Source organism: Copadichromis virginalis, linkage group LG15, assembly GCF_057382275.1.
Source record: "Copadichromis virginalis isolate Kocher_CV1m ecotype Utaka linkage group LG15, C_Virginalis_male_GT1.1, whole genome shotgun sequence".
Taxonomy (NCBI): Eukaryota; Metazoa; Chordata; class Actinopteri; order Cichliformes; family Cichlidae; genus Copadichromis; species Copadichromis virginalis.
Genome location: NC_140632.1, coordinates 6,605,200 through 6,677,288, shown reverse-complemented (window position 1 = coordinate 6,677,288; position 72,089 = coordinate 6,605,200). Strand labels below are relative to the sequence as shown.

General features: G+C 40.0%; 2 protein-coding genes across 5 annotated transcripts; both read left to right on the top strand.

The window, feature by feature from the left end:
* Positions 1-2,553: 2,553 nt before the first annotated feature.
* On the top strand, positions 2,554-21,796 carry LOC146691653 (uncharacterized). Of its 2 annotated transcripts, XM_085431564.1 has the most exons (15): positions 2,554-2,690; positions 2,809-2,877; positions 3,728-3,849; positions 3,966-4,026; positions 4,176-4,322; positions 5,180-5,248; positions 7,367-7,488; positions 7,605-7,665; positions 13,111-13,263; positions 13,718-13,786; positions 15,355-15,423; positions 16,995-17,063; positions 18,632-18,688; positions 20,490-20,699; positions 20,959-21,796. In XM_085431564.1, the coding sequence occupies exons 2-15, from the start codon at positions 2,817-2,819 to the stop codon at positions 21,267-21,269; spliced, it is 1,581 nt and encodes a 526-aa protein (XP_085287690.1). In that variant the 5' UTR covers positions 2,554-2,690; positions 2,809-2,816; the 3' UTR covers positions 21,270-21,796. The 2 variants fall into 2 exon arrangements, with proteins under 2 accessions (XP_085287690.1, XP_085287691.1); XM_085431565.1 differs by lacking the exon at positions 13,718-13,786.
* Positions 21,797-22,538: 742 nt separating this feature from the next.
* On the top strand, positions 22,539-70,649 carry akap7 (A kinase (PRKA) anchor protein 7). 3 transcript variants are annotated; one of them, XM_085431561.1, is made up of 11 exons: positions 22,539-23,144; positions 23,217-23,466; positions 24,150-24,305; positions 24,659-24,813; positions 24,915-25,051; positions 27,077-27,237; positions 30,364-30,476; positions 30,952-30,998; positions 31,493-31,593; positions 63,585-63,620; positions 67,888-70,649. In XM_085431561.1, exons 1-11 carry the CDS (start codon positions 22,971-22,973, stop codon positions 68,106-68,108), a joined length of 1,551 nt encoding a protein of 516 aa, XP_085287687.1. In that variant the 5' UTR covers positions 22,539-22,970; the 3' UTR covers positions 68,109-70,649. The 3 variants fall into 3 exon arrangements, with proteins under 3 accessions (XP_085287687.1, XP_085287688.1, XP_085287689.1); XM_085431562.1 differs by lacking the exon at positions 63,585-63,620; XM_085431563.1 differs by lacking the exons at positions 63,585-63,620; positions 67,888-70,649 and adding an exon at positions 44,632-46,852.
* Positions 70,650-72,089: the final 1,440 nt, after the last annotated feature.

Sequence of the window (72,089 nt, the reverse complement as noted above, 5' to 3'; positions counted from 1 at the left end):
ATCAGCAGAGCAGATGATGAGGCACAGGACAGTCTGTGGTCTAAAAAGAGAGTCTAATACATGCTGTATGCTGGTACACATGACATGGCATTATAGCCTTGGACCAAATCAGATTTTTTTTTGCCTCTGAGCCCATTTAAAGTTTTCTAAAAGTTCTGCATGTAGAATAATTTTAAGTTTCTCAGTTGGCTCGACGGTGTCCTTTGAATGTTCTCTGAGATTGACTTTAAATGAAGGCAGGTCGCATGATTGCAGACTTTGCTCGGCAAGACGTTTTGATGTTAAGTTCAAGAGGAATTTGAGATTTGAGCAGCAATGTGGAGTTTATGTCAGTTTGATTTGCTTTTAAGACGCAGTTTTACAAACTGTATCTCCTTGTGCCATCTGCAGGATGTACAGACAGCAGGCACCAGCCTCTAAATCAGAAATCCACACTTTTGTGGTCTTGCACTTTGCGGTAATTTTGACCATAGGTTCAAATCTGATATCATCGACCTTACTTTTTTGTTTTTTTTTTAAACATACATGTGATTAATTGATTATAATCTCCTCCTCTGTGTGATACACTTCTTGGGTCAAAAGTGCTCTGTAGTTTTTCACATGGTCAAATACATGTTTTCCCACTCACTGCTCTTTTATTTATTCAAAATGAATCATTACTTACTTATTTGGAACCAAACATATTAGATATCATCTTGATAGCTGTAAATGAGACCACTAAGTAAGACGGAGACATCTGTTCGGGTTAAGCGTTGGCTCCAGTTCAGTATTTTCTGATGCACTGCAGACTTGGCATCATTGAAAAGTTAGGCTAGAGTCCAAATGTGCTCTTAAACTTATCCATTAACGCTCCTGCATTTGCTGAATCGATAGATCCATGATGCCTGATTACCATCTTCTGGCCAAAGCTTGTCACTGCTTCCCCCTCAGATAAAGTAACGGTCACTGAAGCAGCTCGGCGTATTTGCTTACAGTTTAATTAAAACCAGAAAGAGTGAAATATCAAAACAACTTCTGCTGTTTACTGAAACTAAAGCTCAAACCCTGCTGTTAGTATTACTGTTTGCTTTCTCTTCAAAGGGACCACCGAAGAAGCTTGAAAGCCACAATCAAAAAGCTAAACACTGAGCCGTCGTAGAATGAGCAGCCAGGCGTTTTCACATTCTCAGACACGCTTTGAATGTCATTGCATAGAGACTGCTATGTTACGCAGTCAGATTCACACAACACTGTTTCATTCCAACAGCATACATGAAGGAAGCTAAGCAGAGCCACCAGGAGCTGTCTCCCCCCTGCAGTAAAGTCTGAGACAGGCGAGAGAGAAAAAAGCACTCCACCTTCTGTCAGCGACTGCCAAAAGGCCTCCAAGAAAAACTCAAACAGTTATATAGACACAAAGGCAAACATGCCGCTGCTTCTGACTTCAAGATAGCTTCTCTTTATCTCTCGGCTCTCTGCAGACATACAGAGAGTGAAGCACGAATTTGACTGAGCTGTTGGTGAAACTGGCTCTGAGGACAGAGTGAGCACACACATGCTACATGTGCAGAACAATTTTTATTGAAGTTTATTTGAATCTAGTGGACAAGAAGACGTACTAATAAAAATAAAGGAAAAGTTGCCATTTTCAGCTTTTTAGAATATTTAAAAACAATTAAAAAAAAATATTGCTGCTGAAGCTACTATTAAATAGCAGAAAGCTTAATGAACGGAGAGAACACAGTCAGTGCTGTACTGTGAGAGGCTGCAAGAACATCCTGTACATATGCTCAAAGTTCAAGTATTGTGTTAACCCATTTAATCACACTGGCAACAATTGTTGCTGTTTTAACCGCATATTACATTAACAAAATTAAACATATTGTGTGTAGGGGATGTCTAAGGAGTAAAATGCATGCACTTATTTTGCAGGGGAAAATTATTTGAGATTAAATGGGTTAATACTAATGGTTCCTCACCTTTAAATATCCTGACAGCACATGAAACAAAGGAAATCATTTCTTGGTTTTGTCCCTGTTCCTTTTCAAATTACGCCCTTTAGTGTTCTTTTGGAATCTTTTTACCGGCAGCATATTTGGAGGGAAGTCTTTTTACTGTACAAGCCTGCACTGAGATGTATGGCAGTGTGTGCACTTTGTACGGGTTGCACTGGCAAAGAAAAACTGTGCACTGCTGCACCCTGCTGGTGTTTTAAGTGTTTGCATGCTGAGCTATTTCAATCTGGCTCTGTAACACAAACCTGAAGACTGATGCTGTGGGACTCGAGTGAAACAATGAAGTCCTTACTTAACTGTTATATAGACTTTTAAAGTTTTACAGATGAGACACATTACAGGATTACATTGTGACATGGTGTTCTTGTTCGTTTTGCCAAAATGTGAAATGTACTTTGTGTAAAAATTATGTGTACGTTTAACACACAGTGCATGACTTTGGATATTTTAGGACCCAGACTTTTTTTAGCAGTCATAGTGGGCGGGGCTGCTCATGAACCAATGGTTGCTTAAAGCCCTGCGACGTCATAGCATGACCAACCACTTCAGTCAGTCTACTTTCACTTTCCTTTGACTGTAAACGGTTTTTGATCAAGCTAGGCTAGACGACGATAGATCAATATATATCTGAAAGTATTTGGGAGTTTTTTCATCCCAGCGTCTCTTTTGCTCCCGAAGACCCCATTTGCACAGCAGGTCTGTTTCCACGTTGTTCAGATGTCATGTCGATCCAACAGGAGAACAGAAACAGGAACTATACAGTATGAGAAATGTCCAACATCCGTATTCTCTGACTTTTTCTTCTTTTCTGCAGGTGAAATCATGGATGGTTTGCTTAAGGAAATAAGAAGCAAGGACCAAGCAGCCGCCTCTGTACTGGAACGTAAGTGGCAGAGAAAATGAGAATATTTATCCTAGGGCTGTGCGATATGACCAAAATCTCATATCCCGATATAAGAATTCTATCGTCCTGATAACGATATAAATCACAAAAATGTAACATTTTCTGTAAATTCTGTGAATCTTTAACAGATGCATGAAGCTATACATTTTTAGACATAAGTTAAGCCGTTTTCTTTGTGAGTATTTATTACACGGCGTGCTGCGGGGAAAAGCCTGTTCTAACGTTAAAGGTTTATGTGGAACATAAACAAGCGGACACGCGATGCTGTTACCGTCGTTGTTGCTAACCACAACGCATAAAAACAGGCGCTTGTCCGTCTGTAGTGTGGTTATATTAAATATAAGAGAAAGAGAGAACTTTAAGAAATTAATATAGCCACTACAGTGACCATCAGAACGATGAAAAAATATTGTCGTAAACAGTTTATTTTGCGACACCACGAAACAAACGATAGCATAAAATGAAACGATAGACGTTTTTATATCGTCATCCGAGATACATCGTTATATCGAAAAGCCCTAATTTATCCTACACTACTAGAGTAAATAAGATGTAAATATTTATGCATATATATATATATGTATATATGTATGTATGTATGTGTGTGTGTGTGTGTGTGTGTAGTTACAGTGAGTAGGCTCCGTTGTTGCAACAAATGAGTATAGGTTTCAGAAACCACTGGAAACTTAACAAGAGAAAAATCAACAGAACCACAAATTGAATGTTATTTCAATTCAGTTTTATTTATACAGCGCCAAATCACAACAACGATTACTTTAATTTGTATAATCAGGAGGCTACTTGATCAATAACAGATCTGCTCTTTCAGAGGCGGATTTACGCAGTGACTCAGATCTCCAGTCACTGACTTTACAAGACCTGGGTTTGCTGTTCCCTGGAGTTAAAAATGTCAAACTGAGAAGGGATATCTTTGATATAATACACAAGCAGGTAAGCAAGCAAGCTGTGTATAACTGAGAGGAGAGGGATTCAGCTGGACGTGTGTAACCCATATAGAAAGTCAGATCTGGACAATAAACACTTTTATTTGTTTTTCTTTGTTTCAGAAACCAATTGGTGAGCTCATAGAAAAATCCAAGCACTTCATCCCACATGACTCTCTCAGGGGTAAGTACAGCCTGCTAACATTGTTGGCTCTTGCATTTGATTTGGATAGGCGGAAGAAAATAGATGGATGGATGGATTTAGGATGTTTTGGGGAAGTTTTAAAATATCACATGCAGATTCTTATACATAACCTTAAACTTTCCATCCAGCTGCCTTAACCGAAAATGGAGTTTTGGTCGACTACCTGAAAATGTTGAAGGAAATGAAGACCCAAATGAATAAAGATTTCCTTGATCCGCATATCAATCTACTGGAGGACTTCAGGAAATCTCAACCATCGCAGGACCAGGACAAAGGTTTTTAATCCAGTTTATTTAAGCCTAATATTAACGTGTCTTAATTTCATGAGTGCAGATTCAAAGCTTTTACAGAGGGTAGCAAACTTCAACTTAATGTAGGTAAAGCTTTTTATCTCATCCAGTCCATTTATGCTGAATATGCATAAGCCATGTCTTTGATATTGAATAGACACAATATCTGACCACAACTCAGGCTTGTTTGCTTTTACATCTACTTTTACATGAATCCACAGAATGGAAATAACAGAGACATGAAGTCTCAGTTGACATGTCATTCTCTCAATGTAACGGACAGATTAACAGGCATCCATTTTTTTAGTCAATAATGGGCCCTTGCTGCTCCAACATGACTGCACACCAATGCACCAAGCAAAGTCCATAAAGTCATCAATTAGCCACTTTGGTGTGGAAGAACTTGACTGGTCTGCGCAGAGTTCTGACCTCAACCCGACACAACAACTTTGGGATTAATTAGAGTGGAGACTGGGAATCAGGCCTTCTCGTCAACATCAACGTCTGACTTCACAAATTCCCATGAACACTAACCCTTGTGGGTTAATTCTGAAATGATGGGCGTTTTGTGATCAGCTTGGCTAGACTGACATCACGATCAACAATATCTACAGCTAAAAGTATTTGGTTTTTTTTGTTGTTTTTTTTTGGGGGGGGGGGGGGGGGGGGGGTTCATCCCAGCATCTTCTCTTTTGCTCCTGCAGGCCCAGCTTGTAGAGCAGGTCTGTTTCCACATTGTTCAGATGTTATGTCAATCCAACAGGAGAACAGAAACAGGAACTATACAGTATGAGAAATGTCCAACCTCCGTTTTCTCTGATTTTTTTTCTTCTTTTCTGCAGGTGAAATCATGGATATTTTGCTTAAGGAAATAAGACGCAAGGATGAAGTGGCAGCCAATAAACTGGAAGGTAAATGGCAGTTTTTTGAGAATATTTACTGTCAGAGTAAATAAGATGTAAATAGGCATAAATATATTACACTGAGTAGGCTCCATTGTTCCTCCATTATGCTGCAAACTAACAAGAAAAAAAGCTAACAAAGCCATAAATTGAATTATAATTGTAATTCAACTCAGTTTTATTTATACAGCGCCAAATCACAACAACAAACAATAATAACTTTTATAATGTATAATCAGGAGACTAGTCTAAGGAGCTTGGAAAGAAAAGCGTCTGGACTTCTTTAAGTTGCTTGAAAACGTTTCACCTCTCATCCGAGAAGCTTGTTCAGTTCTAAGAGTGAAATGGCGGAGAGTCCCAGATTTAAACCCAGTGGGAGTTTCCCCCCAAAGAGGGACAAAGGACCCCCTGATGATCCTCTACCTAATCACATGAGTCAAGGTGTGAAAACGGGTGTGGGTCACAATGTGCCAGGGTTTCGGGTGAGCTCATTGTGAAACCTGGCCCCACCCTATCATGTGTTTTTCTAAGGTCAGATGGTCCTGATGGCCAACAAGGTCCAGAAACTTACCCTGGATCCAGATTAAACCATAGTGTTCTTTGATGTAGTCTCTCTCTTCACTTGCATACCTACCACGGAGGCAGTGGAGACTTTCAGAAAACGACTAGAAGAAGACAGCTCCTTGGAAGTCAGGACCAACTTCACACCCGATCAGATTTGCACCCTGTTACACCTCTGCCTTACCACTTTATATTTCGAATACAATGAGGGTTTCTACAGACACCCCCGTGTCACCTATTGTAGCCAACCTTTACATGGAGGAAGTGGAAAAAAAGGCTCTTGGCTCTTTTAAAGTTAGAGTACCCAGCCACTGGTACAGATATGTAGACGACACCTGGGTCAAAATCAAAACACAAGAAGTGGAATCCTTCACAGCGCACATTAACGCCGTGGATAAAAACATCAAGTTCACACAAAGGATAACTGTTTGCCTTTCCTGGACTGCGCTGTGCACACTGAAGAGAATGGCAACCTCAACATTGAAGTTTACCGGAAGCCCACACACATAGACCAGTACCTCCTCTTTGACTCCCATCACCCTCTGGAACACAAACTTGGAGAAATTAGACCCTACACCACCGGGCAGAACATGTTCCCTCTAAGCCTGAAGGGAAAAAGAAAGAACACACACATGTAAAGGAAGCACTCAAAACATGCGGGTATCCTAACTGGGCATTTATAAAGTCAGTAAAGATGCACAGAAAAGAAGATCGGACACCAGCTAGGGAGGATAAGAAAGTCAGACGCAACAACATTGTCATCCCCTATGTAGCCGGTGTATCAGAGAAACTCAGGAGAGTTTTCTCCAAGCACGACATCCCGGTGCATTTCAGACCCAGCAATACAGTCAGACAGAAACTGGTTCATCCCAAAGACAAAACTCCAAAACACAAACTTAACAATGTGGTGTATCCTGTACAGTGTAGCGAGGGATGCCCAGACCTCTACATTGGAGAGACCAAACAGCCACTTCACAAGCGCATGGCACAACACAGAAGAGCCACCTCCATGGGACAAGACTCGGCGATCCATTTGCATCTAAAGGACAAAGGTCACTCTTTCGAGGATGCCAATGTTCACATTTTGGACAGAGAGGACAGCTGGTTTGAAAGAGGAGTGAAAGAAGCCATTTATGTCCACTGTGAGCGACCATCTTCCCTTCCCAGACACCTTAACACCCACTCACACCCTGGGCCATCTGACCTCAAGAAATCACATGATAGGGTGGGGCCAGGTTTCACAATGAGCTCACCTGAAACCCTGGCACATTGTGACCCACACCCGTTTTCACACCTTGACTCATGTGATTAGGTAGAGGATCATCAGAGGGTCCTTTGTCCCTCTTTGGGGGGAAACTCCCACTGGGTTTAAATCTGGGACTCTCCGCCATTTGACTCTTAGAACTGAAGAAGCTTCTCGGATGAGAGGTGAAACGTCTTCAAGCAACTTAAAAAAGTCCAGACGCTTTTCTTTCCAAGCTCCTTAGACTACAATGACCTGGAGGACTGAGAACCTTCACAGACAATCAGGAGACTACTTGATCAATAACAGATCTAATCTTTCAGAGGAAGGTTTGAGAGCTGACTCAGATCTCCAGTTACTGACTTTACAAGACCTGGGTTTGCTGTTACCTGGAGTTGAAAATGTCAAACGGATAAGGGAAATCTTTGATATAATACACAAGCAGGTAAGCAAGCAAGCTGTGTATAACTGAGAGGAGAGGGATTCAGCTGGATGTGTGTAACCCATATAGAAAGTCAGATCTGGACAATAAACACTTTTATTTGTTTTTCTTTGTTTCAGAAACCAATTGGTGTGCTCATAGAAAAATTCAAGGACTTCATCCCACATGAATCTTTCAGGGGTAAGTACAGCCTGCTAACATTGTTGGCTCTTGCATTTGATTGATTCGGATAAGCGGAAGAAAATTACGGTGGCTGGGAAGTGCAAATCGCAACAAATTTAAAAACCGCAACAAATAAAAAACAAACCACAACAAAATACAAAAAGCCCACAACAAATTACAAAAAGCCCACAACAAAATACAAAAAGCCCACAACAAATTACAAAAAGCCCACAACAAATTACAAAAAGCCCACAACAAAATACAAAAAGCCCACAACAAATTACAAAAAGCCCACAACAAAATACAAAAAGCCCACAACAAAATACAAAAAGCCCACAACAAATTACAAAAAGCCCACAACAAAATACAAAAAGCCCACAACAAATTACAAAAAGCCCACAACAAATTAAAAATCCTTGACGGAAAGGGATTGTCTGAAATACCGGAAGTGACACAAGCGTGATGTCATGAGAGGGGGCGTGGTCAGGGTTTTTGGTTGAGGCGCCACATTTCTGGGCCGAACAAAGCGCTAGCGAAAGAGCGAAAGTACACGGATAACACCAGCTATGGTTCGTACTTGCTGTGCGGTCGGTTGTAAAGTTAGATCGCACGGCCGGCAAGGGAATAAGGTTGAAAATGGTTTATCTTTTCATTCTTTCCCCACCTGGAAGCAACATGAGGCAGCTCATGTATCGGATGTTACCAAACGAAGGCGTCTAGCCTGGATAGCAGCTGTGAGACGAGCTGATATCCAGTTCTCTTCCATCTCCAAATATCTGTTGGTGCTCCAGACATTTTCATTCCGGTAAGTTATAGATATGTTCATATCACTCTTTATCCGGTCTTTAAGTCTGACGTCACTAGCATGGGCTCAAACGCTGCTGCAGGTCCATAAATCACAGGATCACTGTGGCATTACTGAGAGTTGAAAAACTGTCTAAAGTCTTTCATCTGTAATAAAATGATCAGCGTTCTGCTCTACCATGTGTAACAATTGAGTTTAACATCCAGGCATCCATGAAAACGAAACGGAATATATGACATTTAACAGAGTTAGAAATTAGCAGGAAGTTAGCTCGCTAGCTTCCATCTAAATGAGGGATTTTGGAAACAAATTCAAACGTACAACTCTGCTATCACTTCCAACATAAATGAAGACAGAAAACTAAACAGCAGTGACGTTTGTAGGGCACTGTGAGTAAAATGCGTTTGATTTCCTCCCGAACATTCAAATTAGTGCAATCATAAATTCATTCATGAGGTGCAAATTAGAGTGAGAACACGTGGAGGCTCTGGCTACGTTCACACTGCACGCGAAAACGCATCAAATCCGACTTTTTTGACCGTATGCGACCCATATCCAATCATGGTATGACGGTGTAAAAACAGCACAAATCCGATATTTTCAAATCCGATCTGGGTCACTTTCGTATGTGGTACTTAATCCGATACATATCTGATGTTTTAGGAAGCAACTGCTGTTTGAATGGTCATGACGCATTAAATCCGTCTTTTATTTCACTGACACAAAACATATGCCAATTATCAGCGCTGGAGAAGACATTGAGAACACATGAGCGCTTCGTGTGCATCCCGTGCAGATGTTAGTGAAACTGTTGGGAAGATAACGTGAACATTTTATTTGTACTGTATAATCTGCAGATTCTGACATAAATCTGCAACTATCCTTTGAAGCACCGCTCCTCTCTAAAACAACAATAAGGATCATTATTAGGCCATATGTAAATAACAAAATAACTTAAAGCAAAATTGGACAACGTAAAGTCTGAAACAAGTCTTTATATTAAGGGCCATCAGTCAAACAATGCTGTTTGGTCTAAACAGAGCGCGTTGTGTGTGACGTCTTCTTTTGCGCATGCGGGCCACTTTGAGGGTTCACAAAGGACTGCGTTTGCTGTCACATTTTATTTGTAGTGTGAACAAGCAGACACAAAATCAGATTTAAATTAAAAAAAAAAAAAATCGGAATTGAGCATTAAGACCTGCAGTGTGAACGTAGCCATAGTGAGTTCAGTGCATTGATGTGACATTGTCCTGAAGGATTTAGTTATTCTCAATGGTTAAAGAAATTGCAATTATTTATTCATATTTATTATAAATAATCCTAATTATATATCTTGCTTCCATGTTTGTGTCCTGTGTCACAAAAAATAAATTTTTTACTATAATACATTGATTAATGACCTGCAGAATCTCCTTATCATATTACGTGTCCATAATTGTCACCTAAAGTCAAACTTTATGCTTTCTCCATCTTGAAAGTGATGACATCCTTGCATTACATACTTTAGGTTCATTTTCTGAAGGCAGGTTTCTGAAAGAGAACAGGCAGATTTGGAATATAACATGCAGCGTTCTATAGATGGATACATAAAAAAATGGAAAATTACATGTATGTGCTAACTTTCTAAATACTTTGTTACATTTATGATAAAATGGATTTGAAAGTAGATAAAACAAATTTATGTCGGCCTTGGCTCATTAGAGTCCTTGTCTTTAAATTAACTTTGTATGTTTCAGGTACTGCACTCTCAAAGACTGAATGAACCAGCATTGGGTCATTGTGAGCATCACAGGGAAGGTTGAAGCCGCCCACTGCACCTGTATGGCCGGAGTCCTGGAGACCAAAAACTGCTCTCAATCAAAACATAAACAGACCATCTGTAGTGACCAGTGTTGGTCAAGTTACTTGAAAAAAGTAATCAGTAACTAATTACTGATTACTTCCCCAAAAAAGTAATCCCATTACTTTACTGATTACTTATTTTCAAAAGTAATTAATTACTTAGTTACTTAGTTACTTTTTAAAAACACGATTTACAACCTGAAGAGGTGATAAAGCGATAGATCTTTCAGCCCAATTCTACTTTTTCTACATAATCCATCATACAAAATGTAATCAAATGGAAAAGTCTCTTTTTTTAACTTGTTTTATCAGTTTTAATCTTTTAACTTTATGCATCAAGCAAAAATTTAATTATATGCAACATTCTCTGACTTGAATAAATTAGTTTAACATTTAAACCTATTTTCTACACATTCCAGCACATAAAATAAAATATTTTTTGTGTTTACACTCAGTCTTTCAAGTAGATGCAAGTAAAACACAGCAGAACATAAATAAAGTCAAAGACTCAGCGGTCCTGTTGCTCTATTTTCACCTGTAAAGCAGGACTGCGGTAGGCGGAGGTTTACCCTGGTGCAGGTGTGCCGCGGTCAGTTGAAGAATCCGCGAGTTTCTGCGAGTTTCCCATTACGTCGTTGCGCACTCGGTGCTTGCTCGGAAGTTTAGGGGTTTTTTCGCTGTAAAAAGAAGTTTTCTTCCCACACACGATGGACGCTAATGTTTTGGTCACTTTTTATGGAATCAAACTCAAAGTAAGGTCAGTACTTCCACGCTTTAAACTCTGCACGCTCATACTCTCTCCCACAATCGATATGTGATCCATTGTTGATCTGCACACAGCTGTTGTCACTAACGGCGCACTCGCTTACGTCACTGTCGTGAGACATTCTCGCAAAAAATCACGGTTTTAGTAACGCAGTAACGCAGCGTTCCTACGGGAAAGTAATGGTAATCTAATTACCGTTTTTGCAATAGTAATCCCTTACTTTACTTGTTACTTCAAAAAAGTAATCAGATTACAGTAACGCGTTACATGTAACGCGTTACTGCCCATCTCTGGTAGTGACAGGTAAAAGGAGCCGTCCTCAAAAAAGAAAAATCCCACCTGCTACTGTGGAGGAGTTGTCACTGCTATTGGAATCTTTGCTGGAACACAGTAAAGCTGTGGGTTGTGGGAATGACCCATAATGTTTTATATAAGGGTCTAGATTTATGCCTGAAGTGCACTGCCGTGTAAATAATTTGCATTTACTGAATATGTACTGACTGAGTACCACTGTTCAAAAGTTGAATAAAGAAACAAACTAAGTTTTGCTCTTTTTTTTTTTTATTAAAACCACCTTACAGAACATCACATCAGTTACAATGTAGAATCCATGTCATAGTTTATAAAGGACAAAATGTTTACACAAAATCATGACAGCATTTACACGATATCACCCACTACTAACGTTACTTTATTTACTATCAATTACTTCAATTTATGTTCTGAAAAATTACCGCTATTTATACAGCACAAGACTAAAGAATATTTAACAGGAGCAAGTTTCATTTTCCCCTGGTTTTACTACCACACTGTTCACCAAAACGGCAGCAAACCTTCACCATCTTATCCAGAAGGGTCACCTCTTCACCCTCACATGGAAGAAGTAATCTGATTGGCATGGTGGTATGTTTGAAGCAGGTCCCTTGTGTAGCGCTGGAACTCAGTCACGATGTTTCATCCATTTCATGGGCTGGTTTGCTGCAATAATGCCAAATAATTAGTAACTCTATAAATAGAAGGGAGTTCTGCAAAATCACTCAGTAGGATGTTTTTTTCTAATTTTCTATGACCTCAGAGTGCATCGAAAATAAAACTAATAGGCTATAAAGATATGAACATATTTAGAACTTACCGGAATGAAAATGTCTGGAGCACCAACAGATATTTGGAGATGGAAGAGAACTGGATATCAGCTCGTCTCACAGCTGCTATCCAGGCTAGACGCCTTCGTTTGGTAACATCCGATACATGAGCTGCCTCATGTTGCTTCCAGGTGGGGAAAGAATGAAAAGATAAACCATTTTCAACCTTATTCCCTTGCCGGTCGTGCGATCTAACTTTACAACCGACCGCACAGCAAGTACGAACCATAGCTGGTGTTATCCGTGTACTTTCGCTCTTTCGCTAGCGCTTTGTTCGGCCCAGAAATGTGGCGCCTCAACCAAAAACCCTGACCACGCCCCCTCTCGTGACATCACGCTTGTGTCACTTCCGGTATTTCAGACAATCCCTTTCCGTCAAGGATTTTTAATTTGTTGTGGGCTTTTTGTAATTTGTTGTGGGCTTTTTGTATTTTGTTGTGGGCTTTTTGTAATTTGTTGTGGGCTTTTTGTAATTTGTTGTGGGCTTTTTGTATTTTGTTGTGGGCTTTTTGTAATTTGTTGTGGGCTTTTTGTATTTTGTTGTGGGCTTTTTGTAATTTGTTGTGGGCTTTTTGTATTTTGTTGTGGGCTTTTTGTATTTTGTTGTGGGCTTTTTGTATTTTGTTGTGGGCTTTTTGTAATTTGTTGTGGGCTTTTTGTATTTTGTTGTGGGCTTTTTGTAATTTGTTGTGGGCTTTTTGTATTTTGTTGTGGGCTTTTTGTAATTTGTTGTGGTTTGTTTTTTATTTGTTGCGGTTTTTTTATTTGTTGCGGTTTTTTAATTTGTTGCGATTTGCACTTCCCAGCCACCGTAGAAAATAGATGGATGGATGGATTTAGGATGTTTTGGGGAAGTTTTAAAATATCAGATGCAGATTCTTATACATAACCTTAAACTTTCCATCTAGCCGCCTTAACCGAAAATGGAGTTTTGGTCGGCTACCTGAAAATGTTGAAGGAAATGAAGACCCAAATGAATAAAGTGCAAGATTTCCTTGATGCACATATCAATCTACTGGAGGACCTCAGGAAATCTCAACCATTGCAGAACCAGGACAAAGGTTTTTAATCCAGTTTTCTATCTGATCCAGTCCATTTATGCTGAATATTCATAAGCCATGTCTTTGGTATTGAATAGACACAATATCTGACCACGGTTCAACCTTCTTTGCTTTTACATATATTTTTACATGAATCCATAGAATGGAAATAACAGAGACATGAAGTCTCAATTAACATGTCATTCTGCCCATGCCATGCTCAGAGCAGTCTGTGTACAAAAAGTGTTACATTTTGTACATGAATCACAAACACATGGAAAAGGTAAAGTCTGTCAAAATTCTGCTATGTTGCCGTTCACAAGATAGATTCTCAGAAACCCCTTACATATAGTATATAACTATGGCATATGACTATATGGTAAATTAGAACTAGAGTACAGTTAAAATTTTTACATACATTCATAAGATTTTTTTTAAATTTCTTGTAAATGTATTATGCCAATGTACTCAACAGGTTCTTCGTCAAGTGGTCCAGTGAAGCGCCACAATAGCCAAACCAGTGACCCTCCACAAATGCAACAAGGTAAATCTCACCTTGTTTTTCTTTGCACTCCAGTAAAATTTAACACAGGCTATTGTTACATTTTAATGCTGTTTTACATGAAGGTTTATTAGATACAATTACCAGTAGTGCAATGTTGTCCCCACCAAGGTAAATTTAGCTCTTCACCAGGTGTTAAGGTCAGTGTTGGGAAGGTTACTTTTAAAATGTATTCCACTACAGATTACAGAATACATGCCCCAAAATGTATTTTGTAACGTATTCCGTTACATTACTCAATGAGAGTAATGTATTCTGAATACTTTGGATTACATAATATATTATCATGCTTTTTACAACTATATGAATGTACTATTGCTGTGTGATTTATTACTATTACTGAAGGCTACTCACCTTACCAATACCAACTAGATTTTTAAATCTTAATATAAAATGAGTAACAGTAGGGTGGACATTTTGCAGCAATCGCGTGGTTATAGTGGGCGGGGCTGCGCATGTACTCCAATAACCAATGCCGGATCACAGCATGACCAAACTGTTCAGTCAGTCTACTTTCACTTTTTGTTGACCGTAAACGGTGGGTGTTTTTTTTGATGAAGCTAGAATAGACTGACAGTACAATGCAAATATCTACATCTAACAGTATTGGGGGTTTTTTCATCCCAGCATCTTCTCTTTTGCTCCTGCAGGCCCAGCTTGCACAGCAGGTCTGTTTCCATGTTGTTTAGATGTCATGCCGATCCAATAGGATAACAGCAACAAAAATGTCCAACCTCTGTTTTCTCTGATTTTTTTCTTCTCTTCTGCAGAGGAAAACGTTTGTGTGTGTACATCAGTATAATCGGTATACTAGGAAATCGTGCATTGACAAAAGTTCCCCTTTGCTTGGAATGCAAAGTGCGTTAAATGCGTTAATTTTTTAACACGTTGTTATTTTTATTTTTTTTCAAATTAATAAATCGCAATTAACGTGTTAAATTCCCACCCCTAATTCATATATATATGTATATATAGTTACAGTAAGTAGGCCCCTTGTTGCAACAATTGAGTATAGGTGTCAGAAACACCTGGACTACCTTATACCGCAAACTAATAATAATTTTAAAAAAAAACCACAAAAGTAATTATAATGAAATGATTTGTATAATCAGCCTAATCTTAACGTGTCGTAAGTTCATGAGTGTAGATTCAACAGGCATCCATTTCTTTAGTCAGTAATTCAAACACTGCTGGCTTTTCATTTAGTTGATTTTATGTATTTCTCACTGGTTAGAATTAAAAGTAAAAGTGCAAACATTTGTGTAATTTTATCTGATTTAAGTTCCTGCCACAAAATCCGCTGGTGTAGCAGTCTGCTTCAAGTGTTAAATCTTGCACATGAATCACAAACACATGGAAAAGGTCAAGTCAGTCGAAATTCTGCTATGTTGTCATTCACAGGATAGATTTTCAGAAACCCCTTACATATAGTATAAAACTATAGTATATGACGATATATATTATTACTTAAGTACAGTTAAGATTTTTACATACATTCATAAGATTTTTTTTAATTTCTTGTAAATGCGTTATGCCAATGTACTCAACAGGTTATTTGTCAAGTGGTCCAGTGAAGCGCCACAATAGCCAAACCAGTGACCCTCCACAAATGCAACAAGGTAAATCTCACCTTGTTTTTCTTTGCACTCCAGTAAAATTTAACACAGGCTATTGTTACATTTTAATGCTGTTTTACATGAAGGTTTATTAGATACAATTACCAGTAGTGCAATGTTGTCCCCACCAAGGTAAATTTAGCTCTTCACCAGGTGTTAAGGTCAGTGTTGGGAAGGTTACTTTTAAAATGTATTCCACTACAGATCACAGAATACATGCCCCAAAATGTATTTTGTAACGTATTCCGTTACATTACTCAATGAGAGTAATGTATTCTGAATACTTTGGATTACATAATATATTATCATGATTTTTACAACTACATGAATGTACTATTGCTGTGTGATTTATTACTATTACTGAAGGCTACTCACCTTACCAATACCAACTAGATTTTTAAATCTTAATATAAAATGAGTAACAGTAGGGTGGACATTTTGCAGCAATCGCGTGGTTATAGTGGGCGGGGCTGCGCATGTACTCCAATAACCAATGCTGGATCACAGCATGACCAAACTGTTCAGTCAGTCTACTTTCACTTTTTGTTGACCGTAAACGGTGGGTGTTTTTTTGATGAAGCTAGAATAGACTGACAGTACAATGCAAATATCTACATCTAACAGTATTGGGGGGTCTTTCATCCCAGCATCTTCTCTTTTGCTCCTGCAGGCCCAGCTTGCACAGCAGGTCTGTTTCCATGTTGTTTAGATGTCATGCCGATCCAATAGGATAACAGCAACAAAAATTTCCAACCTCTGTTTTCTCTGATTTTTTTCTTCTCTTCTGCAGAGGAAAACGTTTGTGTGTGTACATCAGTATAATCGGTATACTAGGAAATCGTGCATTGACAAAAGTTCCCCTTTGCTTGGAATGCAAAGTGCGTTAAATGCGTTAATTTTTTAACACGTTGTTATTTTTATTTTTTTTCAAATTAATAAATCGCAATTAACGTGTTAAATTCCCACCCCTAATTCATATATATATGTATATATAGTTACAGTAAGTAGGCCCCTTGTTGCAACAATTGAGTATAGGTGTCAGAAACACCTGGACTACCTTATACCGCAAACTAATAATAATTAAAAAAAAAAAAAACCCACAAAAGTAATTATAATGAAATGATTTGTATAATCAGCCTAATCTTAACGTGTCGTAAGTTCATGAGTGTAGATTCAACAGGCATCCATTTCTTTAGTCAGTAATTCAAACACTGCTGGCTTTTCATTTAGTTGATTTTATGTATTTCTCACTGGTTAGAATTAAAAGTAAAAGTGCAAACATTTGTGTAATTTTATCTGATTTAAGTTCCTGCCACAAAATCCGCTGGTGTAGCAGTCTGCTTCAAGTGTTAAATCTTGCACATGAATCACAAACACATGGAAAAGGTCAAGTCAGTCGAAATTCTGCTATGTTGTCATTCACAGGATAGATTTTCAGAAACCCCTTACATATAGTATAAAACTATAGTATATGACGATATATATTATTACTTAAGTACAGTTAAGATTTTTACATACATTCATAAGATTTTTTTTAATTTCTTGTAAATGCGTTATGCCAATGTACTCAACAGGTTATTTGTCAAGTGGTCCAGTGAAGCGCCACAATAGCCAAACCAGTGACCCTCCACAAATGCAACAAGGTAAATCTCACCTTGTTTTTCTTTGCACTCCAGTAAAATTTAACACAGGCTATTGTTACATTTTAATGCTGTTTTACATGAAGGTTTATTAGATACAATTACCAGTAGTGCAATGTTGTCCCCACCAAGGTAAATTTAGCTCTTCACCAGGTGTTAAGGTCAGTGTTGGGAAGGTTACTTTTAAAATGTATTCCACTACAGATCACAGAATACATGCCCCAAAATGTATTTTGTAACGTATTCCGTTACATTACTCAATGAGAGTAATGTATTCTGAATACTTTGGATTACATAATATATTATCATGATTTTTACAACTACATGAATGTACTATTGCTGTGTGATTTATTACTATTACTGAAGGCTACTCACCTTACCAATACCAACTAGATTTTTAAATCTTAATATAAAATGAGTAACAGTAGGGTGGACATTTTGCAGCAATCGCGTGGTTATAGTGGGCGGGGCTGCGCATGTACTCCAATAACCAATGCTGGATCACAGCATGACCAAACTGTTCAGTCAGTCTACTTTCACTTTTTGTTGACCGTAAACGGTGGGTGTTTTTTTTGATGAAGCTAGAATAGACTGACAGTACAATGCAAATATCTACATCTAACAGTATTGGGGGTTTTTCATCCCAGCATCTTCTCTTTTGCTCCTGCAGGCCCAGCTTGCACAGCAGGTCTGTTTCCATGTTGTTTAGATGTCATGCCGATCCAATAGGATAACAGCAACAAAAATTTCCAACCTCTGTTTTCTCTGATTTTTTTCTTCTCTTCTGCAGAGGAAAACGTTTGTGTGTGTACATCAGTATAATCGGTATACTAGGAAATCGTGCATTGACAAAAGTTCCCCTTTGCTTGGAATGCAAAGTGCGTTAAATGCGTTAATTTTTTAACACGTTGTTATTTTTATTTTTTTTCAAATTAATAAATCGCAATTAACGTGTTAAATTCCCACCCCTAATTCATATATATATGTATATATAGTTACAGTAAGTAGGCCCCTTGTTGCAACAATTGAGTATAGGTGTCAGAAACACCTGGACTACCTTATGCCGCAAACTAATAATAATTTAAAAAAAACCCCACAAAAGTAATTATAATGAAATGATTTGTATAATCAGCCTAATCTTAACGTGTCGTAAGTTCATGAGTGTAGATTCAACAGGCATCCATTTCTTTAGTCAGTAATTCAAACACTGCTGGCTTTTCATTTAGTTGATTTTATGTATTTCTCACTGGTTAGAATTAAAAGTAAAAGTGCAAACATTTGTGTAATTTTATCTGATTTAAGTTCCTGCCACAAAATCCGCTGGTGTAGCAGTCTGCTTCAAGTGTTAAATCTTGCACATGAATCACAAACACATGGAAAAGGTCAAGTCAGTCGAAATTCTGCTATGTTGTCATTCACAGGATAGATTTTCAGAAACCCCTTACATATAGTATAAAACTATAGTATATGACGATATATATTATTACTTAAGTACAGTTAAGATTTTTACATACATTCATAAGTTTTATTTTTTATTTCTTGTAAATGTGTTATGCCCTTGTACTCAACAGGTTCTTCGTCAAGTAGTGAGAATAGCCAAACTAGTGACCTTCCAGAAATACAACAAGGTAAATTTCACCTTCTTTTACTTACAGTCTAGTGACACACAGACACATGCATATGGAGCTATGTATGGCTATTGTTAAATAGCCATACATAGCTACATAGCTGTTTTACATCAATATTTGTTAGATACAAGTACCAGTAGTGCAAATCGGTTCTCACGCTCTCCTTCTTTCAAGCGTGACCATCCACATAAAAGACAAGGTAAATTTAGCTCTTCACTGTTAAAATGTAAGGTTGTATTATTGACCAGGTTTTAAGGTTTCCAACTCCAGGCAATATTCAATATTCACTTATTATATGTTAAAAAAAACCTCAGAAATCTAACTTAATACACTGTTATACACACTATATTGCCAGAGGTAATCACCCATCCAGATGATTGAATTCAGGTGTTCTAATCACTTCCATGGTCACAGGTGTATAAAATTAAGCACCTAGCCATGCAGACTGCTTCTACAGACAATTCTGAAAGAATAGTTTACTCTCAGGAGCTCTGTGAATTCCAGCATGGTGTCGTGAAAAAAACACCAGCTGTCTGACAAGTGCAGTTGTAAAATTTTCTTGCTGCTAAATATTTCACAATCAACTCTCAGTGACTGAAAATGATTGGGAATGACAGCAACTCAGCCACCAAGTGGTAGGCCACGTAAAATCACAGAGCGGATTTAGCGGAGGCACATAATCCGTAGAGTCATGGTATGGTTATCCATAGCCAAGATGCTAGATCCAAGCTTTATTTCAATAAGTCCAAGGTGTTGGATGCAGTGGTGTAAAACACGACATTACTGAAGCATTTGAGACGTGTTCTCTCGAGTGACGAATCACACGTCTTTGTCTGGCAATCTGATTGATGAGTCTGGGTTTGGCAATTGCCAGGAAAACAGTACTTGTCTGACAGCATTGTGCCAAGTGCAAAGTTTGGTGGAAGGGGGATCATAGTTTGCTATGGGGCATGGTGTTTCAGGAATTGGGCTCGGCCCCTTAATGCTTTAGCAAACCAAGACATTTTGAAATATTTCATTCTCCCAACTTTGTGGGAACAGTTTGGAGATGCCCCCTTTCTATTCCAACATAGAAGGAACATGACTGAAATTGACTGGCCTGGACAGAATCCTGACCTCAACCTAACAGGACATCATTCGGTTGAATTAAAGCAGAGATTGTGAGCCAGGGCCTCTCGTCAACATCAATGTCTGACCTCACAAATGTGCTTCTGGAAGAATGCTCAAAAACTCCCATAAACACTCCTAAACGTTGTGGAAAGCCTTCCGAGAAGAGTTAGAAACTGTTATAGCTGAAAACAATGGGCTGGCATCATATTAAACCATATAGATTAAGAATGGTATGCCACTTAAGTTCATATGTGTGTAAAAGCAGACAAGCAAATACCTTTGGCAGTACAGTGTATCAAATGATATTTTGTTCCACTCTAAAAAATTGTATTGAAAAATAAACCCTAAAATTTCAGCTGCATATTGTATAGTTACCTGAGCACATATATTGTTTTCGAGAATGCTTAACATTTTTATATTTGCATTTAGATTATCTAAAACACTATGTTTAAAACCTGTTCAACTCAAAACTTTATATATAAAAGACTCAGACAGCTCTGTTAATCATTCTAGTAATGTTTTGAAATTTAAGCAAGAATTTTTTGTGCTATATTAATAAATTGATTTCACTCATTGAAGCAAAGTCTTTTATTTCATTTATCATGAATCACTGTATTCCAGGAAGTTTAATTTGATTCTCCTGTGAATTTAACTTGCTCTTTATTTGTAATTTTTTGTATTATTTCTATAGCCACACTGAAGTACAAGATGGTGATAAGTGGAAAAACCTTTAATGCCCATCAACAGATACTGGAAAAAGTAAAGGCTTTAAGTGAGGATCCAGATTTGAATTTGATCGAACAGGAAGACAGCAATCAGGATTGCCAGGCCATTATTGTCTTCTGTCCCATTGTTTCACGTATGGGGACAGATATTGATGCAGCCATGACGCAAGTCAAAGGTAAGGGAAAGAATTAAATTAGTCATCCATTCAAAAAATTGCAGTTGTTTTTTATGAGACATTTTTGGGTTTGAGAATACGACCTGAAAGTAACTCATAATAATGATGAGCTTTTAAAAGCATCAGGAATAGCATGAATTTTGTCTAATGTTTCTATAGTATAAGAAAATCTGTGGCCATTAAATTTTTTTTCTTTTAATACTTTTCCACTGTTATGTTATGTTCTCGTAATCCGTCTCCTCTTTTTTGCTCTCTGTAGGTTCTCAGCCTGTCATTCTGGTTTTGATGCATCACGCACATGAACCCAAGCATGTAACTTTAATGAAAACATGGGATGGCGTTTCTAATGTTGTGTTACCTTTCCATGTGTTCTACCATGAGACAGTGCATGGATTGTTGCAGTGTCAACAAAATAACAATGCCATTTCTGAAATTCGAAAGGCATTACTGCAGCACGCAGATATCCAGACAATTAAAGATACAAGTGGAAAGACACAGAATGTGGCTGCTAGTAATTATGGTGGTATTATTAGTATTCCATTAATGAGAATTCAATCCTTTTTTAAATAAATTTTCATAGTGTAAAGTCAGATATCACAAGTCAAAGAAACTGTAAATATGTCCCATGCATTACTCTTTTGTAATCCACTTTTTTTGCACTGTATCACTTGAGTAGTGCAGATTGCTCTGACCATTTGCATAGGAATTGAGGATTTTATGGTTTTGATCATGCAAAATAATTATTTTGTGCATTGTGAAACAAAGGGGCAGCACAGAATCGTCTTTGTGACCTTTATTTCAGTACTTTAAGATATTTCAGCTGTAAGGGAAGTTGCCGAGTCAACAGGTGTGATCATGAAGTGTCAAAGAAGAGGTCAGAGACACAGTATATGGGTGTAGATAGCCATAAAACTACTTTCAACTGTAACAACTGTTGTTTATCTCTAAAAAAACAAAAGTGACAGTTACAGCTATATGTACACAGTGACATCGTAAGTCCTTTGATCATTAAGATAAATAATAAATATATTTATATCAAAGTCAAATATATTGTGATTAGTTTCACAGTTGCTATGTAAATCTGCAAGTTATTTTCATCTTTCAGAAAAAAAATCAAGCCAATGTTTAAAATTGTGAATAAAAATGTAAAAAAAAAACATCCGTTGTCTTCTTTTTCTTTTTTCCTTTTTTTTTCTTTTTTTTTTTTTTAAATTGAGGGGTCCTGAACAGTTCAAAACACCAGTGTAATTTACAGTATAATTTAGCCTAGTTCAGCTAATATTTCTACTGTTATTTTCTATATTCTTGACTTTTATTCACTCTAAGAAAGACTAAAGAGTGCAAAGACCACATATTCAATGATAAGCCACTTTATACATGTATACATTATATTCATAGAAAATGAAAAATTGTGTGTGACAAACTTCTTTTTTTTTTTTTTGGCTCGTGTAAAGTTTGTCATCTAAATAAAAATGAACTAACATAAACTGCGCTGTATTCTAGTATTTGACGGAATAATTACGTTTAATCCGGTCCTTTGATTTGCTAGCAACGCCAAATTTATGTCACATAAATGACGTGTTATTAATTCTTTAGATTAGCACTGTGGTACTTAAACTGTGTTTTGAGGCCCCCTGGGGCGTAGAGCTTCTGCAGAAAGGCATTCGTGAAAGGGAAATTTATGGTGGAAAGAAATAGTAAATATGAAGTTAAACTAAGCTGGATGAATATGATTGTGTCTTTAGTGTCTTTGTTTTCCTAAATGGAGAGGACATGTACTTTTATTTTGAAAATGTTTGTTTTATTTTTTTTCTAGACCGGAAGTTTGATATTGTTTACAAATGAATGCTTCCGGTAGGTCCTGCTAGTTAGCGCGTTGGCATGAATATTATTTTGTGTTATTTACCTTACCAGTTTTGATACAAACACTACCACCTGCGTGCTTTTTGCGCCAGCTCGATATAAAAAAAGTAAGAAAAATGTGCGCGTATTTCGTTTAGTTTGATAAACAGTAGCACAGCTCCGTTAGAGAGAGTTAGCTAACAGTTGTGTAGCTCAGCAGATGTTCTGCAGCATGGCTCTGATATATTTCAACAGGTGTTGTAAATGGAGGTAAAGTCAGTCTTTTGAGTTTCATAAGAAGCTGCAGACTTGTGGGTTTGTTTGTTTTTTGTGGTAGTTGCAATGTTGTTCTCTGTGATGCCTACTTCATACATTTCTCTGTTTAAAAATCTAAAAGTTTATATCTAAAATTGAACAGACTTGTGTGTTATGATCTTCAGCCGTGTGATATTGAGCCTCGGGTCTAAGCGTTCACAAAGCGCGTGTTTACATAGGATATGTGCTGTTAATGAAGTGCTGCTTAGGAGTCAGCATTCAGTATCTGTCAGTCATTGCCAACGAGCTCTTCGCCTCAAGCCGCCTGCACAGCGGTTCAGATTTCAGGTAATGAAGAGAAAAATCAAGCTGGCTGCAGAAAGTGTAACCTGGAAATGATACATGGCCTCTCTGTTTTAGGTGACAGCACCGTCCTATCATCATCTGCTCACCGTGTGTGATATGCAGCCAGCCAGCATCTCCTACGGAAGAGACACAACTGCAGTTGCATCAGATGAGGATGATGAGGGTGATGAAAATCTGGCAGGAAAGGAGGTCGGAGAAGAGCACAAGGACCTGAGAGAGATGGTGATGACTTCAGCCCAGACAGGGGCAGTCAGCATGGAGGTCCAGGAAAGTCCTGCAGATCCTGAAGCTGCCTCGGTGTCCAGTAAGTTAAATGGCTGAAACTGTCATACAATACTGACTAATCTTTGGTTTAATTGGGGAATAGATTCACTTTTTTGTTGGCTTCCTGGTACCACATAATTTGAAATCTGTGTTTTATTTAGCAAAGCAATATTTATCAAATGTGAGTGTGGACAACAATAGACTAGTAAACATGACTGCCACGTGTCCTTGCATGATTGAATTTAAATGAAAAAAGTTTCATAACTGCTTTTTAAAATTTTATGAGGTGACCAAACGTAACTTTAAGTTTTTGCCAGAAACTCTTAAGCTTATGGCTTAACACGTTTTATAATGCGGTTCTGCCTGAGTCAAAGTCCAGATGCAATTTAGATGACGACTCGTACAGTAGCAATAATTTAACGTTAGAAGAACACAATCTTCTATGCCAGCATTCTGCACTTGAGCAACTTAAGCACACTGTAAAAATGTTACGGTGCCAGAAACTTAATACTCAGTACCAATACCTCTTGTATGATTCTCAGACTTTCAGATTTTGGGTATCATAATTTTGGGTTCTGGTGCTGTGTCTAGCACACTATTTCATGAGCCGTGTTGAGTCTGTGGGTGACACTCCATGCCTGTGACTGCATGTCTGTTCTTTTTTTCATTTGTATATTCAGTTCATGTAGATACAGTATGATAAACTTGTTTGTTTTTTGACAGCTCCTTCAGGATCAAGTGAGAAGAAGACTAGAAGGAAGTTGAGGAGGGAGAGGAAGAAACTGATGAAGAAAACACTGAAGTCTTCTGATACTTCTGAAAACTTATTGTCAGAGCTTCCATTTGCTTTGGCCAGCCCAACAACATGGAAAACACTATGTATGTTCCTAATGTTTTATAATTACTTGAATTAGCAACATTTTCCCCCCACTATTAAGAAGCCTTGATGACAAGTCAAGCGGGCACCTTATGGCTAATAAGTGGTCTGTTTTCACTGTCCTCATCCTGTATTATATTTATTTTCATGCAAATCCTTAGCATGATGTCCAGTTTTTATGTGTGCGTGTTGGTGCTAGAGGAACGGAATCAGAAGCAACTTCATATTTTCATAGCTTATATTTTACACCTCCAACTCTATTAGAACTACATAACAAAATAGGATGTGTTTTCACGATGTGGGACCTTTTAATTGATATTTTTAATTGCAATTTTCATTTTGCTGTTGTCCGTAGTCCCCAGCCAAGAGTCAACTAAGAAAAAGAGAAAGAGAAAGCGAGGAGACAGCGAGGGCCGAGTGGACAGTGAGGACGATGGGGACAAGAAGAAGAAAAAGAAAGAGAGCCAGCGACCCAATTACTTTGTCTCCATCCCCATTACTAACACTCAGGTAAGAAGCTGGAGCAGGTGGAGTTTATGCACATTGTGTCTCACAAATCACAGTTTAAGGATGTGACCTTTAACTGACTTCTGCTCTCTGTCCACTGACAGATAAGTTCAGCTGTGAGTGAGGTCCAAGAGGCCGTGCTCCAGCAGGACCCCCGACTGGCCAAAGCTATGATCCCTGTCCCAACTCTTCACATCACGCTTTTAGTCACTCATCTTGCCAATCAGGAGCAAGTAGACCTGTGAGTTGGTGCGCATGCTGACATCCACATCACATCACACACACAGAAGTTCATATGAATACTATGACACCCAAATTGTCTGAAATTACCTTTGCTTCTTTAACTAACTATAACTACATTGTAGAATGTAAGTGCATGTCATATTTCATGCTATAGCACACTAACATTAAAAAGCAGACATTATATTGTTCATGACAGCAATAAATGACGTTTTAGTAGTTACATCAGGAAGTAAACTTTGCTCTGAATAAGAGTCGCCCTCAAACTGAAGAAGTTAATTATCATTTAGATACCCATCCTTTTCTTACTGCGACATAATAAAATGACTTCTATCACAAAAGTCTTCTGTTGATCCCACAACAAAATGCTTTTTTACAGCAGCCATTTTGAACTCAGATGTTACTCATAGCATTAAAAATGGCCTTGAGTAGTAACAGTAAAAAGACGGCTATTGTTAATGTTATTAGTTACAGCAGAGCTTCTCTCTGTGAGCCTGAAAATGATCATCTAAGTGCTCACAGCATTGTGGGTTGCTTTTTATATTCCACTTTTCTGGTCTTGTTGACCACTCCAGCACTGCGAGCCACATTCACACACACTGACGCTTTTCTTTGCAAGCTCCTTTGACTACGATGACCTGGATGACTGAGAACCTTCACAGACATATTCACACACACACATTCTTGCAGCTCTTTGATTCATTCCTTCAGAGCTTTTTTTTTTAAAAATAACACACATTGGATGCTACATTACAGGGCTGGGCTGAGGCTCATTATTGTACCTAAGAAGACTCAGATTCAATTCAGTTCAACTCAGGTAAACTTAGTGCCAAATTACAACCATAGTCACCTCATGGTGCTTTATATTGTAAGGTAAAATTCCTAAAATGTCAGAAAGAAACCCTTCGGTATTGCACAACCCTCTATGAGCAAGCACTAGGTGACAGTGGGAAGGAAAAACTCCCTTTTAACAGGAAGGAACCTCCAGCAGACCCAGGCTCAGAGAGGGGCGGCAAATAAAATGACCAAAGCTATGCAACAAAAAACTGTTTTACCAAAACAAATTTCAGCCCCTCACTGAGATCATTGTATCCCCCAGATTACTGTGTTGGGTCGCTCCTCCTCCTCCATGCGGAGAATCCTCAGCAGCTTTTTTTCCCCCCCAAACATGCACACATGCATGTAGCAGCGGTGTACTCAGTGACAGCCGGTGTCGTGTCTTGGGATGTAGGTTGACTAGAACAACATCTCTTTTGTTCCGGTCTTTCCATTTTCTTTATTGTTCTCTGAGCATAAAATGCAATGCTCGGCAAAATCCTGTTGCAGAAGTAAATATATGGATGCAGTGTCGGCAGTGACTAATTACCAACGTGTCACATTAGGTACGGCTTGTGTCTTATTTTTTCCTCTCAGCACTTCCACGACGGTCAGGCTGTACATTTTTACGAGTGGTTTGGATGTTTTAGAGTAAGCCTTGTCTTAGTCAGCTTAGATTAAAAATCACCTATTTTATGTGTCAGTTAAAGTGAATAAACGCCCCTGGATTGGATTTCATTACATCATTTTCATCTTAAACGTTCTTTTAATCATTTTAAGCATTTTCAGTTATTTTTTACTCTGTCAGCACATATCTGTCCCACACACATCCTAAAGGCTAAAATACTAAATGAGTTCAAATTCTGCCACTGCACATATCATATCATATACAACTGAAGTAAATTGAAAGTCGGTAGAAAAATAAAGATTTGAGTTTGAAATTGCTGTTCTCGCATAGCTTTAGAGGCTGATGGAAATATAAAGGCAGTCTGTGTTTTTGTGAGCTAACTCCGTGACACTCAGGGACATCGGAGCTGCGTTATGTGATGAAGTGATGCTTAATCCCATCAAGAAGAAGATGGTGTTATTAGTAATCACTAGATTCTCCCATTATGTAATATGACAGGAAGGGAGCGAGAGAGGGGATTAAGTCATGAATGTGTGTGCGTGTTTGTGTGTTGTGCATATTCATGTGTATATTTCCTTATAGGGCGGCAGCGGTGCTGGCTCAGGTTGAGCCGTCACTGGCTGAGTTGCTGGGTGGGAGGGATCTGGTCTTGCCCTTCTCAGGGATAAGTCATTTCAGGAAGGAGGTGGTGTTTGTCGGACTGGCCTGCGGACAACACAGACACACACTGGACAGCTTGGCAGGTCAGTGGCAAACATTTAGCTTCTTGCTCTTGTGGTCATCCTTCCTCTCTCTGTCTCTTTGGTGTTTAGGTTTGAAAGCATTGAGTGACATTTTTGTTCTACTTGCTTTTCACGCTTTAGTAGAGGGTGAAATTCAATGCTAATGTGATATTGTACTTGGTGTGCACTCTGGAGGGGTGTCTGAAGTTGGAATCAGCTGCTAGTAGCTAATAGTGTCTGCTTACGTTTCTACATATGAGATCAATTAAAAGTATGCACAGTTGGAGGGTTTTTCCTTCTCGAGACACTACGAAGCTTAAAACACCTTAATGCAGGTGGATGCTTGCTGTGGTGGAGCCTTTCTTATGGGTATCAATGATTAGACAACTGCAAGAGAATGAGATGTTTAAGATCTTTAAGATGTTTTAAGTCATAAGTCTCTCATTCAGAAGTCATGGAAAGTCTAAGCCTGACGTTTGTCTCGGAGACAACAGAGGACCTGGTAAAACGAGAATAGCGGAATTCTAAAAATAAATTGCAGCCAGTTTGGTAAGAACCTCCGGGTCAAAGTTATACATCGTACAAACGTGTAGAAATGATTAAAGTCATACTCTGTGTAGTGCAGAGACGTCCACATTTTGATTTGTTTTTCAGTGTGAACACGTCCTCATCTGTAATTTAGTCAATCTGATTAAATAAAATGGAATTTTTGATGTTTTTCCTTTTCTGTTATCTGTGTGTGTGTGTGTGTGTGTGTGTGTGTGTGTGTGTGTGAACATTTCTGTTCCTACATTTTTCTTCTTGTGCCTAAATCCACGTGTGTGGGTGCCTTCAGAATCTTTTGCATGTTTGTTTTTGTGTTGTGCCTCCGGCAACAACATTAAGCCATTTCTAAGAGGATTCCCACTCCAATGCTCTTGCACCACTAAAACACACACACACACACACACACACACACACGTTTAATACACAGTAAATGAGGTGACCTTCACTTAATACTTTCCATTTTCACCCTTAACAGTTAAATTGGAAGTATGCTGTAATTAATGTGTGTATGATACTTAAGGTTTTTCGATTGTTTCTACCTCTGTGAGATGTTCTATATTAATGTGAACATATAGTGTTTGGGCAGCATTACTGTTTTTGTGGGATTTGTAGCTGCTCGTGCTGAGATTTGCTGCTGAGAGCCAAAAATGTGCTACATTGGCCAAGCAAAGGCAAATCCCAGAAAGAATTGAGTGTCAGGGTTTGGTGTAATTCAGCAATACTGAAGCCGTTTTGTTTTATACAGAGCTACAAAGGCAAAGTTTCTACATATTATTACTTTTGATCTGAGAGTTTGAGGGGGATTTTATTTTATCTAAGTCTCAAAAACACTAAATCAGACAGCGATGGGTTTTGGGCATGGCTGTAATTAGCTGGGGCTAACTTTCCAGAACCAGTGATTTGGGACAAGGTTATCTAACTTAAAAGAAGTGGGATGAAATGCTGATGTGAGTATATAGTGTATCACATCCTGTTATGATACAATTATCAGCAAGCTGGCACCAGATATCAATCTTCTTAGTGAAACTTGAAGCTGTTTGAAGCAGAGAACAGTACCAGGTAATACTAAATGGCGGACAGTGGGGAATGCTAACTGGAGAGCTGGTAACACTTGCATTGAAATTAAATGGTATTGATGCACGCTGAGACCAAAATGCAGGGAATAAATTCATATTTCACACCTTTTATGCAGGTTTTTTTATCTTTTGGTTGCATGGATGCCATGATCTGTCAAAGCAGCGTGCCACGTATCGCAGAATCGCTGTGTTGTGATGCTGTTTGGATGATGTTACGTCCTTGCTGGTGTTTCGCTCTTTTCTTTGCTCTCTGCTTCATCGTGTACGTCTCCTGTGCTCCTCCGGACGAAACAGAAACGCAGACAGAGGAGAGAAAGTGACAATTAAGGTTCAAAGGAAATGCTGATGTTTCTTTGGCTGGGAAGCTTTTACTGCACTAATGTTAATGTATGTAAAAGCTTTGCTTAGATGGCTGTATTGAATTTTCAGCAGCACCACGACCTGTTCCAGGACCTCGTGGTTAAGACATTAATGAACAGGGCTTTTCTCATCTGGTTATCAAAACAAGCTGGAGAATTTGAGAGTGTGGAGGACTCTGGGGGACGAGTTGCAGGCAAGTGGAAGGATAATGCAAAAGGGCTGATATGAAAGTCATAGATCTTTGCATATTAAACAAGTTAAAGGTGTAGAGTTACATTTTATGGGATGAATGGAATATTTTAATGGCCCCTCCACCCCCTGTGAATCTGAGTTTGTAAGGCTTTCCTCATTAGTAGTAACATTAGTACCGCAAACAAAGTTTATGTTGAAACATAAACTTTGTTTTCACGTAGACTGAAGCTTCTTTTAGGGCCCTGCTTATGAAGCATTTAGAAAAGTTGGAAGTTTAACAAGCAGCATTCATAAAGAACGGCTCTGGTTGTTGTTTTTGCAGAAAATTACTCTGTAGGGACAGAAGATTTACAAATCAAAATTCCTTATGGGAAGTGCTATAAGAAAAGGAAATATAAGACAGGAAGTCAGGCTCTCTCGTCATCTTGTCTGTACTTTCCACCACTGGTATTGATTATATACTAACCTTTCTCTCCCTGTAGAGCTCCTCATCTAAAAATACCTCTGTAGTCTGACTCTAAACACTGTTTGTCTGTATATTTGTCCTTGCAGGCTTGTCTGTGTGTTCACGCCTTTGTTCACTTATCTATCTTTATCTCAGTAGCTAAATGATATTTTGGCTAAAAGCTTTTTTCCCCATCATCTGACACACATTCTCAGCCATCTGTGGCTGCTCCATTTGTGTGCTCTGTTATAGCAGTAAAAAAAAATCTATAATAGGGAGTCGAGATGCTTGAGCGGAAGAAATGGAGTCACGTTATTGTGCATTTGAATCCACGTCATGTTCTCTATATTTATGCATGTGTATCATTATATCAGTTATCATGCTTCCTTTTAGTTTATTAAATGTGCTTGTTTTGGTTTGCTGTGAAAATATGCTGAATTTTTTGATGTGCTTATTTTCAGTATTTAATTGAATGACTCACTGGGAGAAGGTTTATATTAAAAATAAATGTGCGCACGTCTGTTGCAGAGTTGTTGCGGAGCCGTTTTGAGGAGCAGGGGCTTCTGCAAGGAGACTGCCGAGGGTTTGAACCCCACCTCACCATTATGAAGCTGTCCAGAGCTTCAAAACTCCGATCTCAGGTTTGTGTTGTTTTTAATAAAAAGCTGCTTTTAACTACACCATCTGCACTGGTGCTTCTCCCTCCCCTTCCTCTCAGAAGCTGTTAAAATGTTGCAGCTGTAGGTAAATGTCACATTGTGGCTCCAGCAGAAACTGATAATGGGCATTAGAATTAATAACTAAGAAGAAATTTGAATTTATATCACTTTAGAGTTCGTGATGACTACTGTAAAGGTTAAGGGCCAAACACCAAGAAGAGAGAGGAGATAAATAAAGAAGATATGAAAGATGGTTGAGGGTGGATGATAAGGGAAGAAGAATTATAGCATCTATCTCGTTCCCTCTGACACTTTATCTTACCTTATCCTTCCTGGTGCCTGCCGGGCGGCGTACTTGTCTTCTTCCTGTCAGTGCGTTTGTGTGCGTGCAGAAATTTCACTTTGTTTATCGCAACCTGTGACTAATACGACTTCCTTTCTCCTTTGTCTCTCTCAGGGTATAAAGCGTGTGGACCCGGCCCTTTACTCCAACTACACTGACAAGTAGGTACTTTGTTTCTCATACAATGAAAACTTCATAATCTGCACAGCACATTATAAGGTTTGGACTTCTTGTGCAGTGGGGCCATTGTAAGACTCACACAGCAGCTATAGATGACACGGTGCTTGAACATTATGGCATCTTGTAATGTTTTGACTCAGTTTTTGTGGTTTTTAAGATGCAAATTTACACAGAAACCTAGTGTACCATGTATTTAAAGCCATCTCCCTGGTGCAAAATACATTTGACATCTGATCACTCCAGCATGAGAATAGTGCAGGTAATAATCCTTTGAATTCCCAGCTTACGAGTGCTCATCCTCTCTCTCCCACCTGCTGCGTGTGAAAAAGGCTTAAATTTGGCTGTCACCCCCGCTGCTCTTTGCCATCAAGCGGCTATATGACTGACATCTGCCTTTATTATCTGCTGGAGGCCTCAGTGCTCGCTGCGTCTTTATCTTCTGTCATTGTGACTGTTTTTCGTTTCATCACCACAGATTCTTTGGAGATCAGACGGTGGAGCGGGTGGATCTTTGTTCTATGTTGAAGAAGAAGCAGCAAGATGGATATTACCACACTGAAACGTCACTACAGCTCGGTTAGTAAAGGCACAAACTCACACAGTTATTTTCGATGCTCGTTTTGTTGTGTCAGAGGCAAAACTGAACCACCGGAGGTCGCTGTCAGCTCACATGAGAGTCTCAACAATTTGGTTTTCATAGCTGTGGGTAAAATGTGCTCACAGCAACAACAGTTTGGCTTAATATTTTTGTAATTTGAGAAGTGAACTGGAGCTCAGTTTTGTTATTCATTAGAATGAGGATTTGGTGGTTTTGCTGATTTTATCTGCAGTTTTTTCATTTTCTTGCTACTTGCTGTTGTTGTTAGTGGTTTGATCAGGAGTTTTCTTTTTTATTCTAAGGGGATTTGTGTAACACCGTCAAACTTCAAGTACTTAGCAGAACTTAAAAGAGAGGCACAGTGGTTTAATCAAACACAGCAGTGTTACACAAGAGAGCTAATTTCCATTTTAGCCATTACCACCCAGCTGTGTATTAACGCCTGCCGGGTCTTTGAAAACTTGGCGGCGGTAGAGAATAATGACTCAAATTTCCTCTAAATGTAAGAAGTAATGGAAGGTTTCTGCTTTAAAAACTTAAGCAGTTTCATTACTGTGAGTAGAACATGTAAAAATGTGAGTGTGCAAAACATGAAGGGGAATGGCTCATGCTTTTAGTTCGGTTTGATGTGAATCGCGTAGAATAATTCTTGTGCCCGTTCAGCTCCTTTGTCATTGATGTCGTGCTGTTTATTACTCTGTAGCCAGATATGATTTGAGACGGCACTGTCGACTTGGGACGCTGCCAGGCTGTCAGTACGTTTGTGCTCTTCTTGTCTAGCAGCTACCGGGAGTCGACAGGGAATTGTGTTTAGAGGAAAACATGTCTTTTAAAGGATTACTTCCATCAGTTTCGTCTGTCTGGGATAAAACAAATTGCCGTGATTAGTTTGTGAGCGGCCACTTCTTGTCATCCGTCATTGAAAAACAATAGACTGATAGTCCTCACATGATGAGATGAGGTTGGAGACATTTTGTTATTAAAAAATGAAAAAAAAAAAAAAGTTAAATTATTGTAATCATTTAATCTGCTTTTAGAAACAAAATGAAAATGTGCCCCTCGGCTCTGAAATACCAACAAAGCAACATGCTGTACTTAGATTAGAAGCACAAATGCTTCTCTCAGGGTCATTTATGGTGCTTTTCATAAAACATCCATCATGTAGTTTTAAGCTGTGACTGATTAGTGTTTCAATCTGCCAACAAAGAAGTCTTAACTTGAGAAACTCTGCTGACCTAATTAATGTGGTCTGTGGTTCAATGAAAATCACTTGTGTGATAATTAAAAAACCAAATAAATATTCAGTTAGTTTCACGGTGGGATGGAAACACTGAGTGACTTGTTTCTGTGCATTGGCCACATGTTTTTCTATTATGAGTAGGATTCACCGAGGAGCCACACCAGTGGTATCACAGTATTTAACGCCCTACGTGACGGGTCACCTGTGATGCTTCATAATATCTGTGAGTAAATGTGAAAGGTACCCCAAGAAAGCTGGAGGAAAAGATGAATGAAGTGCTGAATTTAATGACTGATGACCCTCTTTTCAAATAACATTGAGTTGATTAAATTAGCAAATGCTGGATGCAGCTTGCAGTATAAAATATGGTTTGAGTGCTGGGTAAGAACATAAACCACCTGGTGTCACCCACTTGTTTGTGAAGTCCTGTTTTGAAGCTTTTAGATGTTTTCACGAAAACCTGATGCGATGAGAAGAGGCAGGTCTGAGTGTGAAACCGCATGCTCTTCGGCTAACAACTTGTCAATCACAAGTTCTTATTTTGTGATTGTTGCAAACCCGAAATAATCCTTTCTTAACACAGTATTACCAGAATTTGCAAAATCTTAAAAAATGATCCGACTAACTAATGAGCGACTGAGCCCATTAACTCATCAGGTGTTTACAGAAGCCGTTTTCCCGACTTCTATAGGTAGAGAAGTCTTTTTGCAACCACGCAAATCAGCCCCTTTGCCTTGGTTTCGCCCAGACGTTACATTCATGTTTTAAGTGTAGCAGAAAACCTAAACAGTCATTAAAAAGCAGATAAAAGCATCAAAATTTGGGGTCTGAACCAGATGCCATCAAGTAAAACAGGTCTGAAGTACTGAAGGAAGATTCATGGTGGATTTCATCTTCGTGTTTCAGATGAAAGGATCCACTGAATATCTCATTTCTCTTGGCTTCAAAGCAGCTCCATAATTATTATATTCATAATGTTGTTACCAGTAACCCTTTCCCTTACAATATTTACTTCAGTAGAAATATTTATATATTTTTATGACTCAGTCTCAGTCATGAGTCTGAAATAAAGTTTGGCTCTGAAAAGTGGAATAAACTTTAGTTAGGGTATTTTGCAGAAAGCTCTCACAAGAAAAAGCACTCCGATATGTCGTCACACCAAAATTTGTCCTACCCTTAGTTACCATGGAGTTAACAGGAGTTGTGTATACCTTAGTCTCACACACAAGCACTTCCTAAGTCTCGCTGTCAAGTATCTGCGGTAATTGCTGTGTATGCGTGAGTGTGTGTGTGAGTGAGAGAGCTGTCAGTGTAACTAGGCTGTCACAATGTTTTGTGGATCACTGGGCTGTCTGTGAGAGACAAAGAGCGTGCGTGTGTGTGTGTGTGTGTGTGTGTGTGTGTGTGTGGGAGTGAGAAACTGTCAAGGGGAGGGGGTGTTTACCTCACACTTCACATCATCAAAAAGCTTGTGTTTTTTTGTCAAGTGTTTTTCCAAAACAGCGCTTATTTAAAATGTATGAAAATGGGGGAAAATATTGCATCCATTGCTCTGATGTTACCATGCAGCCTGCACACTGAATGTTACAGTGAGGGGAGTTTAAATATGATGTGATACTGCTCGCTGTGTGTGAGCAAAGTGCTAGGAAAGGCAGGATTTAAGTGGATGAGTCCCTCAAGCTTAGAGGTTACGTAAGCTTTAAACCGAGACTATGTAAACTTTAAGAGAAAAACAAAATCGTCCTCGTACAAACTAAGAACTACAATAACTCAGCTGAAGCTGTAGTGATGTTTTGTACTGTGCAACGTCTCGCGGTCTCACTGCTGCCATTCAACAAGCCTTTAATAATGAAAATAGTGACCTACAAACAACTGCAACAAAAAGAGATGGGAGCCCCGGCTAAAACACGCAGAAGAAGACCATGAACCAACCTCAGAGCGGGCTGGCGGATTCAAGCTTCTCCCCTAAACTACTTTTAGTCCATCAGGACTAATACACAACACTAAACACTTAATACACAAACTGTAAAAGCCACATAAAGATAAAGCCGGTGCTGATGGAGGTGAGGGAGGAGTAAATTGCGACAAAGACGCCAAATGCTGACCACCATGCTCGGCCTTCTCTGGGTTTTGGAACCCAACTTTGTGAGCACAGTAACTTAAGAACAAGGGAACTTAGGGTTTTCAAATTGATGCCATAGGTGCATCTACTAAAAATCTCTGACGAGTTCAAATCTCACTTACCTCGATGTCAAAAACAAGTTCTGAGGTTTTCTGAAAATGTTGTAAATGCGATAACTCAAGGTAGCACTGGTGTCTGTCAGTATTCTTTTTAAAGTGTTGTATATTTGTGACAGCTGTTAACGTCGTCACCTAACTAAACACCCTAACTCATGGAGGAAAACCCACTTTATGACTCAGAATTCACTCATTGGACTCTTACGTGCAGACAGAACAATGCTGACCATAATCACAGCTTCACCAACACGAGACAGAAATCTGACATGAGACCTTAGCATATTTTTAGATCGCTATAACCGGGCTACTTGTTGCAACACTGAGAGCAAGATGACAGTCTGTACCACAAAAGTCCTCTCCTCTGAGCATCGATAGTGTTTGATTTTATTCTGTAGCAAACCAGGATGGATGGATGCCCTCCAAAGCACACTGTGGTTTTTTTATGTTTAAAAACAGAGTTTCTTCATTTTCCCACAAACCACTCAAACACACCAACAAACCAATACTTTTTTTTTTTTCATTTTGCTGCCAGCCATGGTACAACAGCAGCATTAAGAGCAGAAATGTTGTGTATGATGGATCTACTTATACCAGTGCACAACAATGGCAGAATTGAAGCAGTTAAGAAAAACAAACTATTCATCTTCCCAAACACCTGTGGTTTAAGAGTGACCGGCATCCGCACGAACACTTGAAATCTTTAAAGCAAAGAACACATGATGAGCAGCGTGTGTCATCACTCTCTCTGTAGGAGAGCAATTATTCAGCCAGCACACCTGCTGCTGTCTTATGGCTCAACGGAGACGACGATGCAGCGGGAATAGACTTGGCACTTCAACCGTATTTCAAATGGGAAATCGCTAATAACGTGGCTAATTTAAAGTGGAGCTTTATCGCATACTGTTAGTTTTCATCAAGGCCTTGTACTTGAGTTGCTTACAAAATATTGCATAAAATATCATAATGCGTTGCAGGTGATAGCAGTAGTTTGGTGTCTATTGCTATTGATTATAGCGTCCGATGAACTGGTCGGGCTTGTTCTCCTCTACATCCGTGTTTCTCACGGGAAATGATTATTTGATCATTTCCTGCTGAATTTGAAAGTTTGCTCATTTACAAAGAGATGAACAGTCTCGGTTTAATTTTAATGGAAAGACAGAATATCAACTAAAAATCCAGAAAAACCCTAACACATTCAAGTTATAAATTGATTGGTAAAAAACATAAAATCCAGAATTATTCAGGCTCTCATTCTGTGGTTTTTTTGTTTGTTTTTTTGTCTGGTGGGGCACAGTGGTCAGAGTCTGTATGTGTATATCTTAATCCCATAATCCACACTACAACATAATCCACTACAGAGCTCATTGAATGTAATCTAAAAGGGCATCTTTTTATGTTTGAGGAAGCAACACTGTACAGAGTGCAAGAACAAAGAGTGAAGGGGGGGATTTTTGTTGCCTGTTGTAATGTTCTTAAGTTGTATACTTTTATGTTTTCGGTAGAGATCAGTTTGTCGTGGCGGTTACAGTTTAGTAGTACAGGTCCTGAAGCAAGCAGGGATTTCATGCAACAGGGAGCAACTGGTTTGTGTTTGCAGTGTTGCCAAAGAAGCCGATAGTGCCTAATACATACAGCAAAGTGAAGTGCAAACAGTGAGGCTCACGCCACATAGTTAAAAATAAGAAAAACTATGTTATTTGCTTTCAACTCACCTGCACATGAAAAAATAATTTCATCAATCAATACAGGAAATAGTTAAAAAGATACTGTGTAGAGTTTGTGTTGCAGATGTAATATAAAACAAATGGTCTGATTTTACAAAAATCTGACATGTTTATCTGACTTATTTTGTTCTGTGGCGGCCAGAGAATAAATGGAAAAGCTGCTTGTGCACTTTTGTTTGGACAGGCGCTAAAAGTTCAGCACGAAGATACCAAAAAACACTTGAGTCTCTTCTCGTTCGCTTTCCACTCGCTGGCCTGTTGGAATGTGACATAAATTTAAGCCACGGAGTCAAAACAATGAAAGAAGTCTGTGTGCGTGTGTTGAAAAGTGTCCTCATCACTCGTGATGTCACTACAAAATGTGCCTGGAACATTTAAACTGTTATACTTATCCTGATTTTTTTTTTTTAATCCCCCCCTAGAGGTAGAACAGTTTCCCATTAATATGTAGTTACAGCCAAGGGAAGTCGAGCCTATAATAAAAGCAGCCTTACATAGGAGATGGTCAGTGTATTATTTCCAGTCTGTGTCTGTGGAGGTAGAATAATAGGTCTAGGTCAACTCGGGACCTTTTGGTATTTACAGTATTCAGCTTTATGTACAGACACCCAAATAAATGGGTGTAAATGCTTATTAACAGGCATGCACAGACTAGAAGTGCTCAGCAGCACTGTGGGACTGCGTGCACATTGACTCAAGAAGGTGCTTTGTTGCTCACTGACCCTTTGCTGTTTTGTTAAGATAAGGTTACTCACTTCTGTACAGACTGTGCTGCATGTTTTTTTTTTCTTCTATGAAGTAACTCTTTGGCAGTGCTCGTTTTCCACTCAGCAGCTACACAGACTGATGACGCAGTTTTGTTAATTTGAGTGTAAGTGGGCTAATTTCTCTCTGGAGAAATATTGAATCAGGGGTTTACAATATTTAAAGGATGAAAATTGAGCTGTAAAGAGTTTAACGGCATTCAGGGACCGCTGATGTTTTGAACATTTAAGAGTTTCGTTGGATGGATTATTATTATTATTTATTTATTTATTTATTTTTTACTCCTCTGGTTTGTAGAAGCCACAAGGACGGGTAGGTCCGCTGAATCTTATCTGCCTTGCATTTGTTGAAAGACACATGCCAAACATTCGAGTGCAGGGACCATGGAAAAATGCTTTTTTTGGAATTACTTGGGTAGTGGTTCATTGTTTGATGGCACTAAGCAGATAATTTAGATTTCCTCCCCTTCTTTCTCATCTTTTGTTACAAGTTGCGTTTTTATGGCTGTCGCTACTGCTTTAAAAGCAGTGATCAGTGTCCTTATTTGACTGGAAGCACAACAATTATGGGTACGCTAGGGAAATAAAACAGTAAAAACAAACAAGCCTTAATTATACTAAAGGCTCTCACTGTTAATGCTTAAGTCTTCCCGTGTGGTAATATTGGCACATCCGCCTGGCTCTGTTTCTAATAATTGATTTAATTTAATATAGACTACCTCTCTTCCTGTACACGCCTCCTCCTCTGTAATTCCTTGTAAGAAGGGAAGATATGAGTGTCTGTTATACTGGAGCATCTGTGTAAGGCCTTCGATTTAGTGCTATATAGCGCCATCTCATAAAACAGAGGTATTGCCAATTTTGGTGTGACCAGCATAATTTATACTTAAGTAACTCTGTGTTTACAAGGGAGGAAAACATAATTGTACAAAAATAAAAATGTAAACAACACATCTGGCCAATAAGCCGATTGAACATTCACACATTGTTTGTAGTGACGCCTTTAGGTTCGCGTGGAGATCACTTGGATTTTTCTCTGTGAAAAGAAACCAAGTCACAGGGAAAAGCTACAAGTTTCCAAACTTATCAACTGATTCGGACCAGAGTAAGCAAACTATTGGTGTGAAACTTCTCCTTCAAGCTGACCTGATTTTTGTGTGGCAAAGTGGGTCTCTGGCTTTGACCCAGCATGTTTCAGTTGAGGTCCACAGTTCAATCGCAGTCAATCCAGCGACACCAAGTTGTGCCACAATTTAAGTTGTGCTCTGTGAATTTGTTCCCTAGGATGAAAATGTCTTGAAGCATGTAAACCTTGCAGTGGGAACCAGAGATGGGCAGTAACGCATTACTTGGAGAGTAACGCGTTACTGTAATCTGATTACTTTTTTCAAGTAACGAGTAAAGTAAGGGATTACTATTGCAAAAACGGTAATTAGATTACCGTTACTTTCCCGTAGGAACACTGCGTTACTAAAACCGTGATTTTTTTTTTTTGCAAGAATGTCTCATGACAGTGACGTAAGCGAGTGCGACGTTCGTGACAACAGCTGTGTGCAGATCAACAATGGATCATATATCGAGTACGGGAGAGAGTATGAGCGTGCAGCGTTTAAAACGTGGAAGTACTGACCTTACTTTGAGTTTGATTCCATAAAAAGTGACAAAAACATTAGTGTCCGTTGTGCGTGGGAAGAAAACTTCTTTTTACACCGAAAAAACCCCTAAACAAGCTCCGAGTGCGCAACGACTTAAATTCAAATTCAAATTTTTATTTGTCACGTACACAGTCATACACAGTACGATATGTAGTGAAATGCTTGGACAACTGCTCGTGACCTAAAGAAAACAAAAAAGGAAAAGGCTATGAATAAGATAGGAAATAAATATGAAAAATTAAAAAGGGTAAATTTAACTAGGAAGGAATAAAATATAAATTAAGGTTAAAAATGAAATAACTGTACAACACAAATTAGAATGAAGGGTAAATTTAACTGGGAAGAATAAGATAAAGATAAATATATAAATTAAAGTTGAAAATAAAATAACTGTACAACAAAATACACAATATAGAACTATATAAGAATGTATGAAGAAATCTAAATATAAATAAATATATACACAATAACAGCAGCTGTACAAGTATTAACCGGAAATGAAAAATATAGTGACCAGTGTTGTGCAAAACCAAAGTCCAGAAAGTCCAGTGTGTGTGTAAGAACTGTATGTGTGGGTCAGTACTGTGTGGTGGTGTGATTGAGAGACCGTATCGCCTGCGGGAAGAAGCTCCTCCTCAGTCTCTCTGTGTTGGTCTTCAGGGAGCGGAATCGCTTTCCTGACCTCAGCAGAGAGAACAGTCCGTTGTTGGGATGGCTGAGGTCCTTCACGATCTTCCTGGCCTTGGTCCAGCACCGCCTGCTGTAGATTGAGTGCAGGTCAGGGAGCTCGGAGCGGATGGTGCGCTCAGCTGACCGCACAACCCTCTCTAGAGCTCGTCTGTCCTGCATGGTGCTGTTCCCGAACCAGGTTAAGATGTTTCCCGCCAGGATGCTCTCTATGGTGCACGAGTAAAAGTTAATGGGAAATTCACAGAGAAACTCGCGGATTCTTCACCTGACCGCTGTGGCACACCTGCACCAGAGCACACCTCCGCCTACCCCACTCCTGCTTTACAGGTGAAAATATTTATATTCTGCTGTGTTTTACTTGCATCTATTTGAAAATCAGAATCAGAATACTTTATTGATCCCTGGGGGAAATTATTTTTTGTTACAGTGCTCCATTTTAAACCAACATTAAGACAAGACAGACAATACGCTAACTAAGAATAGTACAATATATACATATATATACATACATACATACATAAGTCACTTATAAATAAATAGTTGGAAAAGAAACATGTGTAGCTGTAGCAGCAAACAGTGTGTTAAGTGGATGCGTTGTACAGGGAGATGGCCACAGGCAGGAATGATTTCCTGTGTCGTTCAGTGGTGCTTTTCGGTAATCTCAGTCTCTCACTGAACGAGCTCCTGTGACTGACCAACATGTCATGGAGTGGGTGGGAGGTGTTATCCAACATTGTCTTTATCTTGGACAGCATCCGCCTCTCCGACACCACCTTGAGGGAGTCCAGCTCCATCCCCACAACATTGCTGGCCTTACGGATCAGTTTATTAAGTCTGTTGGCATCTGCGACCCTCAGCCTGCTCCCCCAGCATGCAACAGCATAGAGGATCGCACTGGCCACCACAGACTCATAGAAAATCCTCAGCATTTTCTGGCAGATGTTGAAGGACCTCAGTCGCCTCAAAAAATAGAGACGACTCTGGCCCTTCCTGTAAAGTGCTGTGGTGTTTTTAGCCCAGTCCAGTTTATTGTCAATGTGTACTCCAAGGTATTTATAGTCCTCCACAATGTCAACACTGACCCCCTGGATTGAAACAGGGGTCAAGTGTTTCCTGGTCTTCCTGAAGTCCACGATCAGTTCCTTGGTCTTTGCCACGTTGAGCTGCAGATGATTCTGCTCACACCACGTGACAAAGGAGTCGACCACAGCCCGGTACTCTGTCTCATCATCCCTGCTGATGCATCCAACCACCGCAGAGTCATCAGGAAACTTCTGAAGATGGCAGGTCTCTGTGCAGTGGCTGAAGTCTGTGGTGTAGAGGGTGAAGAGGAAGGGGGAGAGGACAGTCCCCTGTGGTGCCCCTGTGTTGCTAATCACCTTGTCAGACACACACTGTGGGAGACGTACATATTGTGGTCTTCCTGTCAGGTAATCAACAATCCAGGACACCAGAGAAGCATCCACCTGCATCGCTGCTAACTTATCACCCAGGAGGGTCGGCCTGATGGTGTTGAAAGCACTGGAAAAGTCAAAAAACATGACCCTCACAGTGCTCGCCGGCTGGTCCAGATGGGTGTAGACACGATTGAGCAGGTAGATGATGGCGTCCTCTGTTCCGAGACGAGGCTGATAAGCGAACTGAAGGGGATCCAGATGTGGTCTTACTATAGGTCGCAGCTGGTCCAGGATGAGCCTTTCCAGGGTCTTCATGATGTGGGAGGTCAGTGCCACGGGCCTGTAATCCTGGGGGCCACTGGGACGTGGCGTCTTTGGTACAGGGACGAGGCATGATGTCTTCCACACCACCGGGACCCTCTGCAGACTCAGACTCAGCATAAACAGTTTATGAAAGACTCCACACAGCTGGGGGGCACAGGTCTTGAGGACAAGGGGACTCACTCCGTCTGGTCCAGCAGACTTGCCTGAGTGAAGTCTCCTCATTTGCATCTCAACCTGGTATTGAGTGAAGGTGATGGGTGGGGGAGGGGTGTCAGGAATCTCACAGGAGGCAACATGTGAAGAGAGAGGCTGGCACAGTGGTGTGGCTCTGGATTCCAGGCTGACTGCAGGTGAGGTTGTGGGGGTGGGAGCAGACACTGTGGTGTCGAATCTATTGAAAAACAGATTCAACTCGTCGGCTCTATTCTCACCTCCCTCAGCTCCCCTGCTGTTGGTTGGCCTGAATCCAGTGATGGTCTTCATGCCCCTCCACACCTCTCTCATGCTGTTCTGCTGGAGTTTCCACTCCAGCTTCCTCCTGTAATTGTCCTTAGCCTCTCTGATCTTGTCCTTTAGTAACACCTGGATCTTCCTCACCTCCTCTTTGTTGCCCCCTCTGAAAGCCCTCTTCTTGTTGTTGAGGAGGGCTTTGATGTCCTTAGTCACCCACGGCTTGTTATTTGGGTAACAATGAACAGTCTGAGCTGGAACAATGGAGTCGGTGCAGAAAGTTATGTAGCCTGTGATACACTCAGTAAGCCCATTGATGTCCTCGGCGTGAGGCTCACAGAGTGTTTCCCAGTCGGTCACCTCGAAACAGCCCTGTAGTTCCGCTATTGCCTCCTCTGACCACCTCCTAACAGTCCTGGTGGTCACAGGTTCCCTCCTCACAATTGGCACATAGCGGGGGGTGAGGTGAATCAGGTTATGATCTGACCTACCAAGTGGGGGGAGGGAGGAGGAGCTGTATGCATCCTTGACGTTAGCATACAGTAAGTCTAAAGTTTTCTCTCCCCTGGTGGGACAGTCCACATATTGTTTGAATGTTGGTAGTGTATTGTCCAGTGATACATGGTTGAAGTCACCCGAGATCACAATAAAGGCACTCGGGTGCTGAGTCTGTAGCCGAGCTATGGCAGAGTGGATAGTAAACGCAAAAATATTTTATTTTATGCGCTGGAATGTGCAGAAAATAGGTTTAAATGTTAAACTACTTTCTTCAAGTCAGAGAATGTTGCATATAATTTAATTTTTGCTTGATGCATAAAGTTAAAAGATTAAAACTGATAAAACAAGTTTAAAAAAGAGACATTTCCATTTGATTCCATTTTGTATGATGGATTATGTAGAAAAAGTAGAATTGGGCTGACAGATCTATCGCTTTATTACCTATTCAGGTTGTAAATCGTGTTTTTAAAAAGTAGCTAAGTAACTAAGTAATTAATTACTTTTGAAAATAATTAATCAGTAAAGTAACGGGATTACTTTTTTGAGGAAGTAATCAGTAATTAGTTACTGATTACTTTTTTCAAGTAACTTGACCAACACTGGTGGGAACCTAGAAGAATACCATCGACTCGCCAGATTTACCTCTCTTCAAGTTCCCCTGAAATAAAAATCCAGTTAAAGGATCACCAGTTTGACACACTGGAGAAAAACGACTATTAATCAAAGAGGAAGTTTAAAGGCAGCGAACGAGCAATGCTAAAGCTGAACCATAGGGACTACTGAGGTTGACCTTGAAGGGGAGTTCAGCCCGATTTAAATCAGGCATTGTACACAGTCAGATTACACAATATTAGTCCAATGATCGCAGAACAGTAAAACAGATGCTTGTTTTATTGCATGCTGTGTTACTACTAGAAGTAAACTATAAGACAACTGTCCATCATCTGGGAACAACATCATTTTCTCAGCTAGTCTGACAAATTCTGCAGAGTGTCATAGTCCCGACGAATACCATGAGAATATGTTGACGAGGAAGAGCGCGGACGTTGACAGTGCTGCCATGATTAACACCCCCTTCACAATCACCTTTGTCCTTCATGCACACTATGAAAATCCAAGCTGTCGTATGAGGGTCTAGTCTTGTCTCATGGCCAAGTAGCAGTTTCTTGACTCTCACTGCTGTATCTGACATCTTGAAAGAAAAAAATATCATGTACTATGATCCTGGAATTACACATTATACCAGATAACAAGGCTCCAGCATCAAGCAGGCCCTGCCAGGAATTTTTCAGATGTTAAAAAAGAACGGTAAAGCTTATGTGCGGCACACAGGTATGTTATCTCAGGTCGACATCTGAATCTGTAGGGAGCGCAGCAAACTATAAGCACCTGACAATTTGCAGTAGTGAACGCTAAGAGGATAGCAGGTGTGTTGGAGCAAGATAAAGGAGATGAGAATAGAGAAGGAGAAAGGAATCAAATAATCCGGCCAAATAGATGGGAGGATGGAAGCACAGCAGAAAGAGATTGAAAAGGAGAGAGCAAGAAATAAGTGAGATTAATCGAGAACGATAAATGAGTGTGGGAAGAGAATGGAAAGGCAGAGGAGAGAGGAACGGGCTTGCACAATCAGTAGAATTAAATAGATCGTGCGGATGGAAAGGGCAGATAGGTAGGCCAGACAGATGGTGAGAAAAAATTGGAGATGTGAGTGAAGATGACATTAAACAGACAACCGAATTGAAGCTTGATTTAAAAGGCGAGGTGGAGGAGGCTCGGTCGAGCTAAGGAGACACTGCAATGACAAGAGGGACTGGCAAAAGATGCACAACTGGGTAGTGGCTTTCAAAAAAAATTAAAAGAATGCTTTTTAATCAGAGTTTAGCATCAAGTCAATTAAATGTCTCAGATACAAATCTACTTAATCAAGTTGGAGAAACAGGAACAGAATTGGTTTTACAGGTGGAGGCCACTGACAATTTTTTTTCCTTTCTCATCTTTTCTGACTGTTTTTCACCTGTTTTGCATTTGGCTAGGGTCAGTGTGACTACTGGTAGCATGAGGTGATCCCGGGACCCTGCAGAGGCTGTACAGGTAGTCAATCTCCTCCAGGATGACACATCATTACTCCATAAGCATGGAGTCTCAAGAGCACGGAGAGGTGCCAGAACACAGGCAGTTAGTCGAGGAGAACTGGACAAGGCTGCGAAAAGTTCTTAACCCATCAACAGGACCAGTATCTGCTCCTTTGTGAAAGGAGGAACAGGATGAGCACTGCTAGAACTACAAAATGATCTGCAGGACACTGGTGGACATCTCTCTGACCAGACAATCAGAAACAGACTTCATGAGGGTGGACTGATGTCTGAATGTCCGCTAGTGAACCTGGCTGTGTCAAGCCTGTTTGCCACAGAATACCAGACCTGGCAGGTCGACCACTGGCGTCCTGTGCTTTTCACAAATGAGAGAAGGTTCACGCTGAGCACATGTGACAGACGAGAAAGCGTTTGGAGACTGTAACATCGTTCAGCATGACCGGTTTGGTGGTGGGTCAGTGATGGTCTGGTGAAGCATGTCCATTTAGGGACGCACATTCCTCCACAGCCTAGGCAACGGCACCCTGCCTGCCATTAGGTATCAGGATGGAATCCTTGGGCCTTCTGTCAGATTCTAACCTGGCTTCATCTTGGTGCTCTACAATGTCTGGCTTTATTTGGCAAGAATATGTAGATAGTTCCTGGAGAATGAAGGAATTGATACCACTGATTGCAATAGAACACCTCTGGGACATGATGTTTGATTCAATCCAACAACACCAGGCTGCTGATTTCTTCATATGCATGTGTACTTGTGAAATATTCAAGATTAAAATACAAAAGAGAATTGTGTTACTTACCTAGATATTACCATAATACTTACCATAATTTATGTCTTTCTGGTGCATATCCAATTGCCAGAACCATGTTACTACATGTTACTTTGGGGGAAAAAACATTACCAAAATGACATTTGCAAACAGCCTGAGGGTTTCACATAGTAGTATTGTATGATTGAGTGAAAGAAGCTCCACCAGCCTGTGAATGAGTAAATACAGATCCCAGCTCAATGGACAGTTTGTTTATTGGAGTGTGAGTGAACGCTGATGGAGCGAGCACGTGAAAAATGCTACTTTACATTAGTTTCACCAAATTGATTCAACACAACAAACAATCGAACATCATAACAAGGCCCGTGTGTGGGAGAGGGATGTGCTACTTTAGACGAGCAAACAGGCTACATTATAGCAGCCAAAGTAAAGTGAATTTATGTGGTGTTTTCTGTCTAAATAAAACAGACAATTAGAAAAACCTCATCTGTCGGTACTGTGGAAAGACCACATTATCCACTAAAAAGCCCATTTGGTTTTGTGTTCAGTCTTGGCTGAAATGTGCAATGCAGATGAGTAATCTTTTTTTTTTTTTCCTTTTTAGGTTGATAAGTAGTTTGAGTTTTTATGGTAAAAATCCTACCTCGTGGCGACCGCGCCAGGAGAGCAGTAATCTGTAAATCTGCACCTCTGTGCTGAATAGTTCTCATCTTCTTTGCAGTGAAAGATGATTTATAATTTACCTTCCTGTAGCTTTAGTTTACCTTAGCAGCAATAAGATAACTTTCAGTTTGTTCATACTGAATAGATGGAGAGGTGTTGGTTTGATTTACGTATTTGAAATGCCAAATTATGTGACCAAATGTTTATAGTAATGCTACATAAATAAGTATTGGTTGATTTTATTGAAATGCCAGGTGTGTTACACAGTCTTACATAACTGTGGGCACGTGTATAGATAATCACATAGCATTGATAACAACAGGCTCTCAATAGGGCTCGGTTATCTAAAGTATGCAGTTGTCTTGTTTGCTTTGTGTGCATAACCTGTCTTGTGACAAAGTGCTGAGGCACCATGAGTTCAGATCAGCTAAACAAAGTCCACACTGTGTCTTTTTCTTTTCTTTTTTTTAGCTATCGCTGTGTGTGCACTGTGAGGCTTAAATGGAAGAGTACTTAAGATACCACCAATAACCCCAACTGTTTTTATGGTTTAACATGCGGAGAATAAATGTGTTCTTCTGGGATAAAACGTCCTCACATCGCTTTTTGTTTGCATAAGTAACCCTGTAGCTAACCCTGAACATCTGACATTAAAAAGCCCAAAATCAATACCAAGCGTTGCGTGTACACATACTGTATTGTTATGGTGTAACTGATACTCAATAGAAATCAAGGCAAATCAATAAAAACACCTCCTCACAGCTGCGAGTGTGTTTGTGTGAAACGTGGCAGCTGTGAGCTGAATTCTTCTGATAGAAAAAGGGCTCCACTGTCTACTTATGCAGCTGAGCTCAGCTTATAAAGCTCCACAATGCACATGGTTTACGTGTGTGTGTGTGTGTGTGTGTGTGTGTGTGTGTGTGTGTGTGTGTGTGTGTGTGTGTGTGTGTGTGTGTTTCCTTTAACACATCTCCCCTTACCCTTAGCTCTTGTGTGTAATCCACCATTAATGCTGGAGGGTAGAGGTGTGCTTTTAACAATCACTTGCAGCTAGAAAAACACGTCCCTGGAACTGGTGGAGAGTAATTTATTACTCAACTCCCTTCAGAGCTTCTGAAGGGAGTTGTTGAGACACTTGAATGCACCCTTATGTTTTTATAAGTCGTGTGTCGTGTGTGTAATCACTCTCCTTCATGAATCCTCATTGTTTCACACAGTCGTCTGCGTAGCAGCAAAGTGCTTCCAACAAAGACGGCTAGAAATTTTAGCTTAACACTTGTTTGCCTGTAATTTGACTTTGCTTTTGTTGTTTTTTTTTTTCCCCATATTGATGTAAGTTACATTGACATAAGACTGAAAAACAAAATCAAAAATTCTTTGAATATGGAAGCCACAGCCGTGAAGACCAACAGAACAGTTGGTGAGGCCCTGGCAGCCTCCGGTTGCTGGAGAAAAATGTTTATAGATTTTCATGGTCACCTGTAGTTTCCATGGAAGATGCGCACGTGATTTCAAACACTTACTAACTAACCACAGAGTGGTATTGCAACTTGAAAACATGCAAGGGGAGGTGTTGGTGTTTGACCCATCCAGTTGAGACCTTAAGTTTAGGGAGAATGAGGCTCCTCACTCACCTTATTTAAATTTGTCTGATGTACCTCTGAAAATAGACTCCTTGTGCACCTCTGGATGGTTTCTGGATCTGTGGTGCACACTGAATCGGTTTCCTTATTTTAAACAAACAACTCTTTAACTTTAATTTCATTGTGGAGTATAGGGTGAAGTTGTAGAAAGGAAAATCTGGCAGGTGAAGCTGGTGGTGAACAAGGATTGTGTTGGCAAGGCTTAAAAGATACATAACACACGTACTGGCACACAGCACAGATCATGCAGCGTGATACTCGTGCTCCTGGTTGTAATCTTACCTTGATTACAGCTGTTTGGTCTCTGCCTTATACCTGGAGGCCCAGTTCTCATCACCATCCTCATGTAAAATTGATCCTTGCTTCTCTACTTTTTGCAGATTGCATGTTGGCTTGCAGAGCTAGAAAGTGGGATATACGTACGTGGATATAATTTCTTCAGCAGCCCACCGTTTTGATTTAGGTGTGAGTTTCCACAGAGAAAGTGTTACAGGGATCATGCGCGTCCATATTTTGTGTTTTGTGCCCTGAGAACAACTTCATTAAAACAGGCACAATCTGATGGTCTGTTTTGACTCTGTTGGTCATTATCATAATCCATTTTCACAGATGGATGAAGCAAAACATTTTTTTTCTTTGCTGGAATAGTTGCAATGCCTGCAATGCCTGAGCTCCATCTGCGATCCTTCTTTGAGGTCAGTGCCTTTGAATGTAGGACCTCACGCTCACCTGAAAGAGGAGCAGGAACATCTGCATTTTTAGGCACCATAATGCACATTACATCATCGCTGTCGAGCAGCTTTCTTTTTATAAATATTGAAAAACCTGCTGACATCATCGAGCTGGATTAAGCCAAGACCAAGAGATGTACTCGTTAAAGATAAGCACAAGAAACCAATCAATTCACAGACGATACTTTTCACTTATCACTCCTAACAGATGTCACGGCACATAAATCTGCATGCACCTCAGTTCAATACATTTTTTAGTATAGAAGAAACAGGAAATCTATACATAGTAATGTAAAAATGATGTTTTTACCATTTATAAGGAATATAAATATTAATAAGTGTCTGAAAGGCCAAAAGTCTTAACCATAATAGCATGGAAATGCTGGCATAGGAAAGAAATGGAAAAAGAAATCTCAATAGTACACGTAATAGTACATCTTCTCCAGTTAAAGAGTTACTGTCAATGATGAAACACTACCTAAGTTAGTTTACATTTCTTCAGTATTGAACAGCAGAAATTCAAACTTTTTAAAATTATGACAAATTGCAAAATGCTTAGCAGCGTCTCTAATAAAACCTCTGTAACTTCGCTTCAGCAGCATCAGGTAATGTTCATATGCTGAGTCATGTTTTCTTCCGTTTTTGTTCTACTGCAGAATATTTTTAAGGTTATCTGCTATAAAAAGCCAGGCCAGGAAAATCTCCTTCATATTTTTCTGTTTTATCCTCAGTTACTTTGATACGAAGGCATCTGCTGTGATGCTTACACCTCTGATGAAGTCTCACAAGTGTCAGTACTGATAAATGATCAGAATTATAATATTTCTAACTGTCTTAGGTAGAGCTGGGCAATAGGACGATATATATCGTGTGGACGATAGAAAAGTGTCTATCGTGCCATTTGTCTTCTATCGTTTCTAACCTAATTTTATAAATTATTACATAAAATATATCATTAACACTTTAAAGCCGGTCGGAGTGGGCACGCTCCGTTTTGCCTAATTATTTTTAAATCCCTGTATAACTGGAACCATGTAAGCTAGGGCAATAATTTTTTTTGCATATGAAACCGGAGGAGTTCTACTTACATCTTGGGGCGATCGTGGAGTTCGCCTTGTAATCGGAAGGTTGCCGGTTCGAGCCCCGGCTTGGACAGTCTTGGTCGTTGTGTCCTCGGGCAAGACTCTTCACCCGTTGCCTACTGGTGGTGGTCAGAGGGCCCGGTGGCGCCGGTGTCCGGCAGCCTCGCCTCTGTCAGTGCGACCCAGGGCGGCTGTGGCTACAGTGTAGCTTGCCATCACCAGTGTGTGAATGTGTGTGTGAATGGGTGGATGACTGAATGTGTAAAGTGCTTTGGGGTCCTTAGGGACTAGAAAAGTGCCATACAAATACAGGCCATTTCAATCTTATGCTACCAGCTTGTCCTAGGTCACGGTTTCCTTCCACATATAGCTTTGCAAAAATTGCATAAAAAGCACTTGCAGCAACAAAAACATAATATTCTAGAAACACGCTTTTCCGATCAGCTTTTCATAACACTTCCTATGTTGGAAGTGTTGTTGTTGGTCAGCGTGAACTATCGCATGTCCGCCATTACCTGCCCGGAACCGGAAGTGACGTCATTTTTGCGGAAAATGTAGATTTGTTTTGTTTTTAACCTTCAGGGCCTTATAAGCCTATACTGGTGTTTTTAAAAGTTATGTTTGACTTTATGCTTTTCTGTATCATTTCTTGGATGCTTAGAACTCAAATTACACTGTTGGAAATCGTTTATTTTGATGTACATGCTGTTTTTTTGCAGCAAGTTGGGAAAAGAAAAACTATAGCCAGCCGAAGATACAGCAGTCTTTCACACAAGGCTCTTATGAGAAAACGTCCAAGCGCCATAAACAAACCACAGGAGCCGTCTCGCGTTACATTTGTAAATTCATGGCCCCTGTTTATGTAGTTGAGAAGGACAGCTTTCGTGACCTCGTCAAAGTCCTTGATCTGAGGTACGTTATGCCCGGTCGTAAGCACTTCAGTAAAGTCGAGTTGCCTCGCTTATATGACGCATGCCGGGCCAAAGTAGAGAAGGATGTTTGCAGTGTTGTGCATTATGCTTTGACGACTGACCTATGAACGAGCAGAGATACGCAGCCCTACATGAGCATAACCATCCATTTCATTAACAAAGACTGCACCCTCTGCGCTCGCTGTTTACAGACTGCGTACTTTCCATATGACCACAGGTCAGGTGGTATATTGTGATATATATCGTTATCGTGATATAAAATAATTCATATCGTGATAAATATTTCTTCCATATTGCCCAGCACTAGTCTTAGGCAAAATTTACCAGATTCAAATCTAATTCAATTGAATCGAATCGGGACCTTGTGAATCTGAATCGAATCGATTCTAGAAATCAGTGACAATACTCAGCCCTACATGTGAGCACAAAAAAGCCTAAGAAGTGGTTTCCTTTGAAATTTTGACTGCCTGACACACCAGTTTAACAGAAATGTAGATCATTCTTGTAACTCTTCAGGAACTACACAGTATTGTGTAATAAAATATAAAATTAGAAAATATTTTGTGTTTTGGGTCTAGCCCTAGTCTTCCTCATGTGGATTCGGTCTGGCTGTACTCGGTGATGTGCTTTAACCTCAAATGGTGAAACGTTTGTTGTTTCCACTGTTAGCAGGATCAGTTTTCCTGCATCATTTACAAAGAACTGTGCTTTGTTGGATTTTCTTTAGTTTTTAGGTGCTAACACTGCTCTCGCTGTCAGACATGCCTGCCAGTATGGCCCAGCCCTATCTGCATTTCCAGTAATTGACATGCTTATTTCCAATTAAATTTATATCCAGGTTGGATAATGATCGATTGCATCTCTAATAATAAGGAGTAGTCTATGTCGTCTAGAGCGCATTTACCTGATTTTACAAATAATAGCAAAAAAATTAAGACAACTGTCACCAGACAACAAACAAAATAGAGCAAATATTTACCTGCAAAAATTGAGAAACCATGACAAGCTTTTTTTTCCAAACCATTTTTTGTTTAGCATTTGAAAATCACTTATTGCCAACTAACTTGCTGTAAAGATGTTAAAAAGAAGACATTAACAGCTCAGCACCCCCAGTCAGGCTCATTGAGATCCCGGATGTAAATGCCACACTGAATTACTAGTCATTACATCTGAATGACTGCAACCTTCACAATAAGAGAGTGGATATATATAGGAAGCTGATGATAATCTCCTTATGTGCCTTTCCTTGACCCTCATCTTGGGACGTCGGTGTTTAGCCCTGACTATTGTTTTAGTCATAATCCACACTTGAGTCCAGAATTTTTACTTTTTTTTTTTATCTGTAATGTATGTTATCCTCTTTATTTCACCACGTCCTAATTCCATTCCAGACCTCATAAATTACACAGATAAACCCAGTAGCAGGCTGCAGCTGCCGGCTGTTCAACAATCATTATTCAAGCTACAGTGACGAGAGGAGGCGGAGCTTGTAGGCACCCGACCCCTCCACACACAAACACAGAGCGATGTCCGCCGTCTCCTCATACGCACTGCTCCCTTTTCCACATCCGAAGGCTCGCTCAGTGTCTTCTCACTGAAGCCTGCTCATACATGCAGCCCTCCTCCTCTGTCCTCATCTAGTTTCACACACATGCACTCTTTATCTTTACTCATGCACGCCCCTCCCCTGCTTTGCTCACTTCAAACCAAAATCACTCTTTATTTGTTCTGTCTTTTTGTCTCCTACACATGCACCGTCCAGCTCTCCCATTCTCTTCTCTTTCTCTCTCCTCCCTCTTTCCCTATCTCTCTCCCTCTCTCTGATACACACCCCCCTCCTCCCTGTGTTAGTGCAAAGTAGAGCAAGAGCAAGGAATCACTCGTTCATTTTTTTCCAGCGTCTGCTGTCTTTCTCTGTCTTCTTCGGGCTGCACGGACGGAGAGCGAGGGTTTTTTGGGGGTTTTTCTTGTTTGGTTGCTTTCATCCTCACTGGGTTTGTCTGCCCTTTGGGAGGGGAGGAGAACAAGTGACACAGAGGGCAAGACGGGAGGAGAAGCGGGGCTCTCCCTCCATCCGTCAGGCTTAGAACAAGGGGCTGAGGAAAAAGAGGGGTAACAGTAGGGCGAGGGGAACAGGAGGAGAGGGAAGGAGGCGCCATGGGTCAACTGTGCTGCTTCCCTTTCTCCCAAGCCGAGGAGAAAATCAGTAAGTGCCTCCTGCTCCTGTCTCCATGCGTGGGTGTGTGTTGTTGGAGAAACCAATCGGATTGATACTCAGCGGTGCTGCTTTTTTGGAAAAGACTGCATGTGTGCAGTGTAGGAAGATACTGCACATCGTATATGTGTGTGTGCGTAGTGCTTTGTGTCAGCTGAGTGTGTGCGCACAGCTACATACATGTCAGTGTGTGACCTACACATGGACAAGGAGTGTCTGTGAGAGAGCAGCATCATGTCACAGCATTTGTGTGCAGATTAGTGTTGTGTATGTTTGAGCGTTTGTAGACGAGTGGTCCTATTTCAGCTGTGTAATTCTGTGTCATCAGTGTGTAATTAATCAGTGGCCGAGCAGAGCCACTGATTAAGCTTCAGATGAAACACTTTGTGAATAGGTTGTGCAAAACGTGTCTGTAGAAAGCTGCTCTGTGGCTTTGCATTAGTGTTTATTTTTTATTGTTTGTTTGGCTGTTTGTTTTCGGTGTTGCTGCTTCTGATAAGCAGGTCCTTAATTTCTTGTGCATGTGCATTATTTTGCACACGAGCCAAACAAAACGGGGCTAAACTGTGACTACTACTTACTACTCCACCTCTATTATATTACATAGCAGTGGTCTTTCATAAATATAAAGTTATTAAATAAATAAGCAAAGGAGCTTTTTGCTTTTGTGCTTGCCTTTAAGTTTATATTTCTTATTTAATCGTATAAATTATACTCATAATACCTATGAGTATGTTCTTTTATTAACTTTTGCTGCTTTGCTTTAACATAATGGACTAAAGAAGCTAAAGATCCTGTCACACTGACGCACTTTTTCAATAATGCTCCTTGAAGTTAGATCTACTCATCCCCCTTCACAGCTGTTCTAAAATATTTCATTACTCTGTGGTTTTTATTTGATTGTTTTAAACTCGATGCCCGATATTTCACTGAAACTCTCGGTCTGCGGTCAGCGTATCAGCTGGCCGAGCTACAATTTTGGGCATAATTGGCTCCAATGTCATTGCCATATGTGCACGTCTTAAAACTCAGATTCAAGTTGGGCACAAAGAAAGTTTCGACCTTTTAGCAGACAAATACGAAAACGCTCATCTCACAGTCAAGCTCTGCAAGTCACGCTGCGCAGTGAAGGTCAAATATCCAACTGAGGGGAACAATAAGCAAAACGCTTTTCGAGTGGAGGGAGGGGCGGCTCTAAAATAACTTGTAAATGCCTCTTGGGTTATCATTCTGCATTCGTTTAATCGTCATGTGCCATGGATTAGCCAGTTAACGCGTCTTCTGTTTTTCGAGCACCACTGTTATCTAATGCACGGGGTCGTTGCACAATATCTGCGGTCGGTTAAAGGAAAATTCAAATGAATAAATAGTTAAAGTCAGGGGACAAATTTTCCACTAAGTGACAGCGACAAAAAGAGGCTGCTCTTCATCAGCTTACATGAAATTAAATGAGCTCCAGAGGATAATTATGGGAGCAGTTTGTGGTTTGATTGCAGCCTTCCCTCTCATTGTTCTGCAGCAGCTGTATTGTTAGTTAATTTGGGTTTTGCATGAATGTGCAGCGTAGTTTTTGGGGCTGCTGCATGTCATAGGACATGAATTGCAATTATTACTCTCTTCCTCCAATATTATCAAAACACACACACACAATCTGTTGTGGAGGGTCATAGCATGTCACAACATTTAACGCAACATTAAAGAGTAGTGTTAAAGGTCAATACATCTCTTCTCTTAAACTGAATGCACACATGCTGCCACATATAGATTTGCTCTAGTTAAAGGAGGGTTTCGGTCAGTGTGAGGGTTTCTCTTTTCTCTTCGGTAAAATTGGATTTGCTACTTGTTTGTCTCAGTCCCAGTAATGAAATGAAAGTCGGTAAATTGAAATTGATCTAATGTAGATACTAATAGAAAAGCTAGTCTCTGTGTGAGGCTACGCTTACGTAGAAGGTAGATGATGCCTTCTACGACCTGTCAGTTAGATTAATAATTAAACAGAGATACAAAGTAATAAAATCGTCCACTGATTTATGGTCAGTTAAGGGTATGTTTGTGTGTGCAGGCCTTACATGAGGTCTTGATCGTGCTGATCATGAGGTCATAAAGACAGACTTTGACACCAGCTGAAATGGCTCGTCTGCAGAAGGGCTGTGGGTGTGTGTGTTTTCTTTTTTTGTAAGGGCAGAAATATTAAACTGGGCTGAGTGTGTTCTCCCCTCCTCTCTGTTTTCTCCCCGATGTGTCTCTTTGCTCTTTTCCCCGCTTGCAGCTGCATTGCTATAAACAGTCGAGCCACTGTGCCCTACTTCTGTGTGGAGAGAGAAGGATAGAGAAAAGGAAAGAGCGGCGCAGGGAATGAAAACTAATGAGGGAGAAAGGAGGGATTGGGCTTTAAGAGAAGTGGGAATATTGAGACAAAGACAGAGGCAAGTAGAGGGAGCCAACAAACGTGTGTGTATGTGTGTGTGCGTGTGTGTTCTGTAGGTCAGATGCTACCCATGTGATGTGGTGACAGTTGCCCCTCGTGAGCGCAACAAGACACATGCGTACTTGTGTTCCTGCTGTGTATCTGTGTGTGAATAAAACACTGACCAACAAGACAGGGTGTCACACGGTGGTGTTGGCTGTCACTGCTGGTGAAACTTAGAAAATTGAAACAGTTGAATTAATTTCTTTATATGACTATAACTTTATGAATAATAGCCATTTTTTGTCATACCCATTAAAATGCCGTATGAGAGCTAGATGTGTTCTTACGGTTGTTATTTAGTTGAGTATTAATGTAAAAAATGTAATCGAAACCCAATCCTTGACTTGATCAGCAACAATAATCAGGTATGCTGTGGTGTTTAAATGATGCTCGGCTCAAAGTGTTACAAGAAACCATGTCCCACACCATTACACCGCCACCACTATCCTCAGCCGTTGATACAACGTGGGATGGATCTGTTCTTTCACGTTGTTTACACCCAATTCTGACGCCAGTATATAAATGTTACAGCAGAAATTAAGATTCCTCAAATCAGGCAACATATTTCCAATCATCTGTTGTCCAGTTCTGGTGAGCCTGTGTGAATTATACCCTCAGTTTCCTGTTGTTAATTGACAGGTGTGCCATCCAGTCTGGTCTTCTGTTGCTGTAGCTTATCTGCTTCAACATTCAATGTGTTATGCATTTATGTGTGCTCTTCTATAGCTTGGTCGTAACAGGTGGTTATTTGATTTGCGGCGTTAAAAAACAGATGCAGTTAGGTTGTTTTGCATTGTTTGAAGCTGACAGCTGGTTGCTTGCAAAGTTTCCAGGCTCCAGTTGACTAGTATTGACCCTCGACTACGAAGTCACACGTCAGTCAACAGTATCCTGGGCTCTCATTGGTAGTCGCTTTAATCTCTCACCTGATAGTTCAGAAAAATTTATCTCAGGTCCACTCACTCTGTGTTGCCAGTGTTTTTTCACCCATAGTCCACTGAATTCAAGGAATGTCATTCACTTTGTATGATCACTAGTCATCGTTTTCAGTGTGCAAACAGCTTCACTGTTGCCTCAGCTCAACACAATCTGGCCATTCTCCTCTGACTTCTTGACATCAACAAGCCATTTTCACCCAGACATCCTGCTGCTCATTGGATCCTTTCTGTTTTTCAGAAAATTCTCTGTAAACTCTAGAGACTGTTGTGTGGGGAAATATCAGCAGTTTCTAAAATACTCAGAAACTGTTGTGCAGCTGTTGTTGGTGCCAACAACCATGCCGCATTCAAACTTACTTAAACCAGCTTTCTTTCTGACATGGAAAGGACAGGAGCAACACTCATGTCCTTTCAGTGCAGTTAATTTGTACCCATATCTTAGATTCTTTTCTTCTTCTAACAGTCTGGTAAAGGTAAACTTTATTCCTCACACAGCATGCTTGGGACAAGCTATTAACAGTCACACAGCCTCTATATGGATATCTGTTTTAGCTTTTCACCTGCATGATCTGTAACTAAAGAGCAGAAATGACCTTGATCGGACATCTTTCCCTGTCGCATGGGTTTGCACAACTGTGACGTCACAGAAGTGTTAAATATCCAGCTCTGTGTTTGTATTTGTGAGATGTGCCGATGAAGTCAGCAGGGACCACGTGCGGAAGAGGGGAAGCAAATCGACAACAAAGAGAAACAGAGAAAGGGAAGAGATGGATACAGCGCTGCTCATTTCACCTCTTTCCTCCCAGCCACTCCTCTGTGCTAAGATTTCTTCTTTTATTCTGGCGCCTCTCTGGTTTTACTCGTCCTTGTTGTATGGAAACATCAGGAAATGAAAGGATTTCTGAAATGATTACCTATCAGATGGGCTCAGGTGTTTATAGACGAAACAATCTGACTGAACTAACAACATACAGACAGCTGTAATTGATCAGACACACTCGGTAAGTGAAAAAGTAGGGAAACTCTCGAATTTAGTAACATCTCCTTTAGGAGCAACACCATGCCTCGCAGTTGGGGTAGGATGTTTGTGTTGGTCTGCTTTGACGTCTCTCTTCAACTGCAGACGTTCGACTTTTGTCTCGTGTGTCCACATAAAACGCTACTCCAAGAGTGTTGTGGAGCACTGAGATCATCTTTCACAAACTTAAAATATGCTGCAGATTTGGTTTTTGGGAACCAGCCTTCCTCTAACACCATTCAGTGTTTTCCTTATGATAGACACATGAACACGACTTTAGGAATTTGTTGATCTGTGCACGTTTTGGTGTCACCCATGGGTTTGGGGGTTTTATTTGGTTTTGTTTCTAACTTTTCATCATTACATGTCTTGCTTTTTATGTGATCCAAGCCAGATGTCTACTCTAAAGAAGATTGTCAACAGTCTTAAGTTTTGTTTTTTGCATGGTTCACACCAAACAGCCTTTTTATTTTTGTAAAGAAAATCAGTCTGTGTGATTAACTGGATTTTGTGGATTTTATAAAACCCACATTTAAAGTTTCCTCTCCTAAATTGAAGATGTTTTATGTTTGTCTTTGCTCAAACCACATTGGATTAGTAATCAGATCTGAAGTTCTGCTAATGCCAAAGCACTCAAAAACCTTTCTCTGTATTACTAACACTGAAATATTCCCATTCTTTCATGACCTGTAAGTGTGCTTTTATAAGAGTGGACCTGACAGCCCAGGTCACTGAGCAGAAAAGGCCATTTCTGAGTGCTGTCTGCCTTTTCCTCAAGTCCTGATACTAAGGAGTGAGTCACATTTGGGTTTAAATTACACCACACATGGCCCAAAGAATGGCCTAGGGGGCCTGGGGACTAAGTTTTGGTAACATGACGACAACCCACTGTCTCCTTTTTTAAGGTGCAATCAATATGTGATGTTCACTTCTTCAGTGCCTTTTCCCCATCAGTGCTTGATTGTGACAGGATTGTAGCCAGCGTCTGTGTTTGTGCAGACTCTGTTTAAGCTCAATTTGTTTTAGAACCGGACCAGACTGTCTCCAGCCGTTATAAAGATCTCCAGCACACGTTAAAGCCAAATTAGATACAGTTCTATGTGTAAGTAATGAAAATAAACCAGTTTACTATCACTGCTTACTGGTGAGGTGTGGAAATGAGCAAACAGACTATGATGTGTTGCTCTGTCACACCAGAGTAAAAGACCGAAACCTATCAAATCAAAATGCAGTGGGATTTTTTTTTTTCCCGTGCTTGTTTTCCATTCACACTAAAAGACCGGGCTGTTTGATGCACAGTCAAACTGAGTTCACAGACGCCGCACATGCCTGGCTCTGCAGCTTTAATGTCTGCTTCCAGTGTCAAACCCACAGGAATCTTAAAAGATCACGTGCCACTTTTTTTTTTCTTAAGTTAATGAAAGCAACGCTGAAACTGTTATCTTTATTCATTGTCGGTCACATGGCTCAATGAAGGCAGTGCTGGTCTTTTGGGCTAGATATCATTGCTCATTGGATCTGCTGACATTTCTTGCAGCTCATCAGTCGGATTTATATTTTTGGACCAGATAAAAATGGCTCAACACAAGTTGAAGATGGACACTTTGGTTTTGTCGCTGCAGTGTTTACATTTACTTATTCAGTCAAACGTTCACATATTAATCAGCCTTTCTTCCTGCATGTTCATTTAACTGATTTCCTCTCACTGAGTTTGTGATAATCGTCTTTCTAAAAAAACTACGGTAATTGTTGGAACCACTGCTGCCTAAAATAATTGAAAATGTACTTTGTTCAAGTATTATTGGACTGCTACAGTATTAAAGCTGCCACGTTTTCAAAATGTTTGAAAAAATTGGAACTACAGCGCAAGTTGTTGAAATATTTTCAGTTATAGTCCCACAGAGTAATGCTACCCCACTTTACTAAATCTGTTGTTATTATTGGTGATTATTGGTGCCATCTATGAGTCCGCAGCACTTTGTTTCCGTGTGTAATTGTGCAGTCAGCATGGCTTTGGCTCGCTACCATCCGTGTCCATTTTTAGTTCATTAGCTCAGTTTGCTGAGCGGCGTGGAAATCAGGAAGCTTCCCTTTTTTTCAAGTTTATTAAGAGAAACTTGAAATTAACAAAAAAAAATTCTGATCACACTTTATTTATCACCATTGTTTTTTTTTTATCTCATTATTTTGTATTTAGAATGATATGAAAGCAGATTAGTGGGTCCATCCTTGTGTCTCATTTTGTTTGAGCCATTAAAATTGTCTTCACTGCGCTGGTTGAGTTGTACAGATCTGGGCACCAACACCCTGCTGTATCCCATTGCTCTGGCACGGCGAAGAGATGGTCAGAAACGTAATTACTTTCTTGTGTTGCAAGATTCACAAAGTAGTGGAAAATTAAGCCACGTTACAGCTGCAGAATTTTCCTCGGTGATAAAATCTAACCTGGTGCTTAATAATAAACGATCCATGGACAGCTCATCCTCATAAAGTGTATACCAGGATATGGGCTGCTGAGAATCAGGCATAAATGTGCTGCACTCTGCTGCAGTCAGAATCAAGTATGGAAAACTTTCTGGTATATTTCTCTGCAAACTGTCAGTGCTCTGTACCCCAACCCACCCCTCCACAGCCTACAAAACCCCGCCGGCCTCTTCTTTTTCAACCTCAGCTTTCTCTCTTCGTCTTTGTCCTCGCATGCACCAAGTTCATTTTCCCCCCCCTGCTTTTTCTCATTTCAAGCTCCATCCTATTGCACAGATATTGTTACCCTCTGCTTCCTAAAGTCACGTACTGAAGAAGAAGCTTTTACATTCAGTCTCTTCTACATTATTAGACTACTATGAAATTCTTCTGTTTTCCCAGTTGTTTGCGGATGCTGAGGTCAAAGCACGCACTCATGATACAGCAAGCCTTCCTCTAGGGCCCGAACACGCTCCTCTCCTCCTCCTTTTTATTTACCCATTCCTTTCATCCTCCTTCTGCAGATATGCTGCATTGATGTTCTGCTCAAACCCCTGTGAGAGCTTTCAAAAATGATCAGCTCATTCAAAGTAAAAAGAGTGTATTTATGACAGCAAATTTTTAGATAGTTAGCAAACACAATCCAGTAAATTAGATTCAATTTAATGCGATTATTAAGGATCATTTTAGATACTACAGCTAGTTCCTGTGCACGGTTTTGCATCATCAGTAGCTGCCGTTATCTGGTCCGTTTAATTTCCGGTTTGGGCTCAGTAGAATATCCATCCATCCAAGAGGTGATATTTTCAAGTGAAATTGTCCAGGTTTCAACAGAATCCTGCAAATGGTTCTCTTGAAGAAAAGGCTGTTAAAAGCAAGATGAATAAGTAGGGGAGGTTGTGTAAGAGAATTTGCAGTAATGGTGTTTAACGGTCCCTTCAAAGGGCAACATATATTACAGTGGAGTGGTGACTTCGAGCAGACACACACTGCCACTTGACGTTGTACAGACTCAAAGCTGACAGTGTACGGTCAAAATCCTAAACATAGCGTCTGCACACCAAGAACAGCAAGAACCTTTCAACCTTTGCCTCTCGGAGCAACTATGAGACCTGGAAGATATTAGAGACCGAGACAGCAGGAGCACATCAGAGAGGAACAAAGAGAACATATCAAGAACACCCAGCAGCTCCGATGCTTTAAACTATATGTTAACATCAGTACATGGACATGCTGTGACTGTGGCAGAGTGACCTTTTTATTTAGAAAACTTAATAGAAAACCTCTTTGAGTTATTGAAAACCACTCCACATGTTAAGATTAGAATTGTGTTTTATTTAATAAGACAATTGCTGTTGCTGTTGATTGAATGCATATTCATTTGGTTGAGTTTCTGTGGATCTGAACCAGCAGCAGCAGTAGCAGAATAGTGATTTCATATGTCTTTATGTACCTTGTCACATGTCCTAAACACATTGAGGGAACTAATTACATTTTACACAACTTTTCACATGGAGTCTGCAACAGCTATAACAATAAACTTAGTAATAAACGTCTTAGATTTTGTTTGTCAATGGTGACAGTGCCAAGCCCATTCTTGTGAATATGTCATCACAGTAATTCTTGAAAGGAGTCTCCATCTATCTGCTAAAGCCAAGGATGAACTGATAAGATTGTGGCTGTAAAAGATCAAGGGTCAGCTTTACTGTAATATCAAAAGGATTTGCAAAACCCTTGTTTGGACCATTATTCAGTAGAGGTGGGAATCACCATACATCCCACAATACGATATTATCACAATACTTAACGCACGATACGATATTATTGCAATTTTTTAAAAATATTTTGCGATATTCAGATTCTGTACATAAAGGTAAACTTTATCAATATTCATTTTATCTAATAACAAAGTCTCACACTCAGTCTTTCTCTCATTTCAGTCAGTTTTAATGTTGACAAACTGAACGGTTTGTATTACAGTCTAGTCCAACTTAACTCAATGCAACCATCTGGTACAATTAAAGCTATTCTGAACTATGCAATTTGTGAAAACTATGCAGCCCCTTCAGCAACTGAAGAATTTCAAAGTAAATTAAAAAAATATATAATTTTACATTAAATAAAAAAGTTTTAAACTTAATTAAAATAAAACATGTCTTAAATTAAAATAAGTATGTCATGTTTATTGCTGCCATAAAAAAAGTTAAACACATTTGGACAGTGAAGGAATGTCAGAGCATGTTCCAGGCCACAAAAACTTTTTTGTAACAAAATATCGATTTCTGTTGTCCCTGTATCGATACATTATTAGCAAACAAAATATCACGATACTACACAGTATCGTTTTTTCCCCCCCACCCCTATTATTCAGTGACTCAGGGAAAGATAAGAAACTGAATTGCTAATAAAATTAGTTTTAAAGTCTACACTGCACCTTGACTGATTACGGGAGGGACACAACTGTAAGGCTGTAATGTAATCATTTTAACAGTAATGCTGTAATTCTAGTTTGGATGTGGATAAAGTCAAGTCAATAAAGTTACACTAAAAGATGTATTAGTCATGATAGTTCAGATACATTAGCCTGGATCGAAGTAGAAAACCAACGAACCTCTGCCCCTTTGTTTTAGAAACGAGAACAAAAATTACATTAGCGTATGATTAGGGTCACTCCTTGATGATGGGACCTCAGTGCAGAGCGCTTGTAACTTTTTTTCTCTACTGTTTTTTTCTTTCAGTCTAAGACCAAAAAAGCTGTTTTAGAGACTTGAAAAAGGCCAAAAAGTGAGGAAGTGGAACGTAAGAAAGAGGCAAAGAAGCCAAATAGGTAAAGACGAACTGGTTTGGGAGAAGATGATACTTAGAGGCTATAGAGAGTTAAACTTGACAACAAAAACAGATGGAAAGTCGGTACAACCTCCTTTTGCTGTTAAAAGTGTGTGTCTGGTTCTCATCACTGTCACCATGACTACACAGCCAGCAAAAAAAAGGTGAAGAGAGGGAGAGCAAGAGGAACAAATGTTTGACTAAAGAGAGAGCGAGGTTAGAGAAGGTAAAAGCAGAGTGGCAGCGAGAGGAGAGGATACGAGGAGGGCTGGTGCTTTGAGAAATTGTGGGAACACTGAGTGTGTGTGTGTGTGTGTGTGTGTGTGTGTGTGTGTGAGTGAGGGGGAGAGAGAGATAAGTTGAGCGAGTGAGATTCATGTGTCTGTCAGCCTCGTTGCCGTGGAGTCCGTTTATCCGCAGTTTGAAAAGCTTATCTGTTTCTCTGCTAGTGTGTGTGGGTGAGAAACAGGTACAGAGGATGGCTTTACTGCCATCATAAAGGCCGTCACTTCGACAGGTCAAGATTGAATAGGCAGATAGAAACACGCAGTCACATTAACAGATACAGACACAGAAGAGACCTTTGACAAGCGAGACGAAACCACCTTACGTAAGGTTGGCATCGAAAGCGATATTTTCTGGGTGTTCAATGCAACGGAAGGAGCTCAAGAAGCGCTAAGTCACGGTTTTAGTTCACTCTTATGTCATCGTATCTTGTCCAGTGTTTTATTTTCTGAAGTGCAGCCTCAAAATAAAAGCTTCTGGTATGCAACAGATTTCTTTTAAAAGCCACTTTTTACAAGAAGAAAACTTGCCCACGGTATTGTGCCCTGCTTTCCTTCTCCATCCTTCTGTCCAACCTAATGCAATATTTTGGTAGTATGACTCAGTGGCTTTGGTTAACAGTTTTGCCTTCACAGTATTTCTGCATCCATTTTAGGCTTCATGTAGCCCCGGGGTCCAAAACTAATGTTTAAAATCACTGCTGTCTAGCACTGAAAGTATCTCCCCCGTGGTAACACACAAAGAGGCTCTTATAACGGCGCTGTTTGGAGAGTGTGTGCAATCCCTGAGACGCCAGAATATGTCTGCTTTGTTTGTTTGTGCTTACTTAATATTTGATGTTTGTGCTTGTGTTGCAGATTTGGTTCAGGCTCCAGTCCGTGCTAAACGCTCAAGTACGTGTCCTCCTCCCGTCATATGTGTACAATCAGAGTTGGGAGGGTTCATTCAAAGTGTGATCTGCATCTGATTACAAGCTACAACTGCAATGACCCTAAAGCCATCATTTCCCATATACCTTCACAACAATCAAATTCAGGCTGATTAATGGTGTGATTACTTCTTGCCTTGGAATAATCTCCAGTTTATTGATTACAAAAGATGATACCATCTCGTTGCTTTTTTGTATCCAAATCTTGTCTCTCTGATCATTCTCAGTATTTTTACTAATATTGTTGTAATCCAATCACATACAATCTCATTCCTCTTTATTAAGTTAGCGTAAATGGTGGAAGCAGAAGCAGTCTCTGTCCTATTTAGAGCATCTGGGCAGGAAGTGATTAAGTAGGCTGTCCATTAATCGTGCTGCTGGGTTTTATGTATTTGTTTCAGTTGCATCCCCCTCATTTGAGTAAAATAATTCATCCTGCACTCGAAATCATAATCCTTGTTTACATTTTAGGTTTACCTTTCTTACTTTGATATTTACTTACACATATTTTATTACAGACATTCCTTCTTCATGTGTTTTATTTTCAATCTATATTCAAATAAATTACTTAAATTGGGTTGAGACCTTTAGAAACTAGTGGACATATAATGGGTTCAGCATGTGTACAAACTGCAATTCAACTGTAGAACCAGTAGAACCCTGTTGAGGAATAGCTCTTGTAGTCGTCTTGTCCTTTGCAGTAAATTACACAGTTCCCACCGTGATATGATTCTTCTGTTTTGATGAGAGGCGAGGTTTCACCCAGTTTGTTCCGGCTGTAACCGTCACTGACTGGGCTATTTCTCAATTCATAAAATGATGATTAGACCAAACATATTGAAATATGCCAGCTCTAATGCATTCTTATACAAACCCTCAAATATCCAGCATAAAATTTAACAAAACATAAATAACAAAACACAATTAACGTACAGTTTTCAGCTTTTATATGTGAACTGCTGCCGAGAAAGAAAGCAGAGATTAGTTTGACCAAATTACAGCTTTACTGTTGTTAGGCACAGTTTAATTTAACTACATTTACTGCAGTTTTACTATATTTTAAATGTTGATTAAACAGTTTCTGACAGCAGAGAGGACTGCAAACATTTTAATGTTTGTTTTACTTCAGACTGTCGCCCACTAGGAGGTTGCCTAAGTAAAGTGCAGAATATGCTCCTTGCTTAAAAAATAAATAAATAAGTATTGGCCCAGTTGCTGTTTATCTCATGAATCAGAAACCGGTCATCAGTAATGAGCGGACGCTTTGTGGCGCTGACTGTGAGGGAGTTCTAAGAGTGGAGCAAAGACTAAACAGGATGACCGTCACATGATTTAAACGATTGTGATCATTAGTGCTAGGAGCGCCACTCTGCGCTACTTAGAAATCTGCCTGCAGTTTTACTGAGAAAGGCATATTCAGTGAATTCAGTCACTAAAACTAAAGGGTAGATAGAAAAACAAACATCAATCAGAGGTATGACTCACTCAAAAAGACAAGCAGGCAGGTAATCAAATAACATCTCAGTACAACAGCAGCAGCGTTTTGTAGAAAGCACAACATCGATAAACCTCAAGTTGCTAAAACAGAACATGTTCAAAAACAATAGATGGAAAAGCTGATTCGAGCACACGGGGACGTTAAATAGATGAGTGAGAAGCAACTGCTGGCTTGTTCTGACGACTCCTGTTTTCTGTTTGGCGTGCTGTTACCAGGCTGGACGCTTGGCATAAACAGCATAAATCCACAGTCCCACAGTGCTCGTGTCATCAGACCGTGGCGGAGGTGATATACTCGCGACAGTGACTTATTCCAGTGGTCTGGATAACAGATTTCAGCTCACAGTCGGTCTTTGGTGACTGATGCCACTGTATTATATTCTGCACAGAGGTCAGCAGATGCACTTCACTGATATTTGCATATTAACAGAGGGCACAGCAAGGTCGGTGGCACCTTGTTGTATTTATTATTCATGGGTATGCTAATTTAGTAGTCTGCACAGAAGGATTTTCATATAAAATGACTCATTGTGTGTGGATTGTCACTTATGTAACAGTCTAACAGCAGATGACTGAACAATTAACACAGCATCAGAACTTGCTTTAATTTAATTTCACCATCTTGTTGGTTAATATTAAAAAAAACATAAGAGAATGTGACACATGGCTGGTTTGAGACACCTCTGTCGGATGAAAACAACAGATGACAATAAATTACGCATCATACTCTCAGCTGGTTCTGACCTCAGCAAAATTATCATCGTCGTCTCCTGCTGTATGCTCTGTCTCACTGTATAATGAATAATAGAGCACGACGCTGATTTCAAATGAAACAAACCTATGGGCCCAGTGGGATTCTGTGGTAAAGAGGGTTAGTGTGCGAATCTTGTGCTTGGCCTTGGTAATCAAAAGCTAATGCGGTTATATAGTGTTTGTGCGTACCTGTGTGTGTTTGTGTGCGCCAGACAGACTGGATGGCTGAATGATTTTTCTATTACTCTCTTTCTGAATGGCTTGCTCCTGCCTGTCCATCCTACAGCCTGCCTGCCTGCTTTGCTCTCTTTCTACATGAATTATTGACTGACTGACCATCTCGGCGATTCTTCTGACTGGCGTTGCCGTCTTTCTGTCTGCCATTTTGTCTGTAGCTGAACTAAACTTAAATGATTTGCTTTGGTGTTCAAACCAAAAAGGAAATTAATATCAGCTGTTTACATCTTCTGTGACTATCATCTCTGCAACGATCACTTCTTTCCTATTGCGACATCAATCTGTTGTCGCCGTGTTCAGTCTGTGATGAGTGGAGAATCCACACAATTAATTATTGTCAGATTAATGGTTATTTTCTGTTTTCATTTTGAGCATATTAGAAAAAGAATGAAACGGGTCGTGCTTTCATCAGAAAGGCACTCAGACACCACAGGAAGCAGCTTAGTGCTGCAATCAAATTTACCGTCGAGTTAAATGTCACTATAGCTAAAAATTGACTAATTCCTGACACATATGGTGAAGTGGAAGCTCAGCTGGAGCCACAAACACAGAGAACAATCAGCAGTTTCATGATGGGTTTGGATATTTTTTTTATTGAGTACTGATGTTGCTCTAACATGCCCTTTTACAGGCACAAGGGGGCATTTATATTCTGACAGTTGACGATGGTGGTATAAATCGGGTTTAGAGTTTCATTGGCATCCTTGTTATCACTCCCATGTTTTTATTCTTGGACTGTGTAGCGTAGCTTTGCATTCAGGTTGATGACAATACTGTGGAAATCTCCTATCACTGACATCATTCAGATGTTTGTGCACTGGTTTGTGTTTAATAGGAGCACCCATCATTATAACAGTGTGTGAAAATATAATAGGTCGCCTTTAACATTGAAGGTGCCAGTTATACAAAATTTGCCTTTATTACATTTTAAAACTACGCGCAATATGGGCTAAAACGAATTTAGACCTCAGTCACGCAGGCTTACAGATCAGTCATTGACCCTATGGCAACATCCAGTTGCTAGGGAAACGTACGTGTTCCGCAACCAGTTGGCAAGTGGTTGCTGGAGGTTGCTTGGAGTTGCCAGGTGTAATTGGTAGCCAAAGAGTGTGCTGCACCTAGTGCTGCATCATAGATTGAATGGCAGATGCCAGCTTGTCTGAAAATACTCGCCAACAACTTACTCAGCAGTAGTCAAACTTGCAAAATTGATATGCAAGCCAGAAACGTGGCAACGTTTGACTTTCAACTTAAAGTCAATGTGTTGAAACATATTGGTTGCACTGGTAAGAAGCAAGTTTTACTCACTAGAGTCCCCCATGTGCTGCATCATTGTTGCCACCAACTCCAGCAGCAACTCGGCAACTGCAAGTGGTACACACTTTGCCTAGCAACTGGAGCTAACTAAGGGAAGGAGGGGTCATTACTGACCAGACTCTCGACCTTGAGGCAATATTTATGTAAAATGTTTTGCTATGTCCAATACCCTTTTTTTTTTTTTTTTTTAAACAATTTTAAAGTAAGTAATTTGAATCTGGCCCATGGCTGGATGGCTTTCTCCTTTGGCACAATTCCACTGATCTTCTAAGATTTGTTGATTTTGATCAATTATGTGATTTTCTTTGTTTTTGTTTCCCCACAATATTGCTGACAAACTCTTTTATTGGCAAAGTTGATTGATTACTTTTTTCAACTCGCTGTTAATGGACATGACGTGCTCATATACTTGTGCTTTTGCTACCCAGGTGGGCGTCGCCGGTCTGAGCCAGACGAGGCGGAGCTGCTGAAGGTCAGCAAGCGACTGGTCGAGGACGCCGTCAACCGCGCCTTGCAACAGTACAAACAGGAAACACTTCAGAATGGGGGCGGTCCTAATGCTGCCGCAGTGAAGCCCCCTGGAAATACAGAGGAAACTGCTACAAAGACGAACACTACAGCCAACTCCATCACAGTGAACAGGAAGTGACCTCACCCGACCGAGGCGCAGAGACTGAAAAACCAGCAGTCCGGACACCATCAGCCAAGCTTGGTTAGACATGAGAAGAGTCAGTAAGACCTGGGCACAAAGCTTGAACCAGCCAACCAGTCAGCCCGCTTTGCTGACCAGCTAACCCAGCTAGCCAGCCACGCTAGCCACCCGCCCACCTGACCTAGCTCGACACAGTGCTAGTTAAATAGATGTAGCTTGAAATTAACGCCAGGTGACCGTCCTAACAGGCCAGCCTGTTTAGCCTGTTGACTTACCGCACCAACTCTGCTGTCCTACATCTAACAGCGAGAGTTTCGTCCCTCCTTCTGCACTGATCTGCAGGGGAGGGGTACATGTTGGCACTCAAACCCAGAACACAGATGTGAAGCACTCCTGTAGAGACACTCATCCGTATTTAAGGCTTCACTGTGACCCGTCACTGCAAAACTGCCCTTTTAGAATAAGAAAAATTAAGTTTTGTTTATAGTTTAGTTTACCTTTTAAAATGAACTTGAAATGTCCTTTATTTCCCTCTGATAATGAAAAAAAAGCCTTTTGCTGAAACGGTTTCAGGTGAAGAGTCTTTCACCATCCTTTAAACGTCTTCTGCCTTCATAGACAGAAAATCATTTGTTCATCTTTGTGGCTGAAGAGGCCGTGTGACTGGCTGGATTCTTCAAACTTAAGTGTGAGACACGCGTCAGTATGCTGGACTTGAATCTGTGCAAGCTTCTGTTGCATTTGGCAGTCCACTTAAATAGATCTTATTTATATTTCTATCATTTTATTTTATCTTCTTCACGTCTGGTACAGAAACTGACATAACCTGCCCCCACCCCACAGCTTTGCTTTTAGTGTCATATATTACAGTTGCATTACCAGAGTGTGTACTACCGAGGCAGCACCGAGACAATCATGGAGTTGAGATAGATTCACTTTGGAAACTTAAGTGATGCTTTTGAGCAAAATCCTATAAATCAACCTCCACTAAAAATAAATAAAAACACTAACTTTGGTGGCTTGGGGATGCTCCAAAATAAAATGATGTGCTTCAGCGTAACATTACACTATGAGTTGCCAAAAACGTCTCTCCGTTAATGCCAGAACCTTCATGATTAAATCCTTGACAAGCTGTTATTACTGTTAGACTTAAGTATTTATTTCAGAACTCGCCTTCCTCTCTAATACATCAGTGTGATTTTTCTTTTTTTTGTTTGATTCTCTATGAAATGCATTTTTAAAGAGCAGCACAGTTGGTCAATTGTTAAGTCTGTGACACAGGCTGGAGTCCGTTTGTTTGAGGCTCAGTGTTTTTGTTTTGGGGTGTATCAGTATGCTGATGCTGAGAAGCATCTGATTCTGTAGTACTGTACATGGAAGAGCTGTTAAAGGCAAGCAGTGATTGAGAGTCCCACAATAGCTCCTCACAGCTGAGAACCCCACAGCTCCTAATTTCGCTGTCTTCCATCTTTTTTTTTTTAATGTAAGCTTAATGACATAGGCCCTTATAGCGTTGTGCTCATGAAATCCATCCACTGTTATTCAGAAATACGTACGCACCAGTGTTAAATTAGATATTACTGCAGGAAACAGCTAGAACAGTGATTATTTAATCTGTTTAGCTGCTTTGTCTTACAGCTGATTTACATGATTTAATGTAAAAACATAAAAAATGAAGACGCTGGATTTTAGTTTGTATTTCGAAGGTGTACAAAGCACAAGATTTTTGTAATTTATGTTTTTAAAAACTGGTTTCGGATTTTACAGAGCAGGTTTATACTGTTCAGATCAAAGTGGCCTTCAGTCACTAAAACAAACTCGTGCGATTCTTGTTTTCTTGAAGGATGTTTTTTACCCCGCGTGTGGGGTAGCTTCGGGGATTTGCCAAAGTCTCTTAAACATCAGCCTGAGGCTAAAGGGTTGGATTCTTGAGTTAAATGTTTTTAAAAAAAATTAAAAAGTCCACCATAAAACAGAATATGTGTTATTTCCATTGTAAGAAAAAAGCAAGTGACTTTGATTTTCAGCTGTTTGAGGTTTAATTTCCCTGCAGTGAGAACAGGTGTGAGCTGGAAAATGCACTCTCATCTCTGTGGAACCTACTTAAACGGTCAATAACACAGACGGATGGAAGGAGGAGGAGGAGGGGGGTAGCTGTCTTAAGGTGGACTTTGAATATTTTCTTTTCGCTTTTTTTTTTTTTTTGTTGTCACCAGGTCCTTAATCTCCTTAAAATCCCCTTTAATACACAAGTTGTCCTGTTGGCCTGTTCATGTGTCTGTGAAAGCGTGGATGTGTTTGTCTGTGGGACGTTTGATCAGCGGTTCCCCTGAGAAATTCTTGTCTGTATCAATCATGCAAACTCAGACTTGCGTGTGTGTGTGCGTGTGTGAACAAGCGTACAAATATGTCTTCTCTGTTTGCCTTTCCATGTTTCCACGTGTATGTCCGACTGAGTGGGTGTGTTGTTTGTACTGTGTTGTATATCTTGTTCTGCCATATTTGAACAATAAAACAGGATATGAGATTCAGAACTAATATCCTCTTATCCCCGTCTCCTTATTTCAGTCTGGGTGCACGTGTGTGTGTGTGTGTGTGTGTGTGTGTGTGTGTGTGTGTGTGTGTGTGTGTGTGTTGCTACATTAAGATTACAGTAAGAAAATTATTTTAACAATGGCGAGCATTTTAAAGGGACTGTTTTACTTCGATACAATTGTATATGCTGGAGTCACAGTGGTGGGAGACCGCAGCACGTTCAAAATTACTGCAGTCTTTGAAGCCTTGTTGCCTCTGAAGATGAGTCAAAGATGGGTCTGGAACCACTCAGTCAGTTGCCACCTTCAAAGCAACTTTAGTGCAAACTTTAGGCAAATTGTTGCCATCTACAAACAAAATTTAAACAAAACTTCCCAAATTAACTATTTGCATTCAGAGCAAAGCCTGAACTTCATGGATCTAAAATAGAAATTCCTGCACAAATTGTGATTTAGTTTCTGCAGTATGGTCACTTAACTGCAAAATGACATAGGCGCTTGACAACCGGTTGCAAACCAGCTGAGTGGAGATGCGGATGAGTTGCACTCACTGTCCCACACTTACTGTGATTGATTGCAGCATGTTGCTAATCTACCTGAGAGTGATTGCAGTCAGCCTGAAGCAGTCTGCGATTATTTGGTGACAGGTTGCCTCCATCCAGGCCACCAGTGCATTTGCAATTGAAACTCTGGGTTTGGGCAACTGGCTGCTGAGTTCCAGTGCATCCCGCTGATGGTCACTGGGATTTTGATCTGAGGAGTTTAGAGGCTGGATGAACACCCTGGGCTCTAGTTTCATGTTCCTCGAGTTTTACTCAGCAGCCTTTTTCAAAGTAGCGGGTTACATGGTCATGCTGTTGTCAAACATGCTATTGCCCTACAGGGTCATATTTGATCTGCTTCACCATTTAGATTTATGGTACTTGCCTAAGTAACATTAATGCAAACACTAAAGGTTCCCCTGAAGAAAAATTTATTGCATTGCATGACTGAAACCGATAGATAATATGGTGTCCTTGCGGTAAAAGGTCCCAGTTTTTCCCAGAAACATTTTGGAGCAAAAATTTTGTCTGTTGAATCACCACAATTTGCTCTTGCAAAACCAAAATCCATTATCCAAAAAGCAACCAGTCACCATTATGCAAAACATTTGAATCAGGATTCTTAAGAATGTAAAATCCTTTTAAAGCAATGTTTCTATTTTTATCAGCTTTCCAAGCATCACTGCTAAATTGTGCACATCTCAGCTTTTGAAAATAACATTTACCATTATGCATTTACCATTCACAGGCCCTTCACACCCCAAGCACACCCACACACGATTTTTATTTTGCCTCAGCTGAAACCGAGGAAGGATTGAAATAGAGAGAAAAGGCTCTGTTTACAAATATAACCACCTCAAAGCTGATGCACATGAAGCACTAGAACAATGTGGGCATGAATC

Bases quoted from the DNA above. Each gene is read 5' to 3' on its own strand.
- LOC146691653 (XM_085431564.1), top strand. From the start codon at position 2,817: ATGGATGGTTTGCTTAAGGAAATAAGAAGCAAGGACCAAGCAGCCGCC. The intron at 2,878-3,727 runs GTAAGTGGCAGA...CTGCTCTTTCAG, and splicing joins AGCCGCCTCTGTACTGGAAC to AGGCGGATTTACGCAGTGAC. The intron at 7,489-7,604 runs GTAAGCAAGCAA...TCTTTGTTTCAG, and splicing joins TTGATATAATACACAAGCAG to AAACCAATTGGTGTGCTCAT.
- akap7 (XM_085431561.1), top strand. From the start codon at position 22,971: ATGATCTTCAGCCGTGTGATATTGAGCCTCGGGTCTAAGCGTTCACAA. The intron at 30,999-31,492 runs GTAGGTACTTTG...TCATCACCACAG, and splicing joins TACTCCAACTACACTGACAA to ATTCTTTGGAGATCAGACGG. The intron at 31,594-63,584 runs GTTAGTAAAGGC...CTTGTGTTGCAG, and splicing joins TGAAACGTCACTACAGCTCG to ATTTGGTTCAGGCTCCAGTC.